At 44.7% G+C, this 72,089-nt stretch overlaps 2 protein-coding genes and 1 non-coding gene across 3 annotated transcripts; 1 reads left to right on the top strand and 2 right to left on the bottom strand.

The window, feature by feature from the left end:
• Nucleotides 1-15,924: 15,924 nt before the first annotated feature.
• trnai-gau (transfer RNA isoleucine (anticodon GAU)) lies at nt 15,925-15,998 on the bottom strand. Its single transcript has one exon. It is a non-coding gene; the product is annotated as a tRNA-Ile (tRNA).
• A 45,380-nt stretch (nt 15,999-61,378) lies between these two features.
• LOC137364956 (histone H2B 1/2-like) lies at nt 61,379-61,750 on the top strand. Its single transcript, XM_068027825.1, has one exon. The coding sequence runs from the start codon at nt 61,379-61,381 to the stop codon at nt 61,748-61,750; it is 372 nt and encodes a 123-aa protein (XP_067883926.1).
• Nucleotides 61,751-62,613: 863 nt separating this feature from the next.
• LOC137364988 (histone H2B-like) lies at nt 62,614-69,331 on the bottom strand. The gene is made up of 2 exons (XM_068027861.1): nt 69,326-69,331; nt 62,614-62,955 (listed from the first exon to the last, which is right to left on the bottom strand). Exons 1-2 carry the CDS (start codon nt 69,329-69,331, stop codon nt 62,614-62,616), a joined length of 348 nt encoding a protein of 115 aa, XP_067883962.1.
• Between the last annotated feature and the right edge of the window lie 2,758 nt (nt 69,332-72,089).

The following is a 72,089-nucleotide window of genomic DNA, read 5'->3' as shown; positions in this document are numbered from 1 at the left end:
TCTTTATTTACATCAACTTCTTCCTTCCAGTAAACACTTCAATTTGGAACACAGCTTCCAAATCACCTTTATTCACAAACCCGAACACACATCAGCCCAGACTTTCCCCTTTCTGTCAACCCATTCCTGCATCACTGCCTCTCCACCAACAGTTGTTGCGAGAATCATACAATCATAGAATGGCTGCAGCACATAAGGAGGCCATTCGGCCTGTCGAACCCGTGCTGGCTCTCTGTTGGAGCAACTCACCTCATTTCACTCCCCAGTCAGTTCAATTTTGGAGGTGGGAAAACTTCTCGAAAGAATAATTTGGGACAAAATTAATAGTCCCATGGACAAATGTGGGTTAATTCAAGAAAGCCAGCATGGATTTCTTAACGGAAAATCATGTTTAACTGTCCTGCTGTAGTTTTTTGATGAGGTAACAGAGAGGGTTGATGAGGGCAATGCTGTTGATGTGGTGTACATGGACTTTCAAAAGGTCTGGCAGCATCTGAAAGGTCACTGACCTGAAACGTTAACTTTGCTTCTCTCTGTCCAGATGTTGCCTGACCTGCTGAGGATTTCCAGCATTTCTTGTTTTCATTATGGCACAGAGTTCCCTTTTCAAACTGACAGAATTAACCACAATAATGTACTCTGAAATTCAAGTTAAATATCAGCCCAATATTTACACACATTATGAGTTTATAAGTTTCAGTATTAATTCCCATTAGTGCATCCTGACATATACATTCGATATAACATAACATAAGAACAGAAGAAATAGGAGCAGGAGTAGGCCATTCGGCCCCTCAAGCCTGCCTCGCCTTCAGTAAGATCATGGCTGATCTGCCCCAGACCTCAACTCCTCTTTCATGCCAGCTCTTCATAGCCCTCAACTCTCCAATATTTCAAAAATCTATTTACATCCTCTTTAAATACTTTCAGTGATTTAGCCTCCAATACTGTCTGGGGTAGAGAATTCCAGACATTCACTACCCTCTGAGAGAAGAAATTCCTTTGCATCTCAGTTTAAATGAGTGTCCCCTTATTCTGTAACTATGTCGCCTAGTTTGAGATTCCCCCACTAGTGGAAACATTTTCTCAACATCTACCCTGTTAATAAAAGCAAGAAATGCTGGAAATACTCAGCAGGTCTGGCAGCATCTGTGAAGAGTGAAGCAGAGTTAATGTTTCAGGTCAGAGACCCTTCTTCACCCTGTTCAGCCCCCTCAGAATCTTGTACGTTTCAAAAAGATCACCCCTCATTCTTCTAAACACGAATGAATAACCTGTTTAGCCGTTCTTGATAAGTCAACCCCTTCATCCCAGGAATCAGCTGAGTGAATCTCTTTTGAACTCCTCCAATGCCAGTACATCCTTTCTTAAGTCTAAATCTCAAGTGCGATATCAGATTGAGAGAATCTGAAAGATAGTATAACCTGAGATACAAATTGAGAATTCAGTTTAAAACTCCCCCGGATTGTGAAACTAAAAGATACAATAGCAATTCAATTTGTATAGACTGTGCGTTGGATCACATTCCAGCCCTCATCCAGTATCAGACTGGAAGATACTGTAGCAATTCCATTAGTGCTGACTCAGCTCTACATTACAGAGCAGGGAACATATTTAAACAACCGGGAACACTTTTACACAAGATGGATCATATTTACACAACTGAGAAGATCTTTACCCAACAGGGAACCATTTTACACAATAACAGAGAACATCTTTACACAACAGCGAATATAGTTACACAACAGAGAACATATTACACAGCAGGAAATATCTTTAAAAGAACACAGGGAACATCTTTACACAACAGAAAACACAATTACATAAATCATCAGTCTTTCGCTGTCTCTTGATGGTTTGCTCAGTACCTTTCTCTGTCTGTTCCTTTCTGGGTCCTGATAATATCTTCCTGGTTTTCTGTGTGTCTTTCTCTGTCTGTTCCTTTCTGAGTCCTGATAATCTCTTCCTGGTTTTCTGTGTGTCTTTCTCTGCCTGCCTCATTGTCGGTGCTGTTACTCAGTGTCCTTGTGTCATTGTGCAGTGAGGGTGAGTCCGTCAGCACGTGTGTTGCTGAGTCCGGGATTCTTGAGAAATCCGACCGCAATCCTATTTTTATAAAAACATTGGGGAAATGAACATATTTCACTAACGGGCAGTTAAAATTTAAACCAGCAGTTAGCAGAGTGGCGCAGCGGAAGCGTGCTGGGCCCATAACCTAGAGGTCGATGGATTGAAACCATTCTCTGCTATTTATGTTTGGTAGTAACACAAACCGTTCACTTTCAAAATATCAAGTGTTTCCCCACAATAACAAGATGCGCTCGATTGCAATTATCTTTTTCCTTCTAGTGAACACATCAATCAGCAACAAATCACTTTTGCTCACACGAACACAAGCTGCAAACACGGACCAGCCGAGTCTCTCCCACTTTGTCAACCCCTTCCTGCAGAGTCTCCTCTCCACCACCAGATGGTGATGTTGTTCACAAGAAAACCAGGACAAATGGTCACAGTGAGGAGACGGTCAGGAACAGAAAATACAACAAGAACAGAGAAAACCTTGACACAACAACAGGGTACATCTTTACACAACAGAAAACATATTTACACAACAGGAAATACCGTTACACAACAGGGAGAACACAATCATACAAATGCCTTCTTTCTCCATCTCAGTTTCGTTGTCTGTCTCTCTCTCTCCGTTCCTCACTTTTGCTTCCTCACAGTCGATTAGTTTCCTGTGTGTTTTTCTCTCTGTCCCGTTGTCGATGGTGTCACTCAGCGTCCTTGTAACATTGCGTAGCCAGGCTGAGCCTCCCAACAGCTGTGTTATAGAACATAGAACAGTACAGCACAGTACAGGCCCTTCGGCCCACGATGTTGTGCCGAACCTTTAATCTACTCTCAGATCAAAACTACCTACATACCCTTCATTCTACTATCATCCATGCACCTATCCAAGAGATGCTTAAATGTCCCTAATGTATCTGCTTCTACTACCACCACTGGCAGTGCATTCCACGCACCCACCACTCTCTTGTGTGAAGAACCTACCTCTGACATCTCCCCGAAACCTTCCTCCATCACCTTAAAATTATGCCCCCTGGTGATAGCTCTTTCCACCCTGGGAAAAAGTCTCTGGCTATCCACTCTATCTATTCCTCTCATCATCTTGTACCCCTCTATCAAGTCACCTCTCATCCTTCTTCGTTCCAATGAGAAAAGCCCCAGCTCCCTCAATCTTTCTTCGTAAGACATGCCCTTCAGTCCAGGCAGCATCCTGGTAAATCTCCTCTGCACCCTCTCTAAAGCTTCCACATCCTTCCTATAATGAGACGACCAGAACTGAACACAATATTGCAAGTGTGGTCTAACCAGGGCTTTATAGAGCTGCAGCATAACCTCGCGGCTCTTAAACTCAATCCCCCGGTAATGAAAGCCAACACACCATATGCCTTCTTAACAACCCTATCAACTTGGGTGGCAACTTTGAGCGATCTATGGACATGGGCCCCAAGATCCCTCTGTTCCTCCACATGACCAAGAATCCTGTCTTTGCGCCTGTATTCTGCATTCAAATTCGACCTTCCAAAATGAATCACTTCACACTTTTCCAGGTTGAACTCCATCTGCCACTTCTCAGCCCAGCTCTGCATCCTGTCAATGTCCTGTTGCAACCTACAACAGCCTTCCACACTATCCACAACTCCAGCAACCTTCGTGTCATCGGCAAACTTGCTAACCCAGACTTCCACTTCCTCATCCAAGTCATTTATAAAGATCACAAAGAGCAGAGGTCCCAGAACAGATCCCTGCGGAACACCACTGGTCACCGAGCTCCAGGCTGAATACTTTCCATCTACTACCACCCTCTGTCTTCTATGGGCCAGCCAATTCTGTATCCAGACAGCCAACTTTCCCTGTATCCCATGCCTCCTTACTTTCTGAATGAGCCTACCATGGGGAACCTTATCAAACTCCTTGCTGAAATCCATATACACCACATCCACTGCTCTTCCTTCATCAATGTGTTTTGTCACATCTTCAAAGAATTCAATAAGACTTGTGAGGCATGACCTGCCCCTTACAAAGCCATGCTGACTGTCTCTAATCAAACTCTGCTTTTCCAACTAATCATAAATCCTGTCTCTCAGAATCCTCTCCAATAATTTGCCCACTACCTACGTAAGACTGACTGGTCTGTAATTCCCAGGGTTATCCCTATTCCCTTTCTTGAACAAGGGAATAACATTTGCCACCCTCCAATCATCTGGTACTACTCCAGTGGACAGTGAGGACGCAAAGATCATCGCCAAAGGCGCGGCAATCTCTTCCCTCGCTTCCCGTAATATCCTTGGGTATATCCCGTCTGGCCCCAGGGACTTATCTGTCCTCATGTCTTTCAAAATTTCCAGCACATCCTCCCTCTTAACATCAACCTGTTTGAGCATATCAGCCTGTTTCACGCTGTACTCACAAACGACCAGGTCCCTCTCACTAGTGAATACTGAAGCAAAGTATTCATTTAGGACCCCCCCCCCCCCACCTCCTCCGACTCCAGGCACAAGTTCCCTCCACTATCCCTGATCGGCCCTACCCTCACTCTGGCCATCCTCTTGTTCCTCACATAAGTGTAGAATGCATTGGGATTTTCCTTAATCCTACCCGCCAAGACTTTTTCATGTCCCCTTCTAGCTCTCCTAAGTCCATTTTTCAGTTCCTTCCTGGCTACCTTGTAACCCTCTAGAGCCCTGTCTGATCCTTGCTTCCTCAACCTTAAGTAAGCTTCCTTCTTCCTCTTGACTAGCTGTTCCACATTTCTTGTCATCCAAGGTTCCTTCACTCTACCATCCCTTCCTTGCCTCATCGGGACAAACCTATGCAGCAGTCGCAGCAAGTGCTCCCGAAACAACCTCCACATTTCTGTCGTGCATTTCCCTGAGAACATCTGTTCCTAATTTATGCACCCCAGTTCCTGCCTAATAGCATTGTAATTCCCCCTCCCCCAATTAAATATTTTCCCATCCCGTCCGCTCCTGTCCCTCTCCATGACGATAGTAAAGGTCAGGGAGTTGTGATCACTATCACCGAAATGTTCTCCCACCGAGAGATCTGCCACCTGGCCTGGTTCGTTGCCAAGCATCAAATCCAACATAGCCTCCCCTCTAGTCGGCCTATCTACATATTGAGTCAGGAAACCTTCCTGGACACACCTGACAAAAACTGCTCCATCCAAACTATTTGCACGAAGGAGGTTCCAATCAATATTAGGGAAGTTGAAGTCACCCATGACAACAACCCTGTTACTTCTGCACCTTTCCAAAATCTGCCTCCCAATCTGTTCCTCCGTGTCTCTGTTGCTATTGGGGGGTCTATAGAAAACTCCCAATAAAGTGACTGCTCCTTTCCTGTTTCTGACTTCCACCCATAATGACTCTGTAGACAAACCCTCCTCGATGACCTACCTTTCTGCAGCTGTGATACTATCCCTGAATAACAATGCAACTCCCCCACTTCTTTTACCTCCCTCCCTATTCCTTTTGAAACATCTAAACCCGGGAACATCCAACATCCATTCCTGCCCCTGTGATATCCAAGTGTCCGTAATGGCCACAACATCGTAGCTCGAAGTACTGATCCATGCTCTACGTTCACCACCCTTATTCCTGACTCTTCTTGCATTAAAATAGACACACTTCAACCCATCATACTGGCTGAAACTTTGCCCTGTCAACTGTCTAACCTTCCTCACAGACTCTCTGCACTCGGTATCTGCCTGTTCAACAGCTACCCCATCCACTGATCCATAGCTCCGGTTCCCATACCCCTGACAAACGAGTTTAAACCCTCCCGAAGAGCTCTAGCAAACCTCCCGCCCAGGATATTGGTGCCCCTCCAGTTCAGATGCAACCCGTCCTTCTTGTACAGGTCCCACCTTCCCCAGAAGGTATCCCAATGATCCACATAACTGAAGCCCTCCCTCCTACACCAGCTCTGTAGCCACGTGTTCAGCTGCACTCGCTCTCTGTTTCTAGCCTCACTAGCACGTGGCACCGGTATCAATCCTGAGATTACTACTCTGCTCGTCCTGCCTTTTAGCTTCCAACCTAACTCCCGATATTCGCTTTTCAGGTCCTCATCCCTTTTCCCAGCTATGTCATTGGTACCGATATGTACCACGACTTCTGGCTGCTCCCCCTCCCCCTTAAAAATCCTGTAGACTCGATCTGAGACATCCCTGACACTGGCACCCAGGAGGCAACATACCATCTGGGAGTCTCATTCGCGACCACAGAATCTCCTGTCTGTTCCTCTAACCATTGAATCTCCTATCACTATCGCTCTCCTATTCTCCACCCTTCCCTTCTGAGCCGCAGAGCCAGGCTCAGTGCCAGAGACCTGGCCGCTGTGGCTTTCCCCTGGTAGGTCCACCCCCCACAACCGTATCCAAAACGGTATACTTATTATTGAGGGGAACGGCCACAGGGGATCTCTGCACTGTGTGCCTATTCCCTTTCCCTCCCCTGACGGTCACCCAGCTACCTTTCTCCTGTGACTGAGGTGTCAGTACTTCCCTATAACTGCTCCCTATCATCCCCTCTGCCTCCCGCATGATCCGAAGTTCATCCAGCTCCAGCTCCGGTTCCCTAACGCGGTCTGTGAGGAGCTGGAGTTGGGTGCACTTCTCACAGGTGAAGTCAGCAGGGACACAAGTGGTGACCCTTACCTCCCACATCCTGCAAGAGGAGCATGCAACTGCCCTAGCTTCCATCCCCTCTGCTCTAAATTGACAACAGAGAATAAAAAAAATATAAAGTAAAACCTTACCTTACCAAACCCTCCACACAAGAGTCCTTTTTTTTGGTTGGAGGAGGAGGATGGGTGGGAGACACTACACATGTAGTGTTTCGGGTTTAGCCACTGCCCGAATATATAAGTTCACTTACCCAGCAGTCCCCGTGTCCGTGTCCGCCGAATCGTCAGGTAAGTACTTTATAGTGAAACGTACCTTCCCAGCTGCCCCCTGGCTCGCACTATCACCGCTACTGCTGATCAAAGGTGTTGCTGTAATAAAAGCAGAAAATGCTGGAAATGCTCAGTAGGTCTGGCAGCATCTGTGCAGAGAGAAACAGTTAACAGTTCAGGTATGTTTCCTCAGCTCTCATTAACTTTGTTTCTCTCTCCACAGATGCTGCCAGACCTGCCGACTATTTCAAGCATTTTCTGTTTATGTTTCAGATTTCCAGCATCCGCAGTATTTTGCTTTTGTACGTGTGTTGCTATGTCTGGGACTGTTTGAGTGCAATGCTATTTCTTTATAAACAGCGTTGAAACAAACATTTATCTCGTTAACACACAGCACTAATACACAGCTGGATATAAACAGCAGCCTGCACCAGAGGGTGCAGTGGATGTTTATTAACACAAATAATTCACCAACACTATATTTACTGCTATCCACAATCACACCACGCTTCATCTTAACACGTTTTACTCTTTATTTACATCAACTTCTTCCTTCCAGTAAACACTTCAATTTGGAACACAGCTTCCAAATCACCTTTATTCACAAACCCGAACACAAGCTGCAAATGCTGCAAACACACACCAGCCCAGACTTTTCCCTTTCTGTCAACCCATTCCTGCATCACTGCCTCTCCACCAACAGTTGCTGCTAGAATCATACAATCATAGAATGGCTAAAGCACAGAAGGAGGCCATTCGGCCTGACGAACCCATGCTGGCTCTCTGCTAAAGCAACTCACCTCGTCTCACTCCCCAGTCAGTTCAATTTCGGTGGTGGGAAAACTTCTCGAAAGAATAATTCGGGACAAAATTAATAGTCCCATGGACAAATGTGGGTTAATTCAGGAAAGACAGCATGGATTTCTTAAGGGAAAATCATGTTTAAATGTCCTGCTGGAGTTTTTTGATGAGGTAACAGAGAGGGATGATGAGGGCAATGCTGTTGATGTGGTGTACATGGACTTTCAAAAGGTCTGGCAGCATCTGAATGGTCACTGACCTGAAACATTAACTCTGTTTCTCTCTCCACAGATGCTGCCTGACCTGCTGAGTATTTCCTGCACTTTTTGTTTATATTTCAGATTTCTGGCATCTGCAGCATTTTGCTTTTATTGACTTTCAAAAGGAGTTTGATACAGTGCAACACAACAGACTTGTGAGCAAAGTTATAACTCATGGAATAAAAGGGACAGTAGTAACATGGATATGGAATTGGCTGAGTGACAGGAAACAAAGAGTAGTGAGCAATGGATGTTCTTCGGGCTGGAGGAAGGTTTGTAGTGGAGTTCCCCAGGAGTCAGTGTTGGGACCCTTGCCTTTCCTGACATATATTAATGACCTAGACCTTGGTGTACAGGGCAGAATTTCAAAGTTTGTGGATGATACGAAAATTGGAAGCATTGTGAACTGTAAGGATGATAGTGTAGAACTTCAAAAGGACATAGACAAGTTGGTGGAATGGGAGGACAGATAACAGGTGAAGTTCAATGCAGAGAAATGTGAATTGATTCATTTTGGTCAGAAGAACATGGAGTGACAATATAGAACAAAGGGTACAATTCTAAAGGGGGTGCAGGAGCAGAGGGACCTGGGGGTATAAGTCATTGCTTGAGAGAGCGGTTAATAAAGCATACAGTATCCTCGGCTTTAGTAATCGAGGCATAGCATACAAGAACAAGGAGGTCATGTTGAACTTGTATAAGACACTAGCCTCAGCTGAAGTACTGCATCCAGTTCTGGGTGCCACACTTTAGGAAAGATGTGAAGGCATTGGAGAGATTATGGAAAAGATTCATGAGAATGGTTCCAGGGATGAGGAACTTCAGTTATGAAGATAGATTGGAGAAGTTAGGACTGTTTTCCTTGGAGAAAAGAAGGCTAAGAGGAGATTTCATAGTGGTATTCAAAATGATAAGGGGTGTGGACAGAGTGGATAGGGAGAAACTGTTCCCACTTGTGAAAGGATCGAGAACGAGAGGGCACAGATTTAAAGTAATTGGTAAAAGAAGCAAAAGCGACGTGGGGTAAAACTTTTTCACGCAGCGAGTGGTTAAAGTATGAACTGCCTGAGAATGTGATGGAGGCAGGTTTAATTGAAGCATTCATAGGGGAATTAGACTGTTATCTGAAAAGGAAGAATGTGCAGGATTATGGGGAGAAGACGGGGAAGTGACATGAGGTGAATTGCTCATTTGGAGAGTCAGTGCAGACACGATGGGCCAAATGGCCTCCTTCTGTGTAGTAACAATTCTGTGATTCCAATATTCAAGTCATTTATATATATGGTGGTCCTGACACTGACCCTTGCGGACATCACTGTTCAGCATCTTCCATTCTGAAAAACAACCAAATACCACAACTCGCTTTTCTTGATATTTCATACATTTTTTAATATAAGCAGATACTGACCCTCCTATTCCAGGAGCCTCCGTTTTGTTACCCAGCCTTTTATGTGGTAATTTGTCAAACGCTTTCTGAAAATCCATATAGACAACATCCATTGCTTTCCCTTCATCAACCTTTTCTGTTATTTCATCAAAAAAATCAGTTATTTATTAATAGATGCAGCACTGAAACAGGCTCTTCGGCCCACCAAGTCTCTGCCGACCAACAACCACCCATTTATACTAATCCAACATTATTCCCATATTCCCGACCACATCCCCCACCACCTATATAAAAGCAAAATACTGCGGATGCTGGAAATCTGAAACAAAAACAATAAATGCTGGATTCACTCAGCAGGTCTGGCAGCATCTGTGGAAAGAGAAGCAGAGTTAACGTTTCGGGTCAGTGACCCTTCTTCGGAACGAAGAAGGGTCACTGACCCGAAACGTTAACTCTGCTTCTCTTTCCACAGATGCTGCCAGACCTGCTGAGTGAATCCAGCATTTCTTGTTTTTGTCCCTCACCACCTAGCTCCACTGGGGGCAATTCACAATAGTCAATTTACCAATCAATCTGCCAGTCTTTGGCTGTGCGAGGAAACACACGCAGTCACAGGGAGAACTCAAACTGCGCACAGACATTAGCCAGAACTGAACACGGGTCGCTGGAGCTGTGAGGCTGCGGTGCTAAACACTGATCGCCCAAAATGACCGTAGTAGGACTCGAACCTACAATCTTCTGATAACTTCATTAAATACACCAAAGTCAAACGCCTGATCCATTAGGCCACACGGCCAATAGCGAAGTGTTGGAGAGGTGCTGAACCTCTCAGTTTTCAGTCTACCCAAACCAAGTTCAAGACCTGAATAATGAACCGATTGCCACATTAGTTCTGTGAATAATACAATGATTTAATAGACAAAGTTTTGAAACATTCCTGCCCATAAATCTTGATAACAGAGAGTGTGTGGATCTCCTGACTCAGAATGTTTAATGGACACAGTCCTCAGATCCGACAAGGAATCCCTGAACATCCACAGTAAAGACAGTGTGGATGAGGAAATGTAAGAGCCGGGAGCTGAAACTCAGGGACGGCCGAGCTCTCCTGTCATTGAGCTTGTGTGTCTGCTCTGCTCGCCGCACTTCCGGCTCTACTTTGCTTCCAATGAAAAGATGAAAAGGGCCGTTCGGTTTTCCTCTCACTGACAGCGTGTTTCACTCGGGTTAATATCACCCGGGACTTTTGCTGCTGAAATGAATTCTGCAAGGTCCCAGCAAACACACCGGCTCCCTCCTTTCTCCACTCTTTCTATCGGATTGTTTTACCAGGAGGGGCTCAATAATAACAAACCCCCTGCAGGGAATGACCGCAAATTGAGCATCTAAATGGGGCAAGTGGGCAGCTTTCTGGGTTCTAGGTTCCCCCTACCCCGCCCCTCCCTCCCTCCAGTCGAAGCCCCTCTTCACTTTCTTTGGGACTTTGATGAGGGTGAAATGGGGAAAGTTCCCATTGATGTTTGAATGCTGAATTGCTGCAAAGATCTGCGCACGCGCGGTGTTGCTCCGCCCCCTGTGGGACGTCACTATGAGGAGTGGAGCGCATGCGCATCCTTTCCCCAACCCAGTCTGTGAGGCCATTCACTCAATCAGGGGAAGATGCTTTAAATCAGCTGCTAATGGAGACTTCCCAGGCCCGGGGGAAGGGAACAAACAGCATCTGCTTCCAGCAGCCATTGCTTTGGGAGCGTGTCCGCAGATGTGCTCAGAGATTAGCATTGAGTGGTGGGAAGTTGAGGGGGAGTCGGGGAGTGTTTGTAACAGACACTGTGGAGCAGGAGCTGCTCCCAGAACATGGAGTGAGCCGGGGACACGGGGAAGGGAGAGTTCATTCTCGGACAGTGTCTGTACAGGCTCAGGGAGACACAATGGGAAGAAATCACTATTGAAAATCACTGACAATTTCACCACCCAAAGGAGAGGGAATTTTCCTGCTTTAGTTCCAGTCTCTCACTGTTTGTTGGATCGTGAACAGTGGCGGAAAAATAGCCGCAAAATAACGAGCATTTATTGCAGACACCAGGTGAGAAGCGAGAAAGGCACGTTTTAAATAGTGGCTGCTTGTTTTCCGTTGAAATAGAAATGTGACTGTGTCAAGGTCACTGCTCTATCGGACAGTCCCTGTCATAGAGCAGTGCAGGGCTTGTGTTGTTTCTGAATGTCACAAACTTGTTGTAAAACCTCTGCAAACACCTGGTAAACAGAAGCTGAATACTGCAGTCCTGCAGTGGAGTCAGACACTGACACTGTTTGTGTTCCTGGTTTTCATTTCGCGATTGTTCATAATGATTATTATTGGGACGATTACATTGATCGTTTTTGTATCTTCTACCTCACCAGTTCTTTCATTCCTGCAGGAAAATACATGAAGGAACCTGACTGGATGTGGTGCTTCTTGGACACAAGGAAAAGTGCAGCGAGCTCGTTCCAACACACAGTCGGTACAGGATCACTCCCAAAGCACAGAGATACTGCCAGCTCATCAGTTCCACTGGAACAAACAAAAGAAGTAGTCAGACAGACACTGATCCCAAAGTCGAGAGACACATTTTCAATCCAACAGTCAAACAACAGCAGGAGAGACAGAAGTTGTTTCCATTTCACTCCAATTCAATACAGCTGACAGGTTGATACATCAATCACAGTCCAAAAACAAACCCATCATCAGATCTAAATAAACTCTGTCACCATGGTTACATTTTAAATATAAACCTTGAAACAGAACAGACAAAATTTGCATGATTGAAAGGTACAGAATGAATGCAAGGAGGCTTCAAGGGGATTTGGACAGGGTAAGTGAATGGGCAAGAACATGGCAGATGGAATATAATGTGAATAAGTGTGAATTTCTCCACTTTGGGAGAATAAACAGAAAGACAGAGTATTTCTTAAATGGTGAGAGGTTGAGAAGTGTCGATGTCCAAAGGTACCTGGGTGTCCTTGTTCATGAGACTCTAAAAGCTAGTGTGCAGGTGCAGAAAGCAATTAGGAAGGCAAATGGTATGTTTGCTTCATTGAAAGGGGATTTGAGTACATGGTTAAAGATGTATTGCTTCAATTTTATAAAGTCTGGCTGAGACTGCACCTGGAATATTCTGTACTATTTTGGTTTCCTTATTGAAGGAAGGATAGACTTGTCACAGAGGGAGTGCAACAGAGATTCACCAGACTAATCCCCTGGGATGGTGGGATTGTCTTATGATGAGAGACTACAGAAACTGGGCCGAAATTCTCTGGAGTTTCGAAGAATGAAAGGTGATCTCATTGAAATTTACAAAATTCTTGCAGGGTGTGACAGGGTAGATATGGATAGGATGTTTCCTCTGTCTGGTGAGTCTAGAACAAGGGGACACAGACTCAGAATAACGGCAGGCCATTTGAGACTGAGATGAGCAGGAATTTCTTTACTCAGAGGGTGGGAAATCTGTGGAATTCTTTATCCCAGTGGGCTGTGGAAGATCAATCATTGAACATATTCAAGACAGAAATCGATCGATTTCTAAATACTAACAAGATCAAGGGATATGGAGATAGCAGGAAAAATGGCGTAGAGGTAGATGATCAGTCACGATCTGTTTGAATGTTGGAGCAGGCTTGATGGGCTGAATGGCCTAATGCCCCTATTTCCTATCATCCTTTGAATCCCAATAATGTACACCGGAACGTTAGACCAAGTTATGCATTCCATGCCAGTTCAAAAATCCCACAGAGATTAAGACTGAAAGATACAGTATCAATTCCATTACTACAAAATGAAGGACTTGGAGCTTGCAGACCAGCCCATGTATAAGATTGAAAGTTATATTTTCATTCACAATCGTTTTCACAGAGCTAAATATTAAATACCAATCCACAACTTGTACAGGACTACCAAATAAAACCTACAACTGTAAAATACAGTTAATCCATATTTTAAATTAAACACAAGGCAAACAAATATTGATACATTAAGAGAGTGGGAAACAGTGAGAGCAGAGTGGAGCATCAAGAGCCCAGGAGAGAGAGGGAGCAAGAGTTCACTCGGAGAGCAGGGAACAGCGAGAGCACGCGTCAAAAAAGGCAAAGGAATCCACAATTAATGGGAAAACACTGAATGGTGTAGAGGAAGTGAGGGACGTTGGAGTGAATGTCCACAGATTCCTGAAGTAGCAGTACAGGTCAATAAGGTGGTTCAGCAGGTATATGGAATCCTTTCCTTTATTAACTGAGTTATAGAATATAAGGGTGATCTGGGTGTCCATGTCAATAAGTCACTGACAGCTAACATGCAGGTGCAGCAAGCAATTAGGAAGGCTAATAGTATGTTAGCCTTTATCACAAGAGGATTTGAGTACAGGAGTAGTGAATTCTTGCTTCAATTGTATAGAACCCTGGTTAGACCGCACTTGGGAGTACTGTGTACAGTTTTGGTCTCCTTACCTTAGGCAGGATATTATTGCCATGGAGGGAGTTCAACGAAGGTTCATCAGACTTGTTCCTGGGATGGTGGGATTGTCCTATGAAGAGAGATTGGGGAAACTGGGGCTGTCTTCTCTAGAGTTTTGAAGAATGAGAGGTGATCCCATTGAAACCCACAAAATACTTAAAGGACAGTCAGGGTAGATGCAGCTAAGATGTTTCTCCTGGTTGGGGAGTCGAAAATCAGGGGACACAATTTCAAAATAAGGGGGAAGCCACTTAGGACAGAGATGAGGAGAAATGTTGTTACTCAGAGGGTTGTGAATCTTTGGAATCCTCTACCCCAGAGGGCTGTGGAAGCTCAGTCGTTGAGTATGTTTAAAGCAGAGATTGACAGATTTGTAAATACAAATGACATAAGGGAATATGAGGAAAGTGTGGGAAAAAGGGCATTGAAGTGGATGTTCAGCCAAGATAATATTGAATGGCGGGGCAGTCTCGATGGGCTGAATGGCCGACTCCTGCTCCTATGTTTCGATGTTCCTAACTCCACATTATCGATGAGACACAGCCTCAGGCCGACTTGTCGGGTGGTGCAAACAGAAAACACTGCTTCTGATCTTCACCAGAACAGAGACTGAGATGTAACATTGATCATCAAACAGACTGTGAGAGAATACAACAGAATAAAACACATGGAGAGACACTGTGGAATAACAAATAGATTTGATTGGAATGTTGAATTTTGATTGGAATGGATAAAACACCAGAAACAGCAGATTAAATTGGGATTCTCATCATTATATTGATCTGAGACAGAAAAGAGAAACTGATGGGAAGAAGGAAGAATGGAACTGTTAAGTTTTTTTGAGTTTTTCACTCACCCATGAAAGCTGATTAAAAAAAGATGCAAATAACAGAGAATTTCACCAAAAAGGGAGATTAAATGCTGCCGAAACCTTGGATCGAAGGATGCCCCAACTGATCACCTGTTTAACTGTCTCCTCACTGGGGGATTTCAATCAGTGAGCAATATTATTCGCTACCTTTTTTTTGTTAAATGAACCCAGAACTGTCACTTGGAATTAATATCTGCATTCCGACTCCTGAATATTTTCTGGACACATTTCCTGCTGAAAGAACTAAGAACTCTTTTCTAATTTACACAATACTATATACACATTCATCAAACCTCTAGAGCTGGCATCCTTGGTGCTGCTCTCTCTTCTCCCAAACCTCATCTCATGTGACTGTTACATCATCACTCTGACAGTGGGAGGGGTTGATCCCACTATCTTCAGCATTAACCCTTTACATCCTTATACTACACTGTTTGTCCAAACAAATGGGTGGAGGGAACTTCCTTCATTTATTCAAACACTTGAAAATCAACTCAAAGCCATCAGAGAGAGAGAGGGAGAGAGAGTGTCAGAGAACTTCCTGCATCCAGTCCTGACCCTGTCACACTCAGCAGCTGCTCACCCAGACCCCACTCTCATCAACACTGAACATTGTTGCAGAGACCCTTCAAATAATGTTTATAAAAGGCGGAAAAATTCAAAGTTCATCGCATCTGGATTGAATGGAACAAAGTTTAATATCTTCTCACCGTCTCTCAATACCCACGAGACATAGGTTTTCTTATTTGGTTCCTTTGATTTTTCTTGTTCCTGATTGACAAATATTCCAAACCTCGGATCAACCTTCCCACTCGCGTCATGTCCCCAGTCTCGGTTAAAAGCAACACATAACGACACAAACACTCTGAAACATACAACGCAGTCACACTTTCCTTCAGTGAGATTAATGTCGAGCTGTTTTCCAGATTGAATGTAACCGTGAACAAATTTGTATCAAAGAAGTTGCCTTTGGCGTATCAGCACTGAATTGCTGGACAAGGAGGAACAGCCATTCCCAACTCACATCCTTCACAAAGGCTGTTTTCTCCTGTGACTGAAATTCATCATGTAATTTGAATTCCAAGTTCAAGTTCACAAAACAGAGATATAAATGATTGACAAGGAAACTTCTAAAGCATATCACAAACCTGAAATAAGGCTCTGCTGGGACTTGAATCCAGGCTCTTCTGTTTATCAGACAGGTGCTTTAACCAACTAAGCTACAGAGTCAAATCACAAATGCTTGCGTCGTTGAAATCAGAGGAGGATCTGTTTATTCTCATCACACGTCTCCACTGGTCACAACATATTTTAACTTTTCCTACTTACTGATACAGTCATATACTCTATTTTTCCCAAAACTTAGAATGGAGGTGGAGGGGCGACATGATAGAGGTTGACAAAGTTATGAGTGGCAGAGACAGAGTGGATAGTCAGAAGCTTTTTCACAGTGCGGCAGAGTCAGTTACGAGGGGACACAGGTTTAAGACAAGAGGGGCAAAGTTTAGAGGGGATGTGCGAGGCAAGTTCTTTACACAGAGGGTGGTGAGTGCCTGGAACTTGCTGCCGGGGAAGGTGGTGGAAGCAGGGAAGATAGCGACGCTTAAGTGGCATCTTGACAAATACATGAAGAGGGTGGGAAGAGAGGGATACGGTCCCCTGAAGTGCAGAAGGTTTTAGTTTAGACAGGCATCAAGATCGGCGCGGGCTTGGAGGGCCGAATGGCCTGTTCCTGTGCTGTACTGTTGTTTGTTCTTTGTACATAGATAACACGTTTATAGATGTGGTCACGCCACAGCTTAAGAGTATGCAGGGAGAGAGGGAATGGGTGACCACCAGGCAGTCAAAAAGAATCAGGCAGGTAGTGCAGGACACCCCGAGTGCGTCTCACTCTCCAGCAGGTATTCAGTTCTGAATACAGAGGACAATGATGCTTCACCTGGGGAGTGCAGCCGGAGCCAAGTCCATGACACCATGGGTGACTCAGCAGCAAAGGGGAGTACGGGGAAGACTGGAAAAGCCATAGTGATAGGTGATTCAATCGTCAAGGGAACAATCAGGTGTTTCTATGGCCACAGACGTGAATCCAGGAATGGAGTGTTGGCTCCCTGGTGCCCGGGTCAAGGATGTCATTGAGCAGTTGCAGAGCACCCTGAAGCGGGAGGGTGAACAGCCAGCAGTGGTAGTCCACATCAGAACCAACAACATAGGTAGATATAAGGATGTTGTGCTGCAGTCAGAACTTAGGGAGTGAGGTAAGAAATTAGCAAGCAGGACATCAAAAGTAATAATCTCCGGATTACTCCCAGTGCCACGTGCAAGTGAGTACAGGAATAGATGGATAAGACAGATGAATGTACAGGAATAGATGGATAAGACAGATGAACGTGTGGCTGGAAAGATGGTGCAGGAGGGAGGACTTTAGATTTTTGGGACAGGTTGGACGGGTTGCACCTGAACTGAGCCAGGACGGAGTTCCTTGCAGGATGTTTTGCTCGTGCTGTTGGGGAGGGTTTAAACTAGTTTGGCAGGGAGATGGGGACTGGAAGGTAGAGTCAGATCAGAAATGAAAATGGAAGGCAGAAAATTAATGGAGTCTGGAAGAGAGAGGAAACACTGATTAGAAACTTCAAAACAAAAAATGTTGGCAGTGCTCAACGATATCTAAATCAATGCAAGGAGTATAGCAAATGAAGCAGATGAGCTCAGGGCACAGTTAGACACATGGCAGTATGATATCATAGCTATTACACAAACATGGCTAAAGGAGGGACAGGCGTGGCAGCTCAATCTTCCTGGTTACAGGGTTTTCAGACGTGAGAGGGAAGGGGATAAAAAAGGAGGGGGAGTGGCAATTTTGGTCAAAGAAACTATTACAGCTGTGAGGAGGGATGATATGTTGGAAGGTTTATCAAATGAGACCGTATAGATTGAGCTGAGGAACAAAAAAGAGGCAATCACACTGCTGGGAGTGTACTGTAGACCCCAAAACAGTCAGAGGGAGATGGAAGATCAGATATGTAGGCAAATATCTGAGAAGTGCAAGAACAATAGGGCAGTAACAGTGGGGGATTTGTACCACCCAAACATTAACTGGGATACTTTTTGTGTCGAGGGAATTGAGGGAGCAGAATTCTTGAGGTGCATTCAGGAGTACTTTTTTAGCCAATATGTAGCAAGTCCGACAAGAGAGGGTGAAGTTTTAGAATTAGTTTTAGGAAATGAAGAGGGGCAGGTGGAAGGAGCGGCAGTGGGACAGCAATTTGGTGGTAGTGATCATAATTCAGTCAGTTTTAATATAATTATGGAAAGGACAAGGACAGAACAGGAGTTCGAGTTCTCAATTGGGGTAAGACCAACTTTACTAAGGTGAAGATTGATTTACCGAAAGTGGACTGAAAACAGGTAGTTGAAGGTAAATCAGTGTCAGAGCAGTGGGAAGAATTCAAAGGGGAGATTCCAGGGGTTCAGAGTCAACATGTCCCCACAAAGAAAAAGGGTGGGAAGGCCAAATCTAGAGCCCCATGGATGTCAAGGAGTTTACAGGTATAATAAGGCAGTAAAGGAAAGTTTATGCCCAACACAGAGAACTGCATACTACAGAAAGCCAAGATGAGTATAGAATGTGGAGGGGGGAAATCAACATTGAAATTAGGAAAGTTAAGCGAGAGCATAAAAGAATATTGGCAATCAAAATTATGGTGAACCCAAAGATGTTTTATCAATACATTGAGAGTAAAAGGATAAATAAGGAAAGAATAGGGCACAGAAAAGACCAAAAAGGTAACCTATGTGTAGGGCAGAAGATGCTGGCATTGTTCTGAATAAATACTTTGCATCTGTCTTCACAAAAGAGGGGGAAGATGCATATATTGTAGATAAGGAAGAGGGGTGTGAAGTATGGATGTTATCCATACAGAGGGAGAGAGGACATATTAATGGGATTAGTGTATATGAAAGTTGATAAATCACGAACGCCGGATGGAATGCACCTCAGGCTGTTAAAAAGAAGCAAGAGAGGAAATAGCAGAAGAGCTGATCATCATTTTCCAGACCTCACTGAATACAGGTGTGGTGATGGAGGATTGGAGGACTGCTAACGTTGTACCTTTGTTTAAAAAGGGAGTGAGGGAGACCAAATAATTACAGGCCAGTCAGTCTAACATCAGTAGTGGGCAAATTATTGGAATCTATTCTGAGAGACAGGATAAAATGTTACTTCGAAAGGCACAGATTAATCAAGGATAGTCAGCATGGATTTGTTAAGGGAAGATCTTGTCTAACCAACTTGATCGAAATTTTGAAGAATTAAGAAGGAATATAGATGAGGGTAGTGCAGTTGATGTAGTCTTCACGGATGTAAATGTAGGGGGTATGAGTTTGCAGATGGCACAAAGATTGGCTGTGTGGTAAATAGCAAGGAGGATAGCTGTAGACTGCAGGAAGGTCTTCATGGTCTGTTCAGATGGACAGAAAAATGGCAAATGGAATTCAATTCAGAAGTGTGAGTTGATGCACTTGGGGAGGTTAAACAAGGCAAAGAAATACACAATTAATTGGAGAAGACTGAGAGGTGTAGAGGAAGTGAGGGACCTTGGAGTAAATGTCCACAGATCCCTAAAGGTAGCAGGACAGGTCGTTAAGGTGGTAAGAAGGCATATGGAATTCTTTCCTTTATTAGCCGAGGTATAGATTTAAGAGCAGGGAGGTTATGCTGGAACTGTATAAATCATTAGTCAGGCCACAACGAATACTGTATGCAGTTCTGATCACCTTATTACAGAAAGGATGTAATTGCACTAGAGAGGGTGCAGAGGAGATTCACGAGGGTGTTGCCGGGATTGGAAAAATGCAGCGATGAGGAAAGACTGGATAGGCTGGGGCTGTTCTCCTTGGCACAGAGAAGGCTGAGGGGAAATCTCATTGAAACATACAAAATTTTGAGGTGCCTGGATAGAGTTGAAGTGAAGGGCCTATTTACCTTAGCAGAGAGGTCAGTGACTGGGGGAAACAGATTTAAAGTGATCTACACTAATGGAATTGATTCTGTATCATTCCATTTCACAGTGTGGGTGAGTTCTGAACTGGTATCTAATTTGTGTCTCAGGTTACAATATCTTTCAGCACCTTAGAAACTTTCTCTGTAATGAATGTTGAACTTGTATGTAACTTGTATCTCAGGGTACACTATAGGGATGTTTAAACATCCTTTTTCATGAATGGATGTGAGCTTTGAGTATGGTATTTAATTTCAATCTCAGGATACATCATTACGTTAGATTCTGTGCCATTCAATCAATACTGTGTGCCAATTCTATCTGATATTTAATTGATAGCTAAGTCTGCATTATATTTAGATTGACACATTGTATTTCAATCTGTTAATGAGTGTGACTTTGACCTGGGATTGAGGTATCTGACTGTCAATGGGACTGAATTGGGGTGAAATGGAAACAACTTATTTCTCTCCTGCTTTGTTTGATTGTTGGATTGAAAGTGTGTCTCTGGAACTCGGGATCAATGTGGGCCTGACTACTTCTGCAGTCTGAGACCAGGGAACTGATGAACTGTCTATCCCTCTGTACTCTGAGTGATAATGTACCTACTGTGTGTGAGAGGAGCTGGCTGCACTGTTCCTTGTGCCTCGAGTGCAGCAACCATCACATTCATCACGATTCCTTCAAGTATTTGCCTGTATGAAGAAAAAATATGTCTTAACTCAAGAACAGGGGAGGTGCAAAATATCAAAGAGGTGAATTTAATTTCGCAATTAATAATCATTAAAAACACCCACAAATGAAAACCAGTGTCAGTATCTGTCTCCACTGAAGTACTGAAGCTCCCAGCTCCTGCATCACAAGTGTTCTGGGCAGATCCATCCAGACAAAACACTGCACTGGGATCGTCCCAACTGCTCGATGCTCTTCACATATTTCCAGCCACCCTGCTTCATATGCACAAATAAAGAAAAATAAAGCCCCATATGTATATCCCTCAATTCCTTTCTTCCCATACAGTTGTTCCACCTCCCCTTAAATGCACCGATATTATCGCCTCGACCTCTCCCTGTGGTTGCAAATTCCAGATTCTAACCACTCACTACATAAATACCTTTTTCATGAATTCCTCATTGGTTTTATGAATGTCGATTTTATATTTTTGGCTCTTGTTTCAGACAACACCACAAGAGGAAACATATCTGCATGTATTCTATAGAAGCCCTTCACTATTTCCTCACTTTTTTCATTTGTTAGTGTGATGTAGGCATCACTGGCTATGCCAGCATTTATTGCCCATTCCAAATTGCCCTTGACAAAATGGTGGTGAGCTGCCTTCTTGAGCTGCTGCAGTCCTTGAGATGTAGGAATTCCAACGGTGCTGTTTGGAAGGGAGTTCCAGGATTTTGACCCAGTGACAGTGCAGGAATGGTGATATAGTTCCAAGTCAGGATGGTGTGTGGCTTGGAGGGGAACTTGCAGGTGGTAGTGTTCCCATGCATCTGCTGCCCTTGTCCTTGTTGGTGGTAGAGGTTCCAGGTTTGGAAGGTACTGTCGAAGAAGCCTTGGTGTGTTGCTGCAGTGCATCTTTTAGATGGTACGCACTAGTGCCACTGTGCATCAGTGGTGAATGGAGTGAATATTGAAGGTGGTGGATGTGGGCAATCAAACAGGCTACTTGAGTGTTGTTGGAGCTGCACTCAGCCAGGCAAGTGGGCAGTATTCCATCACACTCCTGACTTGTGCCTTGTGAATGGTGGACGGATGTGGGGAAACAGGAGGTCAGTTACTCGCCGCAGAATTTCTAGCCTCTGACCTGCTCTTGCAGTCACAGCACTTATATGGCTGGACCAGTTCAGTTTCTGGTCAATGGTAACCAATGGTCAATGTTAATGGTGGGGGATTCAGTGATGGTAATGCCATTGAACATCAAGGGGAGATGATTAGATTCTCTCTTGTTTGAGATGGTCATTGCCTGGCACTTATCTGATGCCAATGTTACTTGCCACTTATCAGCCCAAGCCTGGATGTTGTGCAGGTCTTGCTGCATCTGGACATGGGCTGCTTCAGTATCTGAGGAGTCATGAATGGTGCTGAACATTGGGCAATCATCAGAAAACATCCACACTTCTGGCCTTGTGATGGAGGGAAGGTTGTTGATGAAGCTGCTGAAGATGGTTGGGCCTAGAACACGAGCATAAGGAATTCCAGCTGTAATGGCCGGAGACTGAGATGATTGACCTGAACAACCACAGCCATCTTCCTTCGTGCTAGGTATGACTGCAAACAGCAGAGCATTTTGCCCCGATTTCTATTTACATTGGTTTTGCTCGGGCTGCCTTGTTGCCATACATGTCAAAGGCTGCCTTGATGTCAAGGGCAGTCACTCCCACCTCACAATGCAATGTTTCTTTAACTCGAAAATAAAAGCAAAAGTCTGTAGATGCTGGAAATATGAAATAAACAAAAATGCTGGAAATACTCAGCAGTTCAGGCAGCATTTGTGGATAGAGAAACACAATTAACATTTCAGGTCTGTGTCCTTTCATTTTACAATATGCTTTATGTCCTGGTAGATAACAGTGCATTCAGTCTGCAGTAATGGAATTAATACTGTATCCTCCAGTCTGACCACTTGTGAGATTTGTGGAGTGGTGTGTAACATGTAGCTCAGTCTGCAGTCTGGTTACATTATTGAGATTAATTCTGTACTTTACAATCAGGGACTGTTTGTCTGTTCTATCTGACATTGAATTTGTAGTTCAGGCTGCTGTCTTGTGAGAGTGACACAGTGCCTTGCAATCTGATAGTGGGTGTGATTTTGGACTGGGACTGATGTATCTACCTGTCAGTGGGACGGAGTTGGGGTGAAATGGAAACAACTTCAGTCTGTCATGCTCTGTGTGACTGTTGGATTGACTGTTAGTATCTGGAACTTGGGATCAGTGCCAGTCTGACTAGTACTGCTGGCAGTGATTGTGGAACTGATGTCTCTTTTCTCTCTGAATGATACTGTACTTACTGTGTGTGAGAAGCCGGCTGCACTTCCCCTTGTGCTGAGGCATCATTCTATTTATTCTACTTCCTTCAAGTATTTGCCTGTAGAAAGAAAAAGTATTTATTATAATTCAGGAAGAGGTGTGGTGGAAGTTACAAGAGAGACCAAAACAATCTTTGAATGAATAATCATTGTGAACAATCACAAAGGAAACCCAGCAATACAAACAGAGTCAGTGTCTGATTCCACTGCAGTCCTTCAGCCCCCAGCTACTGCATACCAGGGGCTTTGGCCGTTTTACAACAATTTAATGACATCCAGAAACAATCCACTGGGCCATGAATGGGACTGACCGACGGAACAGGGACTTTTACACAGGTCAGATTTCCAGTTCCCGCTCCCATGGTCTAACCGTTCAAGCGAAATCAAACAGCCACTGTTTAAAATGTGTCCTTCACACTTCTCATCTGGTGCCGATAATAGATTCTCTTTGTGTAACTCCCCTCATTCTGACTGTCCGCTTCTATTTCCACACTTCACTGTCCAATAACAATAAACTGCGGGACCAGGCTGGATCGCTCTCTTTGAGCTGGCACGGACATGTTGGGCCGAATGGCCTCATTCTGCGCCGGAAATTTTCTATGTTTCTGTTTGCTGAATTGTTGCCTGAATCTGCGCCTGCGCTCCCCTCCCCCAGCACTGCCTGTGAGCGGAAGAAGATGGTTTGAAACAGTCGCGAATGGAGAGATCCCGTTCCCGGGGGAAGGAAGCAAACAGCAGCCTCCTTCCAGCAGCACATCGCTTTGGAAGCGTGTCCGCAGATGGACTCAGAGATCAGCATCGAGTCCGGGGCAAGTTCAGGGGCAGACGGGGGCTGTTTGTAAGAGGCGGAATGGAGAATCAACTGGTCCCGGAACATGGGGTGAGTGGGGGAAGGGAGAGGCCATTCTCAGGCTGTGTGTCGACGGGGAAAGGAGACAGAATGGGAAGAACCTGTTACTGCAGTGCAGTCAAACAATGATAATATTTGTATGACTGGGCTTCCTTTGTGGGGGCTCATTATTATTCGAGAGATTAAATTCATTAAAATCCTGTATCTTCTATCTCACCTGTATTTTAGTTATAAACATACTTTTGTTCAAACAGACAAATAATTGAATGAACCAGAATAAATGTGATGTTTCCTCCACCCAAGTTACAAGGAAGAGTGTCACCAGCTCCTTCTCACACACAGTCCGTACATTATCACTTACAGAGCGCAGAGACACAGACAGGTCATCAGTTCCACAGTCTCAGACAGCAGAAATAGTTCCAGAGACACATTTTCAATCCATCAATCAAACAGAACAGGAGAGACAGACGTTGTTTCCATGTCACCCCAACTCAGTACCACTGATAGGTAGATTCGTAAATCCCAGTCCAAATTCTCACCCACTATCAAATTATCAGTGTGTCAATCCCACAATAGTGCAACCTCAGCTACAAATTAAATACACATTGAACTGACACATGGTTCCCTTTTCAAAGCTCTAGAATTAAGGGTGGTGCAGTGGTTAGCACCGCAATCTCACAGCTTCAGCGACCCGGGTTCAATTCTGGGTACTGCCTGTGTGGGGTTTGCAAGTTCTCCCTGTGTCTGCGTGGGTTTCCTCCAGGTGCTCCGGTTTTCTCCCACATGACCAAAAGATTTACAGGTTGATAGGTAAATTGGCCATTATAAATTGCCCCTAGTATAGGTAGGTGGTCGGGAAATATGGGGACAGGTGGGGATGTGGTAGGAATATGGAATTAGTGTAGGATTAGTATAAATGGGTGGTTGATGGTCGGTACAGACTCGGTGGCCGAAGGGCCTGTTTCAGTGCTGTATCTCTAAACTAAACTAATATAATCTGAGATTCAAGTTAAATACCAGCCCAATATTTACACATGTTATCAGTTTATTATCAGTATTAATTCCCATAATGTGTCCAGACATATACATTAGATACAAGTCCAAATCTCAAGTGCATAATCAGATTGAGAGATTCTGAAATGTAGTATAACCTGAGATCCAAACTCAGATTCCAGTTTAAAACTCATCCGGATTGTGAAACTAAAAGATACATTATAAATTTGATCAGTATAGTCTGAGCTATAAATTACATACCAGTCCTGAAACCTCATAGTGTCAGATGGAAGATACTGTACAATTCCAGACTGAGCTCATTTTGCACACAAGTCCAAGATTCTCCCTCAGAGTCAGACTGAATGGCATTGATCAAATTGATTAGTACAGCCTGAGTTACATTTGCACATCAATCCTGTATCAGATTGAAAGATGCATTATCTTTCACTATTATGTTCACAGTGACAGATATTTAATACTTGGCAAAACTTCAAACATATTGTCTGCTTAAAACCAACCACATCTGTGGCCTGTTGCTGTGCTGACATTTTATGCAGAATGAATCCAGACTTGCAAACAGTCCCAGGGACGGAAGGTTACATAATGAATCCCCCACTCACACAGAGTACCAGATACTGACAGATAAAGTGATGCTGATACACATGCTCAGTGCCAGATCCTGAAAAGTATAGGTTGATTATTGCACTCACTCACAGTACCTCAGCCCGAGTCATCTAAAGCAACCTAACACACAAATAGTAGCACTGAGAGATTGAGAAAGAGTCCAAAACTCACATCGAGTACCAGGCACTGACAGATATAAAAGGAAAACTACACACACATGGATATAGGATTCGCTAACTCACAGAAAACAGAGAGTGGGGATAAATGGAGCATATTCAGATTGGCAAACTGTAACTAATGGAGTGCCACAGGTACAGTGCTGGGGCCTCAACTATTTATGGTCTATATTAATAACTTGCATGAAGGGACCAAGTATATTGTTGCCAAATTTGTAGATGGTACAAAGATAGGTAGGAAAGCAAGTTGTGAGGAGGACACAATGTGTCTGCAAAGAGATATAGATAGGTTAAGTCAGTGGGAAAACATTTGGCAGATGGAGTATAATATGGGGAAATGTAAGATTGTCTACTTTGGCAGGTAGAATAGAAAAACAGAATATTATTTACATAGAGAGAGACTGCAGAATGCTGCTGTACCAAGGAATCTGGGTGTCCAGGTACATGAATTACAAAAATGTTAGCATGAAGGTATAGCAAGTAATTAGGAAGGCAAATGGAATGTTGGCGTTTTTAGCAAGGGGAATGGAGTTTAAAAGTAAGGAAGTTTTGCTATAACTTTACAGGGCATTAGTGACATCCCAATTCCATACAGTTTTGGTCTCCTTACATAAGGAGGAATATACTTGCATTGGAATCAGTTCAAAGAAGGTTCACTCGACTGATTGCTGGGATGTTGGATTGTCTTATGAGAAAAAGTTGAGCAGGTTGGGCCAAAACTCACTGGAGTTTAGAAGATTGAGTGGTGATCTTATTGAAACCTGTAAGATTCTCAGTGGGCTGGACAGGTAGATGCTGAGAGGATGTTTCTCCTTGTGGGGGATTATAGAATTTGGGGCCAGAGTTTAAGATAAGCAGTCTCTCTTTCAAGAAGGAGATGAGGAGGAATTTCTTCTCTGAGAGGGTTGTTAATCTTTGGAATTCTGCTCTCCAGAGGACTGTGGATGCTGTGTCATTGAATATATTCAACACAGCGATAGACAGGTTTTTGATCGACAACAGAGTCAATGGTTATGGGGGCAGGCAGGAAAGTGAAGTTATGGCCACAATCAGAACAGCCATGATCTTATTGAGTGGCAGAGCAGGCTTGATGGGCCAAATGGTCTACTCCTGTCCTATTTCGTATCTTCTTATGTTCTTACACACACACACACACACACACACACACACACACACACACACACACACAACCAATGTGTGGCGGATCTAGAATTAATCCCACTTTCATACACAATACCAGTGACTGAAAGGTACAGAATTAATCCCACAGATAGATACAGTACCACCGACAGGTACAGAATGAATCCCATGCTCACAGTCAGCACCCGGGATCGAAAGATACACTTGATTCCTACCCTCACATAACAATATCAGACTGAGTTACAGAATGATTTACACATTCATACTGGGCACCAATGACTGCGAATTAATTCATCCCACAATCACACACACTACCAAAGGCTGACAGATACAGAATTAATCCCACACTCCTACGTAGTAGCAAAGACTGACACATACAAAATCATTCTCAAATACTCCTACAGTACCTGGCAGATTCAGTGACTGCCAAACTCACATAAATCACCAGAGACTGACAGATAAAGAATGAACTCACATACACACACAGAGATACTGACAGATATAGCTTGAATTCCACACATACAGAACCACTGACAGATTCAGACTAAGTCCCAAATCACATAACATTCCAGAGACTGACAGAATGAATCAAATACTCACACACAGTGCCACTGACAGAATGTATTCCACACTCACATACAATACCGAAGACTGACAGATACAGAATGTATCTCACACTTACACAAAGTACCAGTGAGTGACAGGTACAGAATGAATCCCACATTCACACATGACGTTAGAGATGGACAGCCAAAAAACAATAAGACTGCCAGAATAGATAGAATTCACATCAAAATTCTAAAATATGGCAGAGAAACACTCGACACAAATACATGTCTCATTTCCCTCATCTAGAAGGAGGAGAGCATGACAGGGGATCGCCGTGATGCGGTAATTGTGATCATCTTTTTAAAAAAGTTGACACGACCGACTGTGTTAACTATAGAGGGGTATCCCTGCTGTCCACCACAGGGAAGGTCATCACAAGAGTCCTTCTCAACTGCCTCCTCCCCGTGGCTGAAGAGCTCCTACTGGAATCACAATGTGGATTCTGTCCACCAACAGGCACAGTGAACATAATCTTCACAGCAAGACTACTTCAAGAAAATGTAGGGAGCAGCAGCAACTTTTATACATGGCCTTCTCTGACCTGACAAAGGCCTTCGACTCTACCAACCGAGAGGGATTATGGAATGTCCTCCTCAAACATACTGCACTACGACATGCAAGCTGTAATCCTTGCCAACGGATCTATCACTGACCCAATCCGAGTGCAAACTGGGGTCAAGTAAGGCTGTGTCATCGGCACCAATGCTCTTTTCCATCTTCCTTGCCGCAACACTCCACCTCATCTCCTCACACTCAAACACAATACCTGACAGAGACAGAATGAATCCAAACAGCACCAGAGACTGAGTTACCAAATTACATAAAACACTCAAACACAGTAGCCTAGACTAAAAATGAAATTAATTGCACACTCACATGCAATAGCAGAGACACAACGACACAGAATCAGTCAATAAGTGTCCTCCTAACAACAGCCAGGACATTTCCAGGAAGCTCCACACAGGGAGCAGCTCTTTCAATATAAACTGGGGCTGGAGAGAGTCTTTGTGCAATATACTTCCTGATTGCAGTACGGGGATTTGTGATTGGTTGCAAATATTTAATCTGATTGGATGGCGAAAGAGACCAAATGTCGAATTACAATATTAAATCGTTGGGACATCATTCCAAATCACCCAATCACAATCTTTACTTTCCCCCATCCCTCATTAGCATAGTGCTGTGGGATTGTCTATTTAATCCGCACTCGGAAGGGGTTTGGTTTATTTCTGTGTCTGAAATTGAAACTAAAGATGGTTGAGGAGAAGAAGAAAGCAGCTGCTAAGAAGGGCGCCATGAAAACCTTAAAAAACCGTCAGCAAAGGGCAGCAAGAAGCGGAGAAAGTCGAGGAAGGAGAGTTACTCCATCTACATCTACAAAGTGATGAAGCAGGTTCACCCCGACACCGGCATCTCCTCCAAGGCCATGAGTATCATGAACTCGTTTGTGAACGATATTTTCGAGCGCATCGCGGGTGAGGCTTCCCGCCTGGCCCATTACAACAAGCGCAGAACCATCAGCTCCCGGGAGATCCAGACCGCAGTGCGCCTGCTGCTGCCCGGGGAGCTGGCCAAGCACGCCGTGTCGGAAGGGACAAAGGCGGTGACCAAGTACACCAGCTCCAAGTAAAACTGCACAATGGACTGAATAACATCCCAAACACAACGGCTCTTTTAAGAGCCACCCACAATCTCTCTGAAAAAGCTGCATCCGAACATCTCTATGAAATCATTTTAAGACAATGTGCAACATAATAAATGTCCCGCTGCTGTGTTTTTGTCTCCTGTCCCATAAACCGAACTCAAACCCATAATCCGCTCATCCGCCTTTACTTTTTTGCTTCAAGCTGTTATTGTGGTTTTGCACAGCCCCTGAATGACCGCATTAACAGCTGCTTTCAGCGGCAAGAGTCAGACATCAGTCCCTTCACTCTATTCCTGAAATGTGAACTGATTCATCATTTTATTAACAGTAACTCTCCGCAGTGTAACAGCCCAGAATGGGATTATTACACAGCAGACTAAGGGCAGTTTGAGGACTCGATCCTGCTTCCTCTTTTCAGAGAAGGACACTGATTGAAGATAAACTGAATGTTTCCCTTCAGGGAAATGCTGTGAACAGGGATTTAGTACCTCCCGGGACAGTATGAAAGCAATTGTAGAAAGATCCACAATTTAAATAACATTTTAAACCCGCGTCTGTAATTCGTGACGGAAAAAGTTGAATAAAACAAAATAAAGAGAAGGGATTTTAAATATTTGACGAAGGATGACATTTATTTTAATCCGCTCCTTTCTGACAATGAAATTGGCGGTCTTTTTGAAATTGACAAATTTTCTGCTTCTGATGTTTTGGCGGTAAACCCCGCCCTCTTCTGTTGTCAGTGACCTGATTGGTGAAGAATATAGGCAAATGAGGTGAATTAAGTACCGGCCAATGGGGAGAGTTTTCAGTCCATAAGTAAAGTAAATGCAGCGGAAATTATCCATTCTTTGTGAAAGTATTTGCGAGATTGTGGAAATGTCTGGAAGAGGAAAGACCAGCGGCAAAGCTCGGGCCAAGGCCAAGTCTCGCTCCTCCCGGGCTGGATTGCAGTTCCCGGTGGGCCGTGTTCACAGGCTCTTGAGAAAGGGCAACTATGCTGAGCGTGTGGGTGCCGGAGCCCCGGTCTATCTGGCTGCTGTGCTCGAGTATCTGACCGCTGAAATCCTCGAGCTGGCTGGCAACGCGGCCCGAGACAACAAGAAGAGCCGAATCATCCCCAGACACCTGCAGTTGGCCGTCCGCAACGATGAGGAGCTCAACAAGTTGCTGGGGGGAGTGACCATCGCTCAGGGCGTGGTGCTGCCTCATATCCAGGCCGTGCTGCTGCCGAAGAAAACCAGCGCTCAGAGCTCCCAGAAAAAGTAAAGCGGCCAAAATGTCACCTAATAAACCAAAGGCTCTTTTCAGAGCCACCCACAGTCTCTGTGAAAGGGCTGATTACTGTCTGATTCCAGAATGCCAGTAACAGGACCGAATGAGAACTATTTCAAATGTTTAAGCATCTGTTTCAGTGATTTCTCACTGTCACCCCAAAGCCTGTCTAATTTATTACTTCCACACTGAGTGAGTTATTTGTCCCGTTACAGATTGCTGAATAGAGTCTTCCCGCCATGGACAGATAAGTAGACAAAAAATTACAGATTAAAACTTCGTAATATATATAATCCATCAAAAGCTTTTTTTTATTCCGCTTTTATCAGCACAAAGTCCTGGCCCGATTTTACGAACAGCTTTAAACTAACGCCAGATTTACCATTAATTCGCTTCTTTCTGACACTGAAATTGACGGCTTTTTCGAATTCAAACTTTTTGCCAATTTAAGCCAGTGATTTGCTGTATTTTCTAATTCGAGGCTCGGCAATTGGTTAAGACATGTGAATGAGACGTGGGTGACCAATCAGAAGTGGGCTCTGGACAGCGCGGGCTCAAATTGCGGGAATTCCAGGTCCCTGAATGACTGAGCTGAAACTGATCAGTTTCACAAACCCTGTCAGTTTCAGTGCAGGAAACACCGTCTCGGGGGAAATAACATCACAAGTGGGTCTGGTTCCAGTGAACGATTTAACGGCTGCTGCAAAACTCCCGGATTCCCTCATTGCAGCGAAATCATTTTGAAATTCTATGAAAACAATGAGTGATTCTGGAGGAGTGATGTGGCTTTTCACTGAGGGCATGTGTCGACTGGGGAAATAACTAACTGGAGAGTCTCGGGCACTGTTTACACAGCCCGTTGAGAAAATCAAATCCACTGCACATCCTTGCTGCAAATGAAATGTCAAATTCGGCGATTCCAGTTTTTTTCATCCCGAACACAGCAGATTGATTGAACAAAGAATTAAAAGTAAAATACTGCGAATGCTGGAAATCTGAAATATTTCAGATTGATTGAACTGTTCTGAACAGCCTATCCCAGCTCCCATTTCTCGGTCAATGCTCTCTCTGTGAGGCGGTGGGTGGCTCTTGGAAGAGCCTTTGTTTTGTGTTTGCTGGAAATGGTCAAATTGTTCAACCGCCGAATCCGTTGAGAGTGCGGCCCTGCCGTGTCAGAGCGTACACCACATCCATGGCAGTGAACGTCTTGCGCTTGGCGTGCTCAGTGTAGGTGACCGCATCCCTGATCACATTCTCCAGGAAAACCTTCAACACCCCGCGAGTCTCCTCATAGATCAAACCCGAGATCCGCTTGACCCCGCCACGGCGAGCCAGGCGGCGGATTGCTGGTTTGGTGATGCCTTGGATATTATCACGAAGCACTTTGCGGTGCCGCTTTGCTCCGCCTTTGCCCAGTCCTTTGCCTCCTTTACCTCTGCCAGACATGATGATTCTTCACTCAGGTCACTACACAATAAAAGAAGCAGACTCTTGCAGGCTCTACTTTACACAGACCACCCGGACCTGCCTGAGAATGGCAGAGAGAGAGCAGGAAGGGGAGGAGACAGAGTGAAGATTGAACAGAGAGCAGATGGGGAGGAGACACCCAGAGTGACAGACGGAGAGAGAACGGCCCCTCATCTTTCAGCTCCACCTCCAGTTTCCTCTGGTTCGCCAATTTCAAACCCTTTATTAACAGTGGAACCGAAACCCAGCTCTCCACACAAACCCTTCCAGACTCGGCCTTCATAGTCAAGGCTTTCCAGAAAGCCGGAGCTTTTAAATATGGCTCCGCTACAATTAACACTCAGTAATATTCCCACCTAAACACAGTCCATTCTATAACAAATAACCTACTCAGTAACATCACCATTTCCACACACATCCTCTTCCAGCAGTTTACAAACACCTTATTGCAGCTGTTTGGGGAATCTCCTGTGTTAAGATTGGAGTTGGAAAGCGGCCTTTACCCGGCAGTGTTACCGTCTCACACTGAATCTGCCAGACATCCTGTTGATCTGTCTCGTTCCCCTCTGTCTCTCTTGACTATTACATGGCACGGGTAGTATTTAAGAAAGTACTGCAATGGAGGGAGTGCTGGAGACTCCATGCCAATCCTGGAGGGATGGGGGAAATATCTTTAGAAATTCCCTGGAGAGAATCGTGATATGACAGGTCTCCAGGGACAGACCAAGGAGAGAGTGTGGACATTGAATGGAAACATGGCAAAAAGAGTTGGGGATTCAGGAACACAATCCTCTCTGATAGGTTACAGCCTCCCCTCTGCTCCTGCTCTTAACGAGACACTTTTCCAGTTTAAATTTATGGACAAGGTGGGTTAGTTGCTCTCAGGGTGGGTGGGGGGAGAGGAGCCTCAGTGGCCATGGGTGGGACAGGGAAAATGGAGACAGAGAACCAGGACTCCGGTCACTCCCCAGCGATGTCTGCTGGAAAGTATCTGTGGATCGGATGATGCCGGGGTCCCATGGAGAGGGGAAGGGGGTGGGGTGATGGAGTGAGGAGGTGGAGAGGGAGTGTTCGTGGTGTCACAGCCAACCCCCTGCCCAAACCAATCTCCCACATCCCAGCATTATATTGTCCAATTCCTGGAGGCGGAGGATGGCGATTCCCGTTGGATTAATTTCTAATGTTCGCCATCTTATCCTGATAAAATCACCAGTTCTGAAGGAGGCCATTCTGTACTTATTCTCAGGTCATCGAGGGGTCATCTTTCCCTTTTCAGCTCCTGACTGCTGGTATTTTTGCTGTTAAATGTGAAATGCAACGTCTGTTCGCAGCTGTTTCTGCCCTGTTGCAGCCATAGGAACATAGAAATGGGGGTCGGCCATTCAGCCCCTCGAGCCTGCTGCACCTTTCAATTAGATCCTGGCTCACCTGTCTCTTAACTCCAGCTGCCTGCTGTGATTTCATAAACCCTCAGACCGTCACTGGATAAACATCTCTCAATCTCAGGTTGGAAATTGTCAATTGACCCTCTGGTTTATCTTATTTTTCGGAGAGAATTCCAGGTTCCCGCTCCCCTTTGTGTGAAAAAGTGCTTCCCGGCAATATTCCTGAAAGGTAGAACTCTAATTTTTGAGTTCTCTCCCTTTGTTGTGGAACTGCTTGTTTACAGATCTGACCGAAGTCCACACTGCAGAACAAACAGCTGTTCCTCTGATCCTGTCACTTCAGCTTTGGATTTGAAGCTCATGCCTCTTTCCATGATGATTCTTTGTGCCCTATCTCTGTAAATGGTTATGCCTGTCTTTTTGTGGGGTATGTCAAACATTCTTTTTTCCAGTCCTACTCAGGACCCCACCCCCAGCTCTTTTTCCGGGACAATGATGACTGGATCAGTGTCATTTCCTGCTCCCGCTCCGAACTGGAAAATTTCATCAACTTCGTTTCCGATTTCCCCCTCACTATGGTTGACAGGGCTCTCAACCCTTTTTATTATTTTATTTTATCTTTTTTTTAACCATGTGCCTGCCTTGAAATTGGTTTTTCAAGTATGTGCTTTTGGACAGAACTATTGATTATTCTGTCATTAACACTCTCTCTGCACTAATATTTTGTCTTTCACTACACCATTATCACACTCCCTTTGCCCTATGACCTCCTTGTCAGTTAATCTCTCCTGCCCTCTGCCCTATTACACACCTTCCCTTTTCTTCTCTTCCCCACCTCCCCCCACCCCCGCTTCACTTGCTTAAAACCTATTACATTGAGTGTGGGACAAATTCAATCCATCTTTTGTACTGTATGAGATTAATTTTGACACACTTTCTGGTACATTATGTGACAGCGAGTATAATTCTACATCTATCTGTCTGTGGTACTGTGTCTGAGTGTGAGATTATTTCAATGTCAGTCCATGAAACCAAATGTGATTGTTTGATTCATTCTGTATGTCAATCATGAGTATTGTATGTGAATGTGTGGCAGCTTCTGTATCTATCTGCTACTGTGGGTGAATATGGATATCATTCGGTATCTGTCAGTGTCCAGAACTAAATGTGAGTGTGAGATTCATTGTGTATGCATCAATCTTACAGTCAGAATGTGACTGTATGGTTCATTCTCTATGCGTCAGTCTAAGGTACTATATATGCCAGTGGTTTTAATTATGTATCTGTCATTGTATGTGAGTCATTTTATGGTCTCACTGTATATCTGTCAATCTCTGGTTCTTTCTGTGAGAGTGAGATTAATTCTCTATCTGATGGTCTCTGAAATTAATTGATTTTGTGACTTACTCTGTGCCTGTCAGTCTATGATACTGTGAATAAGAGGGGAATATATATGGTGTCTGTCTGAACTTGGTATCGAGTATGATTGTAGGATTCATTGTGCATCTATCAGTATCCAGACTGAATGAGAAATAAGGTTCATTCTGTACGTGAAAATCTCTGGTATTCTAGCCACGTGAACTCGAATGTGCCTGTCAGTCTTTGACACTGTATCTGATTATGGGATTGACTCAATACCTTTCAGACTTTGGTACTATGCATATGTGTGGTTCAAGTTCTGCATGTCAGTCTCTGTTACTCCATGTGAGTGTCGATATCCTTTATGTATCTGTCAGTCTCTCGCAATGAATGCAAGTGTGGGATTAACTCTCTTTTCAACAGTATCTGGTACTGACTGTGAGCATGTGACTCCTACAGTATCTGTCAGTGTTTTCTATTGTATGTGAATGTGCAATTCCTCCTATGTCTTTCAGTGCCTAGTACAGTGTGTATGGGATTCATTCTGTACCTGTCAGTATGTGGTACTGAATGAGATTGTGGGATTCATTCTGTTGTCTGTCAATCTCTGCTAATGTACGTGAGTGATATCTGTTATGCATATATTATTTTCTGGTACTGGAAGTGTATATTGTATTTATTCATTACTTGTTAGCCTCTGGTACCACGTATGAGTGTGGGTCTCATTCTGTATCAGTCAGTTTCTGGTACAGTCTGCGTGTGCATATCCACGGCTCATTTTGCATTTGGCAGTCTCTGGTACGAAATATGCGTTACAATTCATTTTTTATGTGTCTGTCTCTTGGACAGTCCATTACAGTGGGATTAATTTTGTACCTCTTAGCTGCTGGTTATGTCTGCAAGTGTACATTCTGTATCTATGTGACGCTGGTGCTGTATGAGTGTGGAATTCTTCTGTACCTGTACTTAATATGTATCTACGGGATGGTATTGAGAACTATTTGTTTAATGCCATAATGTATCACCATTTTCTTGTCTCACTAGTATTTTAAAATATAGATCACTGCACATTTTAACTGTGTGTATTACTGAGTTGTGGTTTGAGCTTTTTGGACCAGTATTCAGTCTGTAACTGTATGAACACATTTGTGAATGACAACATATATTTCAAACTCACACATGGCATGCTCAGTATAATCAGAATCATTCAATTGATAAGATATCATTCAGTACAGCTCTTGGAGAGATTATTGGATTGGTATGTAATGTGCAGTGCTGTGTGCACTAATTGACAAAATACTGTAACTTTCCTTTTGATACTGCATCAGATGTTTGTACTACATTGTAATCTGCCACTCAGTCTGCAGTCTGGGCTACATTATTCGGATTCATTCTGTACCTTTCCATCAGCTGCTCTACCTCATATTCAATTTGTAGCTTAGGGTGCACTCTTGTGGGATTGATCCGGTGCTTTTCAATATGATAGTGGGTGTGATTTTGAACTAAGATTGATGTACCTAGCTTTCAGCAGTACTGAGTTGGGGTGAATTGGAAACAACTTCTGCCTCTCCTGCTTTGTTTGATTGTCTGCTGGATTGAAAATGTGTCTCTGGAACTTGGGATCAGTGTGAGCCTGACTGCTTCTGCTCTCTGTGACTGTGGAACTCATGGCCTGTCTGTGTCTCTGAGCTCTGGGAGTGATAATGTACCTACTCTGTGTTAGAAGGAGTGGACTGTACATATCCTTGTGCCGGGGAATCATCACAATCCTTCTGGTTCCTTCAAGTATTTGCTGACAGAAAGAAAGAAAAATATCTCTTGTAACTCAAGATCAATTGAGGTGGAAGCTTGAAAAGACATGAATGTAATATTTCAATTGATAATCATCATGACCAACCACAAAGGATGATCAGTAATACAAAGAGTGTCAGTGTCTCATTCCACTGCAGCACTCAGCTTCTGCTGATCAGGTTTTCTTTGGTAGTTTTATAACAATTTAGTGGCAGCCAGGAACAACCCAACATCTGCACTGCTCCATGAATGGGAATACCTGCTGGAGCAGGGATATTTGCACAAGTCAAGTTTTTAATTCCACCTGGCATTATAATGCAAGAACATAATAACTAGGAGCAGGATTAGGCCATTCCGCCACTCGTGTCTGTTCCAACATTTAATAAGATCATGGCAGATCTGATCATAGTCTCAACTCCACTATCCTGCCTGTCCCAATAACACTTCACTCCCTTGTAAATCAAAAGTCAGTCTAACTCAGCCTTGAATATATTCAATGACCAGCTTCCACCATCCTCTTGGGTAGAGAATTCCAAAGAACAACAACCCTTTGAGAGAAGAAATTCCTCTTCAATTCCATCGAAAATGGGTGCCCCCTTATGTTGAAACTGTTCCCCCTAGTTCTTGATTCCCTCATGAGGGGAAACATCATCTCAGTAAATACCCTGTCAAGCCCCTTCAGTATCTTATATGTTTCATCAGATCACCTCTCATTCTTCTAAACTCCAATGAGTGTAGCACAACCAGGTCAAACGTTCCTCATAAGACAACATCTTCATCCCTGGAATCAAGCCAGTGATGTTTGCCTGAACTACCTTCAATGCAAGTATTTTCCTCCTTAAATAAGGAGACCAAAACTGTATACACACTCAAGGTGTGGTCTCACCAACACGCTGTACAGTTGTAGCAAGACTTCCCTACATTTCTACTCCATCCCCATTGCAATAAAGGCCAAAATTCCAATAGCCTTCCTAATTACTTGCTGTACTTCCATGCTAACTTTTTGTGATTCATATAAGAGGACACTCAGATCCCTCTATACCACAGCATTCTGCAGTCTCTATCTATTTAAATAACATTCTGCTTTTCTCTACATCATACCAAAGTGGATAACCTCACATTTTTCCACATTATACTTAAAATGCCAAATTTTTCCCACACACTTAACTTGTCTTTATCTCTTTGCAGACTCATTGTGTCCTCCGCACAACTTGCTTTCACACCTTTCTTTGTATCAACAGCAAATTTAGTTACAATACACTCGATCCCTTCATCCAAATCATTAATATAGACTGGAAGTAGTTGAGGCCCCAGCACTGATCCCTGTGGCACTCCACGAGTTCCAGTTTTCAAACCTGAAAATGACACATTCATCCTAATTCTCTGTTTCTTGTTAGTAAGCATGTACCAGCGACCTGGGTTCGATTCTGGGTACTACCTGTGCAGAGTTTGCAAGTTTTCCCTGTGACCGCGTGGGTTTTCGCCGGGTGCTCCAGTTTCCTCCCACAGCCAAAGACTTGCAGGTTGATAGGTAAATTGGCCATTATAAATTGCCCCTAGTATCGGTAGGTGGTAGGGGAATTGAGGGAAGTTGGGGATGTGAGAGGGTAATGGGATTAATGTAGGATTAGTATAAATGGGTGGTTGATGGTCAGCACAGACTCGGTGGCTGAAGGGCCTGTTTCAGGACTGTATCTCTAAATAAATAAAATAAACAATATATTCCCCGTTAACACCACAAGCTCTTACCTTGTGTCGTAACATTTTGCATGGCACTTTAGCGAATGCCTTTTCAAAATACAAATACACTACATCTACTGGTTCCCCTTCAGTTACCCTGCTTCTTACATCCTCAAAGAACGCTAATAATGTTGGCAAACTTGATTTCCTTTTCATAAATCCATGTTGACTCTGCATGATTGTATTATAATTTTCTAAATGTTCCACAGATTGGAGGGTGGCAAATGTAACCTCATTATTTAAAAAAGGAGAGAGAGAAAAAGCAGGGAATTACGGACCAGTTAGCCTTACATCAGTAGTGGGGAAAGTGCGAGAGTCTATTATAAAGGATGTGGTAGCAGAACACCTGGAAAGCATAAACGGGTTTGGACAAAGACAGCATGGGTTAACGAAAGGGAAATCTTGCTTAACAAATCTGCTGGAGCTTTTTGAGGATGGAACTAGTAGAATAGATAAAGGAGAACCAGGGGATGTGTTGTATCTGGATTTTAAGAAGGCTTTTGATAAGGTCCCACATAAGAGGTTCGTGTGCAAAATTAAAGCAGATGGGATTGGGGGTAATATACTGGCATTGCTTGAGAATTAGTTGACAAACAGGAAACAGAGAGTAGGAATAAACGGGCCTTTTTCCAGGTGGCAGGCAGTGACGAGTGGCGTACTACAGGGATCAGTGCCTGGGCCCCAGCTATTCACAATATATATTAATGACTTGGGTGAGGGAACATTTCCAGGTTTGCAGACGACACAAAGCTGGGGAGGATACTGAGTTGTGAGGAGTATGCAAAGAGGCTCCAATGTGATTTGGACAAGTTGGGTGAGTGGGCAAATGCATGGCAGATGCAGTATAACTTGGATAAATGTGAGGATATTCACTTCGGTTGTAAAAACAGAAAGGCAGATTATTATCTGAATGGTGACAGATTGGGAAAGGGGGAGGTGCAAAGAGACCTGGGTGTCCTTGTACACCAGTCGCTGAAAGCAAATATTCAAGTGCAGCAAGCAGTTAGGAAGGCAAATGGTATGTTGGCCTTCATTGCAAGCGGATTTGAGTGCAGGAGCAAGGAAGTCTTACTACAGTTATACAGGGCTTTGGTGAGAGCACATCTGGAGTATTGTGTGCAGTTTTGGTCTCCTTATCTGAGGAAGGATGTTCTTGCCATGGAGGGAGTGCAAAGAAGATTTACCAGGCTGATTCCTGGGATCGCAGGATTGACAATGAGGAGAGATTGGGTTTACTAGGCCTATATTCACTAGAGTTTAGAACAATGAGAGGGAATCTCATAGAAACCTATAAAATTCTAACAGCACGAGTCAGGCTAGATGCAGGGAGGATGTTCCTGATGGCTGGGGAGTCCAGAATCAGGGGTCACGGTCTCAGGATATGGGTATGCCATTTAGAACCGAGATGAGGAGAAATTTCTTCACTCAGAGGGTGATGAACTTGTGGAATTCTCTACAAAGAAAATTACAGCACAGGAACAGGCCCTTCGGCCCTCCAAGCCTGCGCCGATCCAGATCATCTATCCAAACATGTCGCCTATTTTCTAAGGGTCTGTATCTCTTTGCTTCCTGCCCATTCATGTATCTGTCTCGATACATCTTAAAAGACGCTATCGTGTCCACGTCTACCACCTCCGCTGGCAACGTGTTCCAGGCACCCACCACCCTCTGCGTAAAGAACTTTCCACGCATATCCCCCCCGAAACTTTTCCCCTCTCACTTTGAACTCATGACCCCTAATAATTGAATCCCCCACTCTGGGAAAAAGCTTCTTGCTATCCACCCTGTCTATACCTCTCATGATTTTGTACTGCAGAAGGCAGTGGAGGCCAAGTCATTAAATATATTCAAGAAGGAGATAGATATATTTCTTAATACAAAAGGGATCAAGGGATATGGGGAGAAAGCGGGAAGAGGGTACTGAATTACACGATCAGACTTGATCATTTTTGAATGGCAGAGCAGGGCCGAATGGCCTACTCCTGCTCCAATTTTTCTATGTTTTCTGCGATGACTGACTTAATCATTGGTTCCAGCATCTTCTCAATGGCAGACATTAGGCTAACAGGCCTATCGTTGCCTGCTTTCTCTTTACTGCTTTCTTGAACAGGGACATTACATTTGCAGTTTAATATCCACTGGAACTGTTGCAGGATCTAGGGAATTTAAGAAGATTACAACCAATGCATCCACTATCTATGCAGACACTTCTTTTAAACCTTAGAATGTCGGCCATCAGATCCAGGGGTCTTGTCAACCTTTAGTCCCATTAGTTTTCCAAAAACAAGTTTTTCTCGCGATGGTGATGTTTTAAGTTCCCCCCTCCTTACTCCCCTTGCTTTTCTACTATTCTTGGGATGTTTTTTGTGTCTACTTCTGTGAAGACAGATGAAAAGTTCTTGTTCAGAGTATCTGCCATTTCCTTGCTTCTCTTGGATCAATCGTTCAACGGAAACCGACAGCTGCTGTTTAAAATGTTTCCTTGACACTACTCACCTGGCGCCAGCAATAGGTGTTGTTTGCATAACTGTCCCCATCCCTACTGTCTGGCTCTGTTCCCTCTATTCACTGCTCAATAACAACACAGTGTGAAACTGGAGCTAAACCATGAACATGCATTACAGGTTTGAGGAGAGAAAACAACAATGATTTTCAACAGCAGCTTCTTCCTGCTCTGTCTCCGTTACCTTGTCCACAAACAGCCTGAGAAAGGCTTCTCCTTCTGCGCTCACTCCATGTTCCTGCTCCACTCCGCCTCTTACAAACAGCCCCCAACTCCCCCTGAACTTGCTCCGTTGTCAATGCTGATCTCTGAGCCCCTCTGCGGACAGGCTCTCAAAGCAATGTGCTGCTGGAAGGAGACTGCTGTTTACTCACTTACCCCGGGGCTCTAAGTCTCCATTCCCGTCTGTTTCAAACAAACTTCTTCCGCTCACTAATTAAATGACGCAGAAGGACACGGCTGGAGGAGGCGCATCGCGCATGCGCTTCTTTCCCCACTCATTTACAAAAGAAAATAAATTGGAATAAAAGCAAAATACTGCGGATGCTGGAAATCTGAAATAAAAACAAGAAATGCTGGAACCACTCAGCAGGTCTGGCAGTATCTGTGAAAAGTGAAGCAGAGTTAACGTTTCGGGTCAGTGACCCTTCATCGGAACTGACAAAAATAAACTGGAAATTTCCCCAGTTCAGTTTTCTCCGAGTTTGAGCAAAGGAACTGGGACTGTGGGGAAAGGTCAGAGAACGTTTCAAGCTGGGGGATTCCCCCTTTCTGAAGCTCAGTTTGACATCATTCCATGCAGTGTGTTTGCTCTTCATTCACCCATCTTCTCAAAGCAATCCTCCGAGAGAGTCGCTGTGTTTGCTGCGATCGCGCAGGAGTTAATATCTGACAGTAACAGTCCCAGATTAATGTCATCACATTGAAACTGTCCCTCACTGACAGTCATATCGAGCGGTGTGAGCTGAGAGATTACAGAGATCAACAGGGTCAAGAGCGTTAAATTTGGAACATTGTTCACCTCACTCTCTAACTGTTACCCAGAGTCTAGGAATAATAATGTGTCTGTTTCTGATCCAATATCAGTTAGAGATGAGACTGCACCGTCTGTCTCCACGGATCTTTCAAGATAAAATGAGGCTTCCAGGTCAGCCTGTAACTGCTGATGGGGATCTCTCTCTCTCTCTCACTTATTCACTTTCAGCTCTGTCTCTGGTGCTCCATAAAAACGTGGGATCCAGTTATTGGGTGTGATATGGACACACGAATAGAAAATGCACTATTGACACTCCCTCTCTAATGCTGTACATATGTTTGGGATACCATTATTTAGGATGATATGTATGCACTTTATTGTGTTACTCATACTGTCTCTGATGATACATAAGAATATGTAATACAGTGTGATATGGACACACTGTTACGAATGGTCGGGCTGATTCTCTCTCTCTCTGTGGTGCTGTATATGAAAAGGGGATAATGTTAGTGAGCATCATAGAATCATAGAATCATAGAAGGTTTAAGGCAGAGAAAGAGACCACTTGGCCCATCATCGTATGCGGCAGCCGAAAAACAGTGAACGTAAAGGAATGGCAGGGGGACTTCAACCTCGAGAGTGCACCTCCTGTGCTATGTGCGAGCTCCTGGATGCTTCCCGTGTCCTGGAGAACCATTTGGCGGTCATCACCTCGTAGCAGATGTAATGTACAACAATACTCCGCTCTCGTTGATTGACGTCTACGCCCCGGTTCAATGCAGCGAGCAGCTGACCGTCTTCCAGCATCTCCCACTGCTGCTGGCGACGTCCAGGCCGGTCATCCTAGGCAGTGACTTCAACGGCATCATCGATGCACCTGGATGATCCGGCAGAGACGACAGCAAACTGGATGCTATGTCCAGATCCTTAATAGAAACAGTAAAAGATGCCAAACTGCACGACGTCTTCAGCAAACCTGCAGACAGAGCGCAGCATAGATACACATGGTCAAGAACGGACGGATCTGCCCATTCCAGGATTGGCTTCCTATTTGTGTCCCGTGTTTTCACGGTCAGATCCACCGACGTCAAGCCGGTGTTTTTCTCCAAGCATTGCCTTTTACTGGCTGACTTTCACTTACAGGATGACCAGCGGGTTGGCAGGGGGACATGGAAGCTCAATGCTACACTGCTAACCCCAGAGAATGTTGAGGAACTCAAAAGGGATTACAAAGGTTGGAGGACCGTGAAACCCCACCTTTGAGTCTCCAGTTCACTGGTGGGAAGCGATCAAGGAGAACATCAAGAGGTTCTTTATCTTCAAAGGGGTTCAGAGGGCGAGAGAGATAGACAGATGGAAATGTCACGACTCCAGAAAAGTATGCAAAATCTGCTCTGGCTTCAGTCGATGGGGGTCAAGGTCAAGGAGGACCTTCATGAGGTGAAGAGCCAGCAGTCCTCGCTCTTTGCCACGGAGGCCTACAAGATCATCTTCCAGTCCAGAGTCCGCTCCATTGAGCAGGATGAGATGTGCTTGTGTTACTTCTTCTAAAAGGTACACAGAGAGAGCTCTGTTATCAGCAGCCTGAAGGAAGAGGATGGCTCGGTAACGTCTTCGCAGTCCGACATACTAAGGATCAGCAAATCCTTTTATGCTGGGCTGTATGACGCGAAGCCCACAGACAGCAGAGCCTCCCAGTCCTTACTGTCATCTATCACAGAGGTCTTAGATGACAGCAGGAGGGAGAGACTGGACAAACCGCTAATTCTGGATGAGCTGACAAAGGCCGTCAAATCCTTCGAGATAAGTAAAACTCCTGGAAGCGACGGCTTACGGTTTGAGCTGTATTTGGCCCTGTGGGACTGGGTCGGCCCGGACCTGCTGGAAGTATACGACAGTATGCTCCGAGCCGGCAGCATGTCAGAATCCATGAGGAAAGGCATCATCACCCTCATCTACAAGGGGAAGGGGGAGAGGGCAGAAATCAGAAATTGGCGGCCCATCTCACTGCTTAATGTAGAGTACAAGATACTGTCAAAAGTAATAGCCAGTCGAGTCAAGTCTGCTCTGGAGTTGGTGATACACCCTGATCAGACCTGTACTTTACCCACTCAGGGACACGATCACCCACATTCGGGACAGGAGGGTGGACACCTGCCTCATCAGCCTGGACCAGGAGAAGGCTTTTGACAGGATATCGCACACCTACATGATGGACGTACTTTCGAAAATGGGGTTTGGGGAGGGAATCTGCAATTGGATCAAACTGCTCTACACAAACATCAGTAGCACAGTCTCAATCAATGGTTGGGAATCAGAAAGTTTCCCGATCCAATCTGGAGTCAGACGGGGTTGTCCTCTCTCCCCTGTCTTGTTTATTTGCTGTATTGAACCATTTGCTGAGTCTATTAGGACGGATGCGAGCATAAGAGGGGTGACAATCCCAGACAGTGGAGGCAATCAGGTTAAAACCTCCCTGGACATGGATGACGTCGCAGCCTTCTGCTCGAACCCGCTGTCTGTGCGCAGACTGATGAGCATCTGCGACCAGTTTGCACTGGCCTTGGGAGCCAACGTTAACCACGGCAAGAGAGAGGCCATGTTCTTTGGGAACTGGGCTGACCGATCCTTTGTCCCCTTCACCGTCAGGTCAGACTACCTGAAGGTGCTGGGGATATGGTTCTGAAGGGCCGCGGCATGCACCAAAACCTGGAAGGAGCGAGTAGCCAGGGTACAACACAAGCTGAGCATGTGGGAGCAGCAACTCTCTCCATTATGGGTAAGAACCTGGTCCTCAGGTGCGAGGCGCTCACGTTGTTGCTGTAAGTGGCACAGGTCTGGCCCATACCCCATTCCTGCGCTGTGGCGATCACCCGAGTCATTTTCCGCTTCATCTCTGGATCCAAAATGGACCGGGTCCAAAGGGACATGATGTTCAAACCTCTGGATAAGGGTGGGCATAATGTACCCAATATCACCCTCATCCTGATGACTACCTTCGTGTGCAGCTGCATCAAGCTGTGTGCAGATCCCCAATACGCCAACACCAAGTGTCACTACGTGCTGAGATTCTCTCTGTCCCCAGTGTTGTGAAGGAAGGACCTGGTCGCATTGCCGTGGAACGCTCCATCTAGTTGGACTGTGCCGTACCACCAATCCTTCGTGGAACAGTTTCTGCGGAAAACACCTTTGACCACCAATCCATCAGGCAGTGGTCTGCACGGAATGTCCTCAAGGCCCTAAGGGAAAAGGAGATGGTGGATGCTGTCGGATGGTTACCCGAGCAGACTGCCAAATCATTTGGCGGAATGCCTCATCACCAGAACTTTCCAACAAGCACCAAGGTGTAGCTTGGCTGGTGGTGAGAAGAGCCCTCCCCGTCAGATCCTTCCTGCACGCCCGAAGCCTCACCCCCTCCGCACAATGCCCTTGAAGTGGCTGTGGTGGGGATGAGATGGTTGCCCAGCTTCTTCTGGAATGTGTCTTTGCAAAGCAGGTGTGGAAAGAGATGCATTGGTTTTTGTCGAGGTTCATCCCAAGCAGCTCTGTAACACAGGAGTCTGTGCTCTACGGGCTGTTCCAAGGGACACACACCGAGATAACCACAACTGCTGCTGGAGGACTATCAATTCGGTGAAAGACACTCTTTGGTCTGCCCAAAACTTGGTGGTCTTCCAGCGCAAAGAGTTGTCCACCACCGAATGTTGCAGACTGGCACACTCGAAGGTCCAGGACTACGTGTTGAGGGACGCACTAAAGCTTGGGGCAGCCACAGCAAAGGCTCAATGGGGAAAGACCACCATGTAAGCTCCCCCCACCAAGCTGAACTGAGGGGCTGGATCCATGGAAAACCCCACAAACTGTAGCGGGAAAATTTTCGTTTGCCATAAAATGTATATGGCATGAAAAATGAAATGGAAGGGTTGTGAGGCAACTCACTCCTGCATTGAAGGAAACTGACCTCCTTTGCACTGTTTGTATTTTTTGACTTGGTGCTGTTTGGAACTGTTTTGTAATGTATTTTTTACAGATCTTTATGAATAAAGTATATTTTGGAAATAAAAAAAACATTTGTGCCAGTAAGTGTTGTCAATTGCGGCTGCTTGAGCTCTGGGTTTGGAACTTGAGCAGCAGCTGGAGACACTGCAGTGCATTCATGAGGAGAGTTACATGGAAAGCATGTTCATGATCAGAGAGAGATTAGAGATACAGCACTGAAACAGGCCCTTCGGCCCACCGAGTCTGTGCCGAACATCAACCACCCATTTATACTAATCCTACACTAATCCCATATTCCTACCAAACATCCCCACCTGTCCCTACATTCCCTACCACCTACCTACACAAGTGACAATTTATAATGGCCAATTTACCAATCAACCTACAAGTCTTTTGGCTTGTGGGAGGAAACCGGAGCACCCGGCGAAAACTCACGCAGACACAGGGAGAACTTGCAAACTCCACACAGGCAGTACCCGGAATCGAACCAGGGTCCCTGGAGCTGTTAGGCTGCGCTGCTAACCACTGCGCCACTGTGCCGCCCACAGTGGTCACCCCACAGCTTAAGAGTACGCAGGGAGAGAGGGAATGGGTGACCACAAGGCAGTCAAAAAGAATCAGGCAGGAAGTGCAGGACACCCCGAGTGCATCTCACTCTCCAACAGGTATTCAGTTCTGAATACGGAGGACAGTGATGCTTCACCAGGGGAGTGCAGCCAGATCCAAGTCCATGGCACCATGGGTGACTCAGCTGCAAAGGTGGGTACAGGGAAGATTGGAAAAGCCATAGTGATAGATGATTCAATAGTGAAGGGAACAATCAGCTGTTTCTGTGGCCACAGACGTGAATCCAGGAATGGTGTGTTGCCTCCCTGGTGCCAGGGTCAAGGATGTCATTGAGCAGTTACAGAGCATCCTGAAGGGGGAGGGTGAACAGCCAGCATTTGTGGTCCACATCGGAACCAACAACATCGGTAGAAATAAGGATGTTGTCCTGCAGTCAGAATTTATGAAGCTAGGTAAGAAATTAGCAAGCAGGGCATCAAAAGTAGTAATCTCCGGATTATTCCCAGTGCCACGTGCAAGTGAGTACAGGAATAAAAGGATAAGACAGATGAACGTGTGTCTGGAAAGATGGTGCAGGAGGGAGGGCTTTAGATTCTTGGGACAGGTCACACGGATTGCAGTTGAACAGAGCCTGGACAGAGTTCCTTGCGGGACATTTTGCTAGTGCTGTTGGCGAGGATTTAAACTCATTTAGCAGGGGGATGGGAACCGGAAGGCATGGAAGGCAGAAAATTAATGGATGAGTCTGGAAGAAAGAGGAAACAAAGGTTAGAAAATTTAAAAAGAGTTTGGCAGTGATCAAGCATATCTTTTTCAATGCAAGGAGTATAGAAAATAAAGCAGATGAGCTGAGGGCACAAATAGACATGTGGCAGTATGATATCACAGCTATTACAGAAACATGGCTTAAGGAGGGACAGGAATAGCAGCTCAACATTCCTGGTTACAGGGTTTTCAGATGTGATAGGGAGGGGGATAAGAAAGGAGGGGGGGTGGCAGTTTTGCTCAAAGTAACTATTACAGCTGTGAAGACGGATGATATGTTGGAAGGTTTATCAAATGAGGCCGTATAGATTGAGATGAGGAACAAAAAAGGGGCAATCACACTGCTGAGAGTGTGCTATAGACCCCCAAACAGGAGATAGAAGAGCAGATATGTAGGCAAATCTCTGAGAAGTGCAAGAACAATAGAGCAGTAATAGTTGGGGATTTTAACCACCCGAACATGAACTGGGATACTTTTAGTGTGAAAGAAATTGAGGGAGCAGAAGTCTTGAGGTGCATTCAGGAGAACTTATTTAGCCAATATGTAGCAAGTCCAACAAGAGAGGGTGCAGTTTTAGATGTAGTTTTAGGAAATGAAGATAGGCAGGTGGAAGGAGTGGCAGTGGGAGAGCATTTTGGTGGTAGTGATCATAATTCAGTCAGTTTTAACATAATTATGTAAAGGACAAGGATAGAACAGGTGTTAAAGTTCTCAGTTGGGGCAAGGACAACTTTACTAAGCTGAGGAGTGAGTTAGAAAAAGTGGACTGGAAACAGCTACTTGAAGGTAAATCAATGTCAGAGCAGTGGGACGCACTCAAAGGGGAGATTCCAGGGGTTCAGAGTCAATATGTTCCCACAAAGAAAAAGGGTGGGAAGGCCAAATCTAGAGCCCCATGGATCTTATAAGGTAGTATTATAAGGCAGTAACGGAAAGCTTATGCCCGACTCAGAGAACTCAATACTACTGAAAGCCGAGAGGTGTATCGAATGTGGAGGGGGGAAATCAACATTGAAATTAGGAAAGCTAAGAGAGGGCATGAAAGAATATTGGCAATCAAAATCAAGGTTCGCACAAAGATGTTTTATCAATACATTAACAGAAAAAGGATAACTATGGAAAGAGTAGGGCCCATAAATGATCATGAAGGTAACCTATGTGTCGGGGCAGAAGATGTTGGCACTGTTCTTAATAAATACTTTGCATCTGTCTTCACAAAAGAGGGTGATGATGCAGATATTGGAGTTAAGGAAGAAGGGTATGAAGTATTGGATGTGATCAATAGAGGGAGAGAGGACATATTAGTGACAGGATATACAAATAGCATATTTGTAAGTTGATAAATCACTAGGGATGGATGAAATGTACCCCACGCTGTTAAAAGAAGCAAGAGAGGAAACAGCGGAAGGTTTGACCATCGTTTTCCAGACCTCACTGGATACAGGTGTGATGCTGGAGGATTGGAAGACTGTGAACATTGTACCTCTGTTTAAAAAGGGAGTGAGGGATAGACCGAATAATTACAGGACAGTCAGTCTAACCTCAGTAGTGGGCAAATTATTGGAATCTATTCTGAGTGACAGGATAAAATGTCACTTCGAAAGGCACAGATTAATCAAGGATAGTCAGCATGGATTTGTTAAGGGAAGATCTTGTCTGCCCAACTTGATAGAAATTTTGAAGAATTAATAAGGAAAATAGATGAGGGTAGTGCAGTTGATGTAGTCTGCATGGATGTAAATGTAGGGGGCATGATCAAGAAGTTTGCAGATGACACAAAGATTGGCTGTTTGATAAATAGCAAGGAGGATAGCTGCAGGCTGCAGGAAGATCTTCATGGTCTGGTCAGATGCACAGAAAAATGACAAATGGAATTCAATCCAGAGAAGTGTGAGGTGATGCATTTGGGGAGGTCAAACAAGGCAAAGGAATACACGATTAAGAGGAAAATGCTGAGAGGTGTAGAGAAAGTGAGGTACCTTGGAGTAAATGTCCACAGATCCCTGAAGGTCGCAGGACAGGTCGATAAGGTGGTAAGAAGACAATATGGAATCCTTTCCTTTATTAGCTGAGGTATAGAATATAAGAGCAGGGAGGTTATGCTGGAACTGTATAAATCATTAGTCAGGCCACAACTTGAGTACTGTGTGCAGTTCTGATCACCTCATTACAGAAAGGATGTAATTGCACTGGAGAGGGGACAGAGGATATTTATGAGGATGTTGCCGGGACTGGAAAAATGCAGCTTTGAGGAAAGATTGGATAGGCTGGGGCTATTCTCCTTGGCACAGAGAAGACTGAGGGGAGATCTGACTGGCATGTACAAAATTTGTGGAGTCTGGATAGAATTGAAGTGAAGGGCCTGTTTACCTTGGCAAAGAGATCAGTGACTAGGGGAATAGATTCAAAGTGATTGGCAGAAAGATCACAGGGGAGATGAGGAAAAGACTTTTTAGCCAGAGGGTGGTGGGGGTCTGGTGGAATTGATACTGTATTTTAGTTTGATATTGCATCACTTTTTAAATGGTATGTAATGTTTATATCAATCTACACTGATGGAATTGATTCTGTCTCTTTCAATTTCACAGTGTGGGCGAGGTCTGAACTGGTATCTAATTTGTGTCTCAGCTTACAATATCTTTCAGCACCTTTGAAACATTCACTGCAATGAATGTTGTACTTGTATGCAACTTGTATCTCAGGGTACACTATGGGGATGTTTAAACATCCTTTATAATGAATGGGTGTGAGCTTTGGGTATGATATTTAATTTAAATCTCAGGGTTCATCACTAGGTTAGATTCTGTGCCATTCAATCAGTATCGTGTGCCAATTCTATCTGATATTTAATTGCTAGCTCAGTCTGCATTAAATTTGACAGGCAGAGAGATCTGGGCGTACAGGTCCACATGTCACTGAAAGTGGCAATGCAGGTGGATAAGGTAGTCAAGAACATATGGCATGCTTTCCTTCATCGGTCGGGGCATCGAGTATAAAAATAGGCAAGTCATGCTGCAGCTGTACAGAACTTTAGTTAGGCCACACTTAGAATATTGCATGCAATTCTGGTCGCGACACAACCAGAAGGACGTGGAGGCTTTGGAGAGGGTACAGAAGAGGTTTACCAGGATGTTGCCTGGTCTGGAGGGCATTAGCTATGAGGAGAGGTTGGATAAACTCGGATTGTTTTCACTGGAACGACGGAGGTGGAGGGGCGACATGATAGAGGTTGACAAAGATATGAGTGGCATGGACAGAGTGGATAGTCAGAATCTTTCTCCCTGGGTGGAAGAGTCAGTTACTAGGGGACATAGGTTTAAGGTGCGAGGGGCAAAGTTGAGAGGGATGTGCGAGGCAAGTTCTTTACACAGAGGGTGGTGAGTGCCTGGAACTTGCAGCCGGGGGAAGTGTTGGAAGCAGGTACGATAGCGACGTTTAAGAGGCATCTTGACAAATACATGAATAGGATGGGAATAGAGGGATACGGACCCCGGAAGTGCAGAAGGTTTTAGTTTAGGCAGGCATCAAGATCGGCGCAGGCTTGGAGGGCCGAATGGCCTGTTCCTGTGCTGTACTGTTCTTTGTTCTTTGTGAGATTGACACATTGCATTTCAATCTGCTAGTGGGTGTGATTTTGACGTGGGATTGAAGTATCTGACTGTCAGTGGGACTAAATCGGGGTGAAATGGATAAAACTTCTTTCTCTCCTGCTTTGTTTGGTTGTTGGATTGAAAATGTGTTTCTGGAACTTGGGATCAATGTGAGCCTGACTATTTCTGCAGTCTGAGACCAGGGAACTGATGAACTATCTGTACCTCTGCACTCTGAGTGATAATGTACCTACTGTGTGTGAGTGGAGCTGGCTGCACTGTTCCTTGTGCCTCGAGTGCAGCAGCCATCACATTCATCACAATATCTTCAAGTATTTGCCTGTATGAAGAAAAAATATATCTGATAACTCAAGAACAGGGGAGGTGCATAATATCAAAGAGGTCAATTTAATTTCTCAATCAATAATCATTAAGAACATCCACAAATAAAAACCGGTGTCATTATCTGCCTCCACTGAAGTACTGAAGCTCCCAGCTCCTGCATCGCAAGTGTTCTGGGCAGATCCATCCAGACAAAACACTGCACTGGGATCGTCCCAACTGCTCTATGCTCTACATATATTTCCAGCCATCCTGCTTCACATGCAAAAATTTTTTTTAAATGAAGCCCGATATGTATATCCCTCGATTCCTTTCTCCACATACAATTGTTCATTTGTTCCACCTCCCCTTCAGTGCATCGATACTATTCACCCCAACCTCTCCCTGTGATAACAAATTCCAGATTCGAACCATTCACTGCGTAAATATATTTTTCATGAATTCCTCATTGGTTTTATGAATGACGATTTTATATTTTGGCTCTTGTTTCAGATGCCACCACAAGTGGAAGCATGTCTCCATGTACTCTATGAAAGCCCTTCACTATTTCCTCACTTTTTTCATTTGTTAGTGTGACGTAGGCATCACTGGCTATGCCAGCATTTATTGCCCAATCCAAATTGCCCTTGACAAAGTGGTGGTGAGCTGCCTTCTTGAGCCGCTGCAGTTCTTGAGATGTAGGACCACCAACAGAGCTGTTTGGAAGGGAGTTCCAGGATTTTTACCCAGTGACAATGAAGGAATGGCGATATAGTTCCAAGTCAGGATGATCTGTGAATTGGAGGGGAATTTGCAAGTGGCAGTGTTCCCTTGCAACTGCTGCCCTTGTCCTCCTCAGTAGTCGAAGTTCCAGGTTTGAAAGGTACTGTCAAAGGAGCTTTCGTGTGTTGCTGCAGTGCACCTTGTAGATGGTACGCACTGCTGCCACTGTGCATCAGTGGTGAATGGGGTGATTGTTGAAGGTGGTGCTTGGGCGCAATCAAGCAGGCTACTTGAGTGTTGTTGGAGCTGCACTCATCCAGGCAAGTGGAGAGTATTCCATCATACTCCTGCATTGTGTCTTGTGAATGGTGGATAGGTTTGGGGAGACAGGAGGTAAGTTACTCACCACAGAGTTCCTAGCTTCTGACCTACTCTTGTAGCCACGGCATTTATGTGGCTGGTCCAGTTCAGTTTATGGTCAATGGTAACCCCCTCCCCCCCACACCCCCCGCCCCCAAATGTTGATGGTGGGGGATTCAGTGATGGTAATGCCACTGAACATCAAGAGGAGATGATTAGATTCTCTCTTGTTTGAGATGGTCATTGCCTGGCACTTATCTGACGCGAATGTTACTTGCCACTTATCAGCCCAAGCCTGGATGTTGTCCAGGTCTTGCTGCATCTGGGCACGGGCTGCTTCAGTAGCTGAGGAGTCATGAATGGTGCTGAACATTGCGCAATCATCAGTGAACATCCCCACTTTCGGCCTTGTGATGGAGGGAAGGTCATTGATGAAGCAGCTGAAGATGGTTGGGCCTAGAACACGAGCCTAAGGAATTCCAGCTGCAATGTCCTGAGACTGAGATGCTTGACCTGAACAACCACAGCCATCTTCCTTAGTGCTAGGTATGACTCCAAACAGCAGAGAGTTTTGCCATGATTCCCATTTACACTAGTTTTGCTGGGGCTCCTTGGTGCCATTAATGGTCAAAGGTTGCCTTGATGTCAAGGGCAGTCACTCTCACCTCACAATGCAATGTTTCTTTAACTCTAAAATAAAAGCAAAATTCTGCAGATTCTGGAAATATGAAATTTAAAAAAACAAAAATGCTCAAAATACTCAACAGTTCAGGCAGCATATGTGGAGAGAGAAACAGAATTAACATTTCAGGTCTGTGTCCTTTCATCTTACAATATGTTTTATGTCCTGGTATGTAATGGTCAGGTTCATTCAGTTTGCAGTAATGGAATTAATAATGTGTCTTCCACTCTGACTATTTGTGAGATTTGTGGAGTGGTGTGTAACATGGAGCTCAGTCTGCAGTCTGGGTACATTATTGAGAATAATTCTGTACTTTATAATCAGGTACTGTTTGTCTGTTCCATCTGACATTGAATTTGTAGTTCAGGCTGCTCTCTTGTGAGAGTGACACAGTGCCTTGCAATCTGATAGTGGGTGTGATTTTGGACTGCGATTGATGTACCTACGTGTCAGTGGGACTGAGTTGTGGTGAAATGGAAACAAGTTCAATCTGTCCTGCTCTGTGTGACTGTTGGATTGACTGTTGGTCTCTGGAACTTGGGATCAGTGCCGGTCTGACTACTTCTGCTGGTGGTGATTGTGGAACTGATGTCTCTGCTCTCTGTGAGTGATACTGTACTTACTGTGTGTGAGGAGCTGGCTGCACTTCCTCGTGTCGAGGAATCACGACATTTATTCTGCTTCCATCAAGTATTTGCCTGTAGAAAGGAAATGTATTTATTATAATTCAAGAAGAGATGTGGTAGAAGATACAAAAGTGACCAAAACAATTTTTCAATTAATAATCATTATGAACAATCACAAAGGAAACCCAGCAATACAAACAGAGTCAGTGTCTGATTCCACTGCAGTGGAATGGCTTTGGCCATTTTACAACAATTAAATGACATCCAGAAACAATCCACTGGGCCATGAATGGGACTGACCGACGGAACAGGGACTTTTACACAGGTCAGATTTCCAGTTCCCGCTCCCATGGTCCAACCGTTCAAGTGAAACCAAACAGCCGCTGTTTAAAGTTTGTCCTTCACACTTCTCACCTGGTGCCTATAATAGATTCTCTTTGTGTAACTCCCCACATCCTGACTGTCCGCTTCTGTTCCCACACTTCACTATCCAATAACAAGAAACTGTGGGATGAGGCTGGATCGCTCTCTTTGCGCTGGCACGGACATGATGGGCCGAATGGCCTCATTCTGCGCCGCAATTTTTCCATGTTTCTGTTTGCGGAATTGTTGCAGAAATCTGCGCCTACGCTCCCGTCCCCCAGCACTGCCTGTGAGCGGAAGAAGATGGTTTAAAACAGCCGCCAATGGAGAGATCCCGGTCCCGGTGGAAGGGAGCAAACAGCAGCCTCCTTCCAGCAGCACATCGCTTTGGGAGCGTGTCCGCAGATAGACTCAGAGATCAGCATCGAGTCCAGGGCAAGTTCAGGGGCAGGCGGGGGCTGTTTGTTTGAGGTGGAGTGGAGCAGGAACTGGTCCAGGAACATGGAGTGAGTGGGGGAAGGGAGAGGCCATTCTCGGGTTGTGTGTGGACAAGGGGATGGAGACAGAATGGGAAGAACCTGTTACTGCAGTGCAGTCAAACAATGATAATATTTGTATGGCTGGGCTTCCTTTGTGGGCGTTTATAATTATTATGAGAGATTAAATTCATTAAAATCCTGTATCTTCTGTCTCACCAGTATTTGAATTATAAACATTCTTTTGTTCAAACAGACAAATAATTGAATGAACCAAAATAAATGTGATGTTTCCTCCACCAAGTTACATGGAAGAGTGTCACCAGCTCCTTCTCACACACAGTCCGTACATTATCACTCACAGAGCGCAGAGACACAGACAGGTCATCAGTTCCACAGTCTCAGACAGCAGAAACAGATCCAGAGACACATTTTCAATCCATCAATCAAATGGAGCAGGAGAGACGCACGTTGTTTTCATGTCACCCCAACTCAGTATCACTGACAGGTAGATTCACAAATCCCAGTCCAAATTCTCACCCACTATCAAATTATCAGTGTGTCAATCCCACAATAGAGCAACCTCAGCTGCAAATTAAATGCACATAGAACTGACACATGGTTGCTGTTTCAAAGTTACAGAAATAACCTCACTGAAGTGCTCCGAGATTCAAGTTAAATACCAGCCTAATATTGACACGGGTTTTGACTTTATTATCAGTATTAATTCCCATAATGTGTCCAGACATGTACATTAGATACAAATCTCAAGTGCATAATCAGATTGCAGAGGTACAAACTCAGATTCCACTTTAAAACTCATCCGGATTGTGAAACTAAAAGATACAATATAAATTTGATTAGTATAGTTTGAGCTATAAATTACGTACCAGTCCTAAAACCTCATATAGTGTCAGATGGAAGATACTGCACAATTCCAGACTGAGCTCATTTTACATGCAAGTCCAAGATTCTCACTCAGAGTTAGACTGAATGGCACTGATCAAATTGATGAGTACAGCCTGAGTTACACTTGCACACCAATCCTGTATCAGATTGTAGGATACATTATATTTCACTATTGTGTTCACAGTGACAGATACTATTTAATACTGGGCAAAACCTCAAACAGGATTTATGTATCGACCTGTCTGCTTAAAACCTACCACATCAGTGGCCTGTTGCTGTGCTGAATTTTTATGTAGAATAAATCCAGACTTGCACCAGTCCCAGTGACGGAAGGTTATATAATGAATCCCACAATCACACAGTGTACCAGACACTGACAGTTAGAGAGTGATTTTGAAACACATGCTCAGTGCCAGATGCTGAAAGGTATAGGTTGATTACTGCACTCACTGACAGTACCTCAGCCTGAGTCATCTAAAGCAACCTGACACACAAATAGTAGCACTGAGAGATTGAGAAAGAGTCCAAAACTCAGAGTAACAGACACTGATAGACACAATCTGAAAACTGCACGCACATGGATATAGTATTGGCTAACTCACAAGAAACAGAGTGGGGATAATTGGGGAATTTTCAAATTGGCAAACTGTAACTAATGGAGTGCCACAGAGATCAGTGCTGGTGCCTCAATCTTTATGGTCTTTATTAATAACTTGCATGAAGGGACCGAGTGTAAATCCAAATTTATGGATGGTACAACGATAGGTAGGAAAGCAAGTTGTGAGAAGGACACAAAGTGTCTGCAAAGAGATATAGCTAGGTTAAATCAGTGGGCAAAAGTTTGGCAGATGGAGTATAATATGGGAAAATGTAAGATTGTCTACTTTGGCAGGAAGAATAGAAAAACAGAATATTACCAAGGAATCTGTGTGTCCAGGTACATGAATTACAAAAAAGTTAGCATGCAGCTATAGCAAGTAATTAGGAAGGCAACTGGAATGTTGGCATTTTTAGAGAGGGGAATGGAGTTTAAAAGTAGGGAAGATTTGCTGTAACTGTACAGGGCATTAGTGACATCCCAACTAAAATACTCCACACAGTTGTGGTCTCCTTACTTAAGGAGGGCTATACTTGCATTGGAATCAGTTCAGAGAAGGTTCACTCGGCTGATACTTGGGAAGTTGGATTGTCTTATGAGAAAAAGTTGAGCAGGTTGGGCCTACTGGAGTTTAGAAGATTGAGAGGAGATCTTATTGAAGCCTATAAGATTCTCAGTGGGCTGGACAGGTAGATGCTGAGAGGATGTTTCTCCTTGTGGGGGAATGTAGAATTAGGGACCACAGTTTCAAGATAAGTGGCCTCCCATTCAAGAAGGAGATGAGGAGGAATTTCTTCGCTCAGAGGGTTGTTCATCTTTGGAATTCTGTTCTCCAGAGGTCTGTGGAGGCTGGGTCATTGAATATATTCAAGGCTGTGATAGACAGATTTTTGATCTACAAGGGAGTCAATGGTCATGGGCGCAGGCAGGAAAGTGGAGTCAAGGCCACAATCAGAAAAACCCCGATCTTACTGAATGGCGGAGCAGGCACGATGGGCCAAATGGCCATCTCCTGCTCCTATTTTGTATCTTTTTATCTTCTTACACACACACACACACACACACACACACACACACACACACACTCAACCAGTGTGTGGCAGTGGATCCAGAATTAATCCCACTTTCGTACAAAATACCAGAGACTGAAAGGTACAGAATAAATCCCACAGATACATACAGTATGACTGACAGGGACAGAATGAATCCCATGCTCACACACAGCACCACGGATTGAAAGATACATGTGATTCCCACCCTCACAGAACAATATCTGACTGAGTTACAGAATGATTTCCACATTCACATCGAGCACCACTGACTGCTAATTAATTCATCCCACAATCACACACACTACCAGAGGCCGACAGATACAGAATGTATTGCACACTTTCACAAAGTACCAGTGAGTGACAGGTACAGAACGAATCCCACATTCACAAACTGTACTAGAGAATGGCAGATCCAGTACCAATGACCAATTCAGAATGAACTCCAAATTTACACATGACACTAGAGATGGAGAGAATTAATTCCACATTCACACTCTGCGAGAGACTGATAGTTACAAAATGGATCCAGAACATGCAGACAGTGCCAGAGACTGACAGTTACAGAATGAAGTAAACACTCACATACAGTACCAGAAATGACAGAAATGGAATTGATACCACACATAAATGTGATACCAGAGATGGAGCATAAATAATGAATCACACACACACACAACAAGAACAGAGATAGAGTTATACAGAATGAATCACACACACACACACAACAAGAACAGAGATAGAGTTTTCCAGAATGAATCTCACGCTCATGTGCAGGACAACAGATTAACAGGTAAACAATCACCCTCAAACACACATACATTACCAAGGGTCAGTTCAGAATGACTGCAAAACTCAAATAATGTGTTCGAGGTTGAAAGATGCAGATGAATACAAAACTCACACACAAGATACTCATCGATACAGCCTGAAAACTGCACTCAAACACAGTGCAAGGGACCGACAGATACTGAATGAATCCCACACTCATATTCAATACCAGAGACTGACAGATGCAGAATGGATGTCACACTGAACTTCTTCTTCGGAACTCCCTCAGGAATGAGGATGACTTTCTTCCACTCCAGGGTTGTGGTTCATTAGGCAAGTGAATAGTCCAATTCTTGATCCACACACTCGGCCACAGGTGGGGCAGATGGTGCTTGGTGAGGTGGGTGAATGGGATTCTCCAATTTCCAAATACTCCTTCCACTCTTTGCATTTGGTTGCTTCCTGGGCATGTCGACGAATTTCAAACTGGCTGGCACCTTCGCGGATGCTTCTTCTCCATTTTGGGTGGTCTCAGGCAAGAGATGCCCATGAATCAGTGCAGATGTCAGGGCTTTTCAGGATGTCTTGAAGGAAATTCTTGTAATGTTTCCTCTGCCCTCCTGGTAGCTTCTTGCCCTGATGGAGTTCAGAGTAGAAAGCTTGTTTTGGGACTCTGGCGTCAGGCATGGGGATGATGTGGCCCGTCCAACATAACTGACTAGCCATGACCAGTGTCTCGATACTGGGGATGTTGGCCTGAGAGAGGACACTGATATTGCAGCGCCTGTCCTGCAACTGAATTTGCAGGATCTTGCGGAATCACCACCGGTGATATCTCTCCAGGGCTTTGAGATGTCTGCTGTACAGTATCCATGTTTCTGACACATACAGGAGGGCAGGTAACACTGCAGCCATGTCAACCATGAGCTTGGTGTCTGATTTAAGTTCTTTGTCATCAAACATTCTTTTCCTCAGAGGACTGAAGGCTATGCTGACACACTAGACGTGATGCTGAGTGTCATTGTCGATATCTGCCCTTGGTGACAGGAGGTTCCCAAGGTATGAGCAGTGATCCACATTACCCACTGGTTTACCGTGGATCTTAATAGTCGAGGGGCAGTGTCGGGGAGCAGGCTGGTAGAGGACCTTTGTCTTCTGGATGTTTTGCTTAAGGCCAATTATTTCATACACCTCCGTGATTGCATTGATCAGGGTTTGACGCTTGGCCTCTGAGTGTGCGCATACGCAGGCGTCGTCAGCAGACTGCAGCTTGATGACAGAGGTTGGAGTGGCCTTACATCTGGACTGGAGGCAACATAGGTTAAATAGTTTCCCTCTCGTCCTGCAGAGTAGATCTACACATGCGACCTAAAGAACAGCTGATGGGCTGAAAGAACACTGGAACAACAAAAACGTGCTGACAGCCACGACATGTGAGGATTCTTCAGCACAGTCAAGACCATTTATGGCCCAAATTAACAAGGACCTACCCTACTGAGAGTAAAGAATGGAGTGACACTGATCAAGGTCAGAGAGGCAATCAGCACTCGTTGGAAGTAGCACTTTGAAGATTTCCTCAATCGCAACTCAGTCCTTGATGCAAGTGCCCTTGACCGCATTCCACAGCATGCTACCCACCCTGCTGTCAGCACAATCCCAGGCTGACAGAGATTGAAAAGGACATCTGACAGCTAAAAAACAATAAGGCCGCTGGCATAGATGGAATTCCCATCAAAATTCTAAAATCTGGCAGAGAAGCACTCTTGACACAAATACGCGGTCTCATTTCCCTCATTTGGAAGGAGGAGAGTATGACAGGGGATCTCCGAGACACTGGAATAGTGATCATCTTTAAAGAAGGTGACAAGACTGACTGTGGTAACTACAGAGGGGTATCCCTGCTGTCCACCACAGGGAAGGCCATCACAAGAGTCCTTCTCAACTGCCTCCTCCCCGTGGCTGAAGAGCTCCTTCTGGAATCACAATGTGGATTCTGTCCATCAAGTAGCACAATGGACATGATCTTCACAGCAAGACAACTCCAAGAAAATGTAGGGAGCAACAGCAACCTTTATACCTGGTTTTCTCTGACCTGACAAAGGCCTTCGACTCTACCAACCAGGAGGGATTATGGAACGTCCTAAAATTTGGCTGCCCAGAGAAATTCATCATCATCCTCTGACGACTGCATGATGACATGCAAGCTGTAATCCTTCCAACGGACCTACCACTGAACCAATCCCAATGCAAACTGGGGTCGAGCAAGGCTGTGTCATCGCACCAATGCTCTTTTCCATCATCCTTGCCACAACACTCCACCTCATCTCCTCATACTCACAGTACCAGAGACTGACAGATACAGAATGGATGTCACACTCACAGTACCAGAGACGAACAGATACAGAATGGATGTCACACTCACAGTACCAGAGACTGACAGATACAGAATGGATGTCACATTCACAGTACCAGAGACTAACAGATACAGAATGGATGTCACACTCACAGTCCGAGAGTCTGATAGATACAGAATGAATCCACACAGCACCGGAGACTTCTTTTCTTCTTCTTTGGCCTCCTTGTCTCGAGAGACAATGGGTAAGCGCCTGGAGCTTGTCAGTGGTTTGTGAAGCAGCACCTGGAGTGGCTAGAAAGGCAAATTCTAGAGCGACAGACTCTTCCACAGGTGCTGCAGGTAAAATTGGTTGTCGGGGCTGTTACACAGTTGTCTCTCCCCTTGAGCCTCTGTCTTTTTTCCTGCCAACTGATAAGTTTCTTCGACTCACCACACTTTAGCTCCGCATTTCTGGCTGTCCGCCAGCTCTGGCGATCACTGGCAACTGACTGCCACGACTTGTGATCAATGTCACAGGACTTCATGTCGTGTTTGCAAATGACTTTAAAGTGGAGACATGGACGGTCGGTGGTTCTGATACCAGTGACGAGGTTGTTGTACAATGTGTCCTTGGGGATCCTGCCATCTTTCATGCGGCTCACATGGCCAAGCCATCTCAAGCGCCGCTGGCTCCGTAGGCTGTATAGGCTGGGGATGTTGACCGCCACAAGGACTTCTGTGTTGGAGATACGGTCCTGCCACCTGATGCCAAGGATTCTCCAGAGGCAGCAAAGATGGAATGTATTGAGATGTCGCTCTTGGCTGACATACGTTGTCCAGGCCTCGCTGCCGTAGAGCAAAGTACTGAGGACACAGGCTTGATATACTTGGACTTTTGTGTTCCGTGTCAGTGTGCCATTTCCCCACACTTACTTGGCCAGTCTGGACATAGCAGTGTTCTCGCACCTACACTGTCTGGGATCTTCTTCTCCCTGCTGCTCTCACATGCGTTCAAGTCTTCAGAAGAAGGAATTTTACTCCAAGATCAGATGGCAGTTTGTTCAACCTTGCCCGTCTAAGAGCGAAGACCAAAGTACAGAAAGTCCACATCAGGGAACTCCTCTTTGCTGACGATGCTGCATTAACATCCCACACTGAAGAGTGTCTGCAGAGACTCATTGACAGCATTGCGGCTGCCTCCAACGAATTTGGCCGAACCATCAGCCTCAAGAAAACGGACAGCATGGGACAGGACATTATAAATACTCCATCCATCAATATGGGCGAACACGCTCTGGAAGTGGTTCAAGAGTTCACCTATCCAGGCTCAACTATCACCAGTAACCTGTCTCCCGATGCAGAAGTCAACAAGCACATGGGAAAGGCTTCCACTGCTATGTCCAGACTGGCCAAGAGAGTGTGGGAAAATGGCGCACTGACACGGAACCAGAGACTGAGAGCTACCAAATTACATAACACACTCAAACACAGTAGCAGAGAGTAAAATAAACGGAATTAATTGCACACTCACATGCAATAGCAGAGACACAACGACACAGAATCAGTCAAAAAGTGTCCTCCCAACAACAGCCAGGACATTTCCAGGGAGCTTTACACAGGGAGGGGCTGTTTTACTATCAACTGGGACTGGAGAGAGTCTTTGTGAAATATACTTACGGATTGCAGTAAGGGTGTTTGTGATTGGTTGCAAATATTTATTCTGATTGGATGGCGGAAGACACCAATTAGGCAATTTCAATATAAAACCGTTTAGACATCACTCCCAATCACCCAATCACAATCTTTACTTTCCCCCATCCCTCATTACCATAGAGCTGTGGGATTGTCTATTTAATCCGCACTCGGAAGGGGTTTGGTTTATTTCTGTGTCTACAATTGGATCTGAAGATGGTTGAGGAGAAGAAGAAAGCAGCTGCTAAGAAGGGCGCCAAGAAAACTGTGAGAAAACCGTCAGCAAAGGGCGGCAAGAAGCGGAGAAAGTCGAGGAAGGAGAGTTACTCCATCTACATAGTGATGAAGCAGGTTCACCCCGACACCGGCATCTCCTCCAAGGCCATGCGCATCATGAACTCGTTTGTGAACGATATTTTCGAGCGCATCGCGGGTGAGGCTTCCCGCCTGGCCCATTACAACAAGCGCAGCACCATCAGCTCCCGGGAGATACAGACCGCCGTGCGCCTGCTGCTGCCCGGGGAGCTGGCCAAGCACGCCGTGTCGGAAGGGACAAAGGCAGTGACCAAGTACACCAGCTCCAAGTAAAACTGCACAATGGACTGAAAAACATCCCAAACACAACGGCTCTTTTAAGAGCCACACACAATCTCTGAAAAAGCTGCATCATCTCTATGGTATCAATTTGTTTTTTTCATGAAGAGTCTGGAACTTTCCAATTGCCTTTGTGATCTCTGTTTTAACCCCATGGATTCTGGGTGATTCACTTTCACTGTTGAGATCTTTGTGTCTCTACTTAATTCCGTGTAAATTAATTACTGATCACTGACCCCATGTTCGCTTTGATCTCGGAAGTGCGTTCATTTTCGCTATTGTACTATTTCGTCAATCAGCTGACAGATCAGTTCTCAGTCAATTGTTTCCCTTGTTCAAGCTCGGCCTCAATAATTGATAAGTACATTTTCTAGAAACCCCGCTGTTGTAGGAAACCTCAGTCTCACATTTCAACTCCTGACAATAAAACACTTTCTCTCCGCTTTTGTCTCCCACAAATCGGTTAAATCTAGAATCAGTGATGCGGTATCTTGACAAAGATTGACCTGAAATGTGTCCGCTTCCAGAATGCTGTGAATGAGACTTTCTGCCGCCGCTTACAGACTGTTTCAAAAAGGACGGAGAATAGTCCGAGATCAAAGCGTACATGGGGTCAGTGATCAGTCATTAACTTACGCCGCATTATTAAGCAGAGACAGAAAGATCTGACGAAATCACCCAGAATCCACGGGGTTAAAAGAGATCAGAAAGGCAATTAGAAAGTTCCAGACTCTTCGTATAAAAAAACAAAACAAATCAAAACCAGAGAGATGATGTTGTAGCTTTTTCAGAGAGATTGTGGGTGGCTCTTAAAAGAGCCGTTGTGTTTGGGATGTTTTTCAGTCCATTGTGCAGTTTTACTTGGAGCTGGTGTACTTGGTCACCGCCTTTGTCCCTTCCGACACGGCGTGCTTGGCCAGCTCCCCGGGCAGCAGCAGGCGCACGGCGGTCTGGATCTCCCGGGAGCTGATGGTGCTGCGCTTGTTGTAATGGGCCAGGTGGGAAGCCTCACCCGCGATGCGCCCGAAAATATCGTTCACAAACGAGTTCATGATGCTCATGGCCTTGGAGGAGATGCCGGTGTCGGGGTGAACCTGCTTCATCACTTTGTAGATGTAGATGGAGTAACTCTCCTTCCTCGACTTTCTCCGCCTCTTACCGCCCTTTGCTGATGGTTTACTCACAGTTTTCTTGGCGCCCTTCTTAGCAGCTGCTTTCTTCTTCTCCTCAACCATCTTCAGTTTCAATTTCAGACACAGAAATAAACCAAACCCCTTCCGAGTGCGGATTAAATAGACAATCCCACAGCTCTATGCTAATAAGGGATGGGGGAAAGTAAAGATTGTGATTGGGTGATTGGGAGTGATGTCACAATGGGTTAATATTGTAATACTATAATTGGTGTCCTTCGCCATCCAATCACATTCAAACTTTGCAGCCAATCACAAACATTCGTACTGCAATCAGGAAGTATGTTTCACAAAGACTCTCTCCAGCTCCAGTTTACATTGAAAGAGTCGCTCGCTGTGTCAAGCTCTCTGGAAATGTTCTGCATGTTGTTGAAAGGACGCTTATTGATGATTCTGTGTCGTTGCTATTGCATGTGAGTGTGCAATTAATTCCATTTCTTTTATTCTCTGCTCCTGTGTTTGATTGCGTTCTGTCATTCAGCAGTTCTCAGTCTCTGGTGCTGTATGGATTTATTCCGTATTTATTTATTTCGAGATACAGCACTGAAACAGGCCCTTCGGCCCACCGAGTCTGTGCCGACCAACAATCACCCATTTGTACTAACCCTGCAGTAATCCCAACCAACACTAGGGGCAATTTACAATGACCAATTTACCTATCAACCTGCAAGTCTTTGGCGCTGGGAGGAAACCGGATCACCCGGCGAAAACCCACGCGGTCACAGGGAGAACTTGCAAACTCCGCACAGGCAGTACCCAGAATCGAACCCAGGTCCCTGGAGCTGTGAGGTTGCAGTGCTAACCACCGCACCACTGTATCTTTCAGTCTCTGGTACTGTGTTTGAGTATGACATCCATTCTGTATCTGTCAGTCTCTGTTGCTGTGTTTGAGTGTGAGGAGTTGAGGCGGAGTGTTGCGGCGAGGAAGATGGAAAAGAGCGTTGGTGCGATGACACAGACTTAGTTGACCCCAGTTTGCATTGGGATTGGGTCAGTGGTAGGTCCGTTGGGAAGGATTTCAGCTTGCATGTCATCATGCAGTCGTTGGAGGTTGGTGACGAATTTTTCCGGCAGCCAAATTTGAGGAAGACGTTCCATAATCCCTCCTGGTTGGTAGAGTCGAAGGCATTTGTCAGGTCAGAGAAGACCAGGTAGAAAGGTTGCTGCTGCTCCCTACATTTTCTTGGCATTGTCTTGCTGTGAAGATCATGTCCACTGTGTCTCTTGATGGACAGAATCCACATTGTGATTCCAGTGGGAGATCTTCAGCCACGAGGAGGAGACAGTTGAGAAGGACTCTTGTGATGACCTTCCCTGTAGTGAACAGCTGGGATACCCCTCTGTCATTACCACAGTCGGTCTTGTCACCCTTTTTGGTGATGATCACAATGACAGCATCTCAGAGATCCCTGGCATGCTCTTGTCCTTCCAGCTGAGGGAAATGAGACCATGTATTTGTGTTAAGTGTTCTTCTCTGTCGTATTTTAGATTTTCAGAGGGAATTCCATCTCTGCCGGTGGCCTTCATTTTTTTTTTACCTGTTAGATTGCCTTTTCAATTTCTGTTGGGCTGGGATTGTGCTGACGTCATGGTGGGTAACATGCTGTGGAATGTGGCACTTGCATCAAGGACTGAGTTGCGATTGAGAAGATCTTCAAAGTGCTACTTCCAACGAGTGCTGACTGCCTCTCTGACCTTGATCAGTGTCACTCCATTCTTTACTCTCAGTAGGGTAGGTCCTTGGTAATTTGGGCCATAAATGGTCTTGATGGTGCTGAAGAATCCACACATGTCGTGGCTGTCAGCAAGTTGCTGTATTTCCTGCACTCTTTCAGCCCATCAGCTGTTCTTTAGTTTGTGTAAGCAGATCTACTCTACAGGACGAGTGGGAAACTATTGAAACTACATTGCCTGCAGTCCTGAAGCAAGGCCACTCCAACATCTGTCATCGGGCTGCAGTATGCTGACAATGCTTGCATATGCGCACACTCAGAGGCCAAGCTTCAAACCCTCATCGATGCATTCATGGAGGCGCATGAAAGAATTGGCTTGAAGAAAAACATCCGGAAAGCTAAGGTCCTCTGCCAGCCTGCTCCCCGACACTGCCCCCGACTATTAAGATCAACGGCGAATCACTGGACAATGTGGATCACTGCTCATACCTTGGGAACCTCCTGTCACCAAGGGCAGATATCGACAATGACACTCAGGATCGCTTCCAGAAGGCCATGTGGCCCATAAATCCTGCTCTGCCATTCAATAAGATCATGCCTGTTCTGATTTAGGCCTTAATTCCACTTTCCTGCCTGTGCCCATTGACCAATGACTCCCTTGTACATCAAAAAATCTGTCTATCACAGCCTTGAAGATATTCAATGACCCACCCTCCACAGTCCTCTGGAGAACAGAATTCCAAAGATGAGCAACCCTCTGACAGAAGAAATTCCTCCTCATCTCTTTCTTGAATGGGAGACCACTTATCTTGAAACTGTGGCCCATAATTCTACATTCCCCCACAAGGAGAAACATCTTCCCAGCATCTACCTGTCCAGCCCACTGAGAATCTTATAGGTTTCAATAAGATCACCTCTCAATCTTCTAAACTCCAGTGAGTAGAGGCCCAATCTGCTCAACTTATTCTCACAAGTCAACCCTTCATCCCAGGAATCAGCCTAGTGAACATTCTTTGAACTGATTCCAATACAAGTATATCCCTCCTAAAGTAAGGAGACCAAAACTGTATGGAGTACTTTAGTTGGGATGCCACTAATGCCCTGTACAGTTACAGCAAAACTTCCCTACTTTTATACTCCATTCCCCTTGCGAAAAATTCCAACATTCCATTTGCATTCCTAATTACTTGCTGTACCTTCATGCTAACTTTTCTGTAATTCATGTACCTGGCACCCAGATCCCTCAGTACAGCAGCATTCTGCAGTCTCTCTATGTAAGTACTATTCTGTTTTTCTATTCTTCCTGCCAAAGTAGACAATCTCACATTTTCCTATATTATACTCCATCTGCCAAACTTTTGCCCACTGACTTAACCTATCTATATCTCTTTGCAGACACTTTATGTTCTCCTCACGACTTTCTTTCCTACCTATCTTTGTACCACCCATAAATTTGGCAACAGTACACTCAGTGCCTTCATGCAATTATTAATATAGACCATAAATAGTTCAGGCACCAGCACTGATCCCTGTGACATTCCATTAGTTACAGTTTTCCAATCTGAAAATGCCCCATTTGTCCCCACTCTCTGTTTCCTGTGAGTTAGCCAATCTTATATCCATGTGTGTGTAGTTTTCAGTATGTATCTATCAGTGTCTGGTACTCTATGTGAGTTTTGGACTCTTTCTTACTCTCTCACTGCTATTTTTTGTGTGTTAGGTTGCTTTAGATGACTCAGGCTGAAGTACTGTGAGTGAGTGCAGTAATCAACCTATATCTTTCAGCATCTGGCACTGAGCATGTGTTTCAGCATCACTATCTATCTGTCAGTATCTGGTACTCTGTGTGAGTGTGGGATTCATTATATAATCCTCCATCCCTGGGACTGATGGCAAGTCTGGATTTATTCTCCATAAAATGTCAGCACAGCAACAGGCCACTGATGTGGTAGGTTTTAAGCAGACAATATATTTGAGGTTTTGCTTAGTATTAAATATCTGTCACTGTGAACACAATAGTGAAAGATAATGTATCCTACAATCTGATACAGGATTGGTGTGCAAGTGTAACTCAGGCTGTACTAATCAATTTGATCAGTGCCATTCAGTCTGAGTGAGTATCTTGGTTTTGCATGTAAAATGAGCTCAGTCTGGAATTGTACAGTATCTTCCATCTGACACTATGAGGTTTCAGGACTGGTATGTAATTTATCGCTCAGACTATACTGATCAAATTTATAATGTATCTTTTAGTTTCACAATCCGGATGAGTTTTAAACTGGAATCTGAGTTTGGATCTCAGGTTATACTATATTTCAGAATCTCTCAATCTGATTATGGACTTGAGTCTAATGTATATGTCTGGAAACATGATGGGAATTAATACTGATAATAAACTCAAAACCTGTGTAAATATTGGGCTGGTATTTAACTTGAATCTCAGAGTACATTATTGAGGTTAATTCTGTAACTTTGAAACAGGAACCACGTGTCAGTTCTCTGTGTGTTTAATTTGTAGCTGAGGTTGCTCTATTGTGGGATTGACACACTGATAATTTGATTGTGGGTGAGATGTTGGACTGGGATTTATGTATCTACCTGTCAGTGGTAATGAGTTGGGGTGACATAGAAACAACGTCTGTCTTTCCTGCTCTATTTGATTGATGGATTGAAAATGTGTCTCTGGAACTATTTCTGCTGTCTGAGACTGTGGAACTGATGACCTGTCTGTGTCTCTGCGCTCTGTGAGTGATAATGTACGTATTGTGTGTGAGAAGGATCTGGTGGCACTCTTCCTTGTAACTTGGGTGGAGGAAATAGCCCATTTATTCTGGTTCATTCAATCATTTGCCTGTTTGAACAAAAGTATGTTTGTAACTAAAATACAGGTGAGATCAAAGATATAGAGTTTTAATGAATTTAATCTCTCAAATAATAATCATTATGGATACCCGCAAAAGAACCACCGCAACACAAATATTGTCAGTGTTTCACTCCACTACAATAAGTTTCTTCCCATTCTGTCTCCATCCCCTTGTCCACACACAACCGGAGAATGGCCTCTCCACGCACTCCATGTTCCGAGACCAGTTTCAGATCCACTCCGCCTCCTACAAACAGCCCCCGCCTGCCCCTGAACTTGCCCCGGACTCGATGCTGATCTCTGAGTCTATCTGCGGACATGCTCCCAAAGCGATGTCCTGCTGGAAGGAGGCTGCTGTTTGCTCCCTTCCCCCGGGACCGGGATCTCTCCATTCGCTGCTGTTTTAAACCATCTTCTTCCGCTCACAGGCAGTGCTGGGGGAGGGGAGCGCAGGCCCAGATTTCTGCAGCACTTCAGCCAGAAACGTGGAAAACTTCCGGCACAGAATGAGTCCATTCGGCCCATCATGTCCGCGCCAGCGGAATGAGAGGGATATAGCCTGTTCCCACAGTTTGTTGTTATTGGACAGTGAAGTGTGGAAACAGAAGTGGACAGTCAGGATGTGGGGAGTTACACAAAGAGAATCTATTATAGGCACCAGGTGAGAAGTGTGAAGGACACATTTTAAACAGCGGCTGTTTGGTTTCATTTGAACGGTTGGACCATGGGAGCGGGAACAGGAAATCTGACCTGTGTAAAAGTCCCTGTTCCGTCAGTCAGTCCCGTTCATGGCCCAGTGGATTGTTTCTGGATGTTATTTAATTGTTGTAAAATGGCCAAAGCCCCTGGTATGCAGTAGCTGGGGGCTGCAGGACTGCAGTGGAATCAGACACTGACTCTGTTTGTGTTGCTGGCTTTCCTTTGTGATTGTTCACAATGATTATTCATTGAAAAATTGTTTTGGTCTCTCTTGTAACTTCCACCACATCTCTTCCTGAATTATAATTAATACTTTTTCTTTCTACAGGCAATACTTGAGGAAGCTGAATAAATGTAGTGATTCCTCGACACAAGGGGAAGTGCAGCCAGCTCCTCACACACAGTAAGTACAGTATCACTCACAGAGAGCAGAGACATCAGTTCCACAATCACCGACAGCAGAAGTAGTCAGAACACAAAAACACACAAAATAGGAGCAGGAGTAGATCATGTGGCCCGTGGAGCCTGCTCCGCCATTCAGTACCATCGTGGATGATCTTAGGCTTCAATTCCACTTTCCCGCCTGCTCGCCTTATCCCCTGATTCTCTGAGAGATCAAAAATCTGTCTATCGCAGCTTTACATGTATTCAATGATGGAGCATCCACAATCCTCTGGAGTAGAAAATTCCAAAGATTCACAACCCTTTGAGTGAAGTAATTTCTCCTCATCTCAGTCCTCAATGATCAGCCCCTTATCGTGGGACTGTGTCCCCATGTTTTAGATTGTCTGACCAGCAGAAACAATCTCTCAGTGTCTCCCCTGTCCAGCCCCTTTGGAATTTTGTATGTTTCAATGAGATCACCTCTCATTCTTCTAAACTGCAGAGTATAGGCCCAATTTACTCAGCCTCTCATCATAGGACAATCCCCTCATCCCAGGGACTAATTTAGTGAACATTTGCTGCACCGCCTCCAATGCACATATATCCTTTCTTAAGTGTGCAGACCAAAACTTCACACTGTATTCCAGATGTGGTCTCACCGAAATCCTGTACAATTGTAGCAAACTTCTTTATTCCTGTATTCTCATCCCCTCGCAATAAAGGCCAACACGCCATTTGCCTTCCTAATTGCTTGTTGTACCTGCATGCTAACTTTCTCTATTCCTTGTACAAGAAAACTGAAGTCTCTTTGAACACCAACAGTTACAAGTTTCACACCTTTTATCAAATATTCTACTTTTCTATTCTTATGACCAAAGTGAAGAACTTCACACTTCCCTACATTATACTCCATCTACCATCTTCTTGCCCACTCACTGAACTTGTCTATATCTCTTTGCAGCCTCTCTATGTCCTCCCACAGCTTCACTTTCCACCTACCTTTGTTTCATCAGCAAACTTAGATACATTACTCTCTGTCTCTTCATCTAAGTCATTAATTTAGATTGTAAATAGCTGAGACCCCAGCACTTATCCTTGCAACACTCCATTATTCACTGCCTGCCAATCTGTTTATACCCACTCTTTGCTTCCTGTCCATTAACCAATCCTCTATCCATGCTAATATATTACCCACAATTCCATGAGTCCCTTATCTTCTCTATTAACCTTTTATGTAGCACCTTATTGAATGCCTTTTGGAAATCCAGGAATATGACTAGTTTCCCTTTACCCTGCTAGTTACATCCTCAAAAAACTCTCATAAATTTGTCAAACAAGATTTCCCTTCAGGAAAATCATGTTGACTTGTTTGAATGCTTTTCTCAATGCATTGTTCAGACTTCCTGCATTTTCCCAAGGACTGATATTAGGCTAACTGGCCTGTAGTTCACAGTTTTCTCTCTCCCTCCTTTCCTGAGAGGCAGTGTAACATTTGCCAACTTCCAATCTGATGGAAATTTTCTGACCCCCTCCCACACCCACTGCAATATTACAGGGAACGGGGGTGGGGAAAAACAGCCTGTCTGCCCCAGGCCAATCAAGGCCCTTAATTGGCCAATGAACAGCCACTTATGGGCCTCCTCTCTCTGCTGCAGGTATTTTATCCTCGGTTGGGTTGGGGGCGGGGAAGCAGTGTGGCAAAGGCACCAAGAACCCTGCCTGATAAAACCAGGCATCTTTCTTGCGGGCTGCGGGGGTGTCCTCCTGATTAGGCACCCTGTTCCCCATGGAGGGCCACCCTCAAAGCTCCAACCGCCCCCAATGGGCACCCCCGGACCCTGTACCTGACCCCCCATTGCCTCAGACTTAAAGGTAACATTATATATTCTATCAGAACAGACTGAATGACAAATAACATAGCACTCCACAAAACTATAGTGTTAGAGTGAAAGATATTGTCTCAGTTATTTATTGCAGCCTGAGCTACACATTATATGCCAATCTAAAATCACATACAGTTTCAGACTGAGATACAGTATTTATTCCATAAATGCAAACCGAACTATATGTTCCACAGGAGTTCATACTATTGAACAAGCCTGGGCTCTTTTCTCTAAGTGGTCACCTAATCGAAGCATTGCATAATATGAAGGGTTTCGTTAGGGTAGAGGTAGAGATGTTTCCCACTTGTGGTGGAGTCCAAAGCTGTCGATATGAAATAGTCAGTAATAAATTAAATAAATAACTCAGGGGAATCTTCTTTACCCTGCTTTGACAGCACTTGAGCTGCTGAACATTGTTACATTTAACATCAAGCTAAATGATTAAATGAGGCAGAAACAATTTGAGAGATTTGCTGATGGGATTAGATGAAGTAGGGTTGGAGTAACCTCATTGGAACTACCAGCACTTGGGCAGAAAAGCCTGTCTCTGTGCTGTAAATACTATGTAATTTTGTGTAGAGTGAATCCAGAATGACAAACTAACCCAGAGATTAATGGCTACTGAATGCATCCCACACACAGGCAGTACCAGAGACTGACAGATACTGAACAAAACCCACACTCACAGGCACTACCAGAGACTGACAGATGCTGAACAAAACTCACACTCACAGGAAGTACCAGAGACTGACAGATACTGAACAAAACCCACACTCACAGGCAGTACCAGAGACTGACAGATACTGAACATAACCTACACTCACAGGCAGTACCAGAGACTGACAGATACTGAACAAAACCCACACTCACAGGCAGTACCAGAGACTGACAGATACTGAACAAAACCCACACTCACAGGAAGTACCAGAGACTGACAGATACTGAACATAACCTACACTCACAGGCAGTACCAGAGACTGACAGATGATGAACAAAACCCACACTCACAGGCAGTACCAGAGACTGACAGATACTGAACAAAACCCACACTCACAGGAAGTACCAGAGACTGACAGATACTGAACAAAACCCACACTCACAGGCAGTACCAGAGACTGACAGATACTGAACATAACCTACACTCACAGGCAGTGCCAGAGACTGACAGACATTGAACATAACCTACACTCACAGGCAGTACCAGAGACTGACAGATACTGAACATAACCTACACTCACAGGAAGTACCAGAGACTGACAGATACTGAACAAAACCCACACTCACACGAAGTACCAGAGACTGACAGATACTGAACAAAACCCACACTCACAGGCAGTACCAGAGACTGACAGATACTGAACATAACCTACACTCACAGGCAGTGCCAGAGACTGACAGACATTGAACATAACCTACACTCACAGGCAGTACCAGAGACTGACAGATACTGAACATAACCTACACTCACAGGAAGTACCAGAGACTGACAGATACTGAACAAAACCCACACTCACACGAAGTACCAGAGACTGACAGATACTGAACAAAACCCACACTCACACGAAGTACCAGAGACTGACAGATACTGAACAAAACCCACACTCACAGGCAGTGCCAGAGACTGACAGACATTGAACATAA

This window comes from Heterodontus francisci, unplaced genomic scaffold (genome assembly GCF_036365525.1).
Source record: "Heterodontus francisci isolate sHetFra1 unplaced genomic scaffold, sHetFra1.hap1 HAP1_SCAFFOLD_43, whole genome shotgun sequence".
In the NCBI taxonomy this organism is placed as follows: Eukaryota; Metazoa; Chordata; class Chondrichthyes; order Heterodontiformes; family Heterodontidae; genus Heterodontus; species Heterodontus francisci.
Note: the sequence above shows the minus strand (reverse complement) of the source record. Positions and strands in the feature narration are given on the sequence as shown.

Bases quoted from the DNA above. Each gene is read 5' to 3' on its own strand.
- LOC137364956 (XM_068027825.1), top strand. From the start codon at position 61,379: ATGGTTGAGGAGAAGAAGAAAGCAGCTGCTAAGAAGGGCGCCAAGAAA.